The sequence below is a fragment of the Salvia splendens genome, chromosome 4, assembly GCF_004379255.2.
Source record: "Salvia splendens isolate huo1 chromosome 4, SspV2, whole genome shotgun sequence".
Lineage (NCBI taxonomy): Eukaryota > Viridiplantae > Streptophyta > Magnoliopsida > Lamiales > Lamiaceae > Salvia > Salvia splendens.
The window spans coordinates 8068925-8133649 of NC_056035.1; the positions used below are offsets into that span (position 1 = coordinate 8068925).

At 39.8% G+C, this 64725-nt stretch overlaps 4 protein-coding genes and 1 pseudogene across 10 annotated transcripts; 4 read left to right on the forward strand and 1 right to left on the reverse strand.

Annotated features, from left to right (window-relative positions):
- Positions 1–262: 262 nt before the first annotated feature.
- LOC121797634 lies at positions 263–4923 on the forward strand (annotated as a pseudogene).
- Positions 4924–19610: 14687 nt separating this feature from the next.
- On the forward strand, positions 19611–22323 carry LOC121799635 (transcription factor SPEECHLESS-like). Its single transcript, XM_042199060.1, has 3 exons — positions 19611–20159; positions 20250–20747; positions 22037–22323. The coding sequence occupies exons 1-3, from the start codon at positions 19794–19796 to the stop codon at positions 22100–22102; spliced, it is 930 nt and encodes a 309-aa protein (XP_042054994.1). The 5' UTR covers positions 19611–19793; the 3' UTR covers positions 22103–22323.
- A 660-nt stretch (positions 22324–22983) lies between these two features.
- Positions 22984–28270, forward strand: LOC121798315 (polypyrimidine tract-binding protein homolog 2-like). Of its 7 annotated transcripts, none has more exons than XM_042197249.1 (12): positions 23762–23839; positions 23915–23977; positions 24048–24124; positions 24264–24324; positions 25234–25296; positions 25387–25460; positions 26430–26522; positions 26700–26757; positions 27000–27104; positions 27191–27272; positions 27429–27541; positions 27619–28270. In XM_042197249.1, the coding sequence occupies exons 3-12, from the start codon at positions 24087–24089 to the stop codon at positions 27928–27930; spliced, it is 999 nt and encodes a 332-aa protein (XP_042053183.1). In that variant the 5' UTR covers positions 23762–23839; positions 23915–23977; positions 24048–24086; the 3' UTR covers positions 27931–28270. The 7 variants fall into 7 exon arrangements, with proteins under 7 accessions (XP_042053179.1, XP_042053180.1, XP_042053183.1 ...); XM_042197248.1 differs by having other exon boundaries at positions 23764–23839; positions 23919–23977; XM_042197251.1 differs by having other exon boundaries at positions 23764–23839; positions 23919–23977; positions 24267–24324.
- Positions 28271–31255: 2985 nt separating this feature from the next.
- LOC121798316 (ATP-dependent zinc metalloprotease FTSH 11, chloroplastic/mitochondrial-like) lies at positions 31256–38424 on the forward strand. Its single transcript, XM_042197253.1, has 17 exons — positions 31256–31939; positions 32324–32477; positions 33465–33557; positions 33680–33768; positions 33939–34065; positions 34332–34451; positions 34532–34582; positions 34725–34786; positions 35039–35096; positions 35771–35896; positions 35976–36056; positions 36505–36634; positions 36943–37091; positions 37316–37597; positions 37767–37856; positions 37935–37988; positions 38191–38424. Exons 1-17 carry the CDS (start codon positions 31386–31388, stop codon positions 38341–38343), a joined length of 2373 nt encoding a protein of 790 aa, XP_042053187.1. The 5' UTR covers positions 31256–31385; the 3' UTR covers positions 38344–38424.
- Positions 38425–41890: 3466 nt separating this feature from the next.
- Positions 41891–45709, reverse strand: LOC121798741 (J domain-containing protein DDB_G0295729-like). The gene is made up of 2 exons (XM_042197887.1): positions 45575–45709; positions 41891–43610 (listed from the first exon to the last, which is right to left on the reverse strand). Exon 2 carries the CDS (start codon positions 43483–43485, stop codon positions 42256–42258), a length of 1230 nt encoding a protein of 409 aa, XP_042053821.1. The 5' UTR covers positions 43486–43610; positions 45575–45709; the 3' UTR covers positions 41891–42255.
- Between the last annotated feature and the right edge of the window lie 19016 nt (positions 45710–64725).

Sequence of the window (64725 nt, forward strand, 5' to 3'; positions counted from 1 at the left end):
TTATTGTACTTTTTTAAATTTTAATAGTATTATTAAACTTTTCCCGTATATGTCTCGTAAATTGAATTCCGTATATTGTGTGATTGTTAATTATGTCATTTTATATAATTGTTATTAGTGATGTGGCTGGGCTATTTATGATGTGACAGGAGGATTTTTAGTGCTGATGATGTGGCAGTGGCTGGGCTATGACTGGGCTATTGCTGGGCTATTCCTATTGTGGATGGTCTAAACGAGTCAAGCACTGCCAGCGTCTCCGTTTTCGTGTGTCTGAATAGAATTTGCTCAAATTCCTACTATGAAAGTTTCAAGCATTGCGTGTCGTTTCACTGCCCTCGTACTCCAACCACTTTTTGCTAAATCCAGAGCATTGCCCCGCGCTTCGTGCCGACGTCTTTCTACTGCGTCTACTGAGGCCCCGGAAATGGATGCATTCATGGAAAAGCTCAAGAACTACGAAAAAATCGGTGTTCCTAAGGGAGCCGGTACCGATTCCTGCGACGGTTTCGATTTAGGTAGGATGCGGCGGCTGTTGCACAATCTTGGCAGTCCTCAATCCAAATTCAAGGTAAGGTTTCTGTGAATTCGATTAATACTCATGTTACCGTTTCTCAGCATTCATCTGCCGTAAGGTTTTAGTGAATGGATTTGAGTTGAGGAACAGCCTGATATAGATTGAGTTTATTTTTTAGTAGCACTATTTTAGATTTTGGATTTGTTTAGAAGAAGATTCGATATTGATTTAGGCTATACATATTGCTGGTACAAAAGGGAAAGGATCAACTGCTGCATTTATCTCCAGCATTTTATGTGCCGAGGGGTATTCTGTTGGTTGCTATACCAGGTATGTGTCTGTAACTCACACTATGATTCAGATTATATTGTGGAAGAATCATGATTGTTTTATCATGAAATACAAATGTTTAGCTGCTTAGTTTATAAATACAATCAACTGAAGGTATTGCCTTCTTTCAGCCCACATATACGTAGTATTAGAGAGCGCATAACGCTGGGAGCGAGTGGTGAGGCAGTGCCAGTGAAGTCACTGGATTCACACTTCCACAAAATAAAGGATGAGCTTGATATCGCAATTGAACGTGAAAAAGGGCATCTCAGTCAGTTTGAGGTATGCTCGTGGATAGATATATTTTGCTATCACCTTACTTGAAGATGGTATGTCTTCTGGTTGACTTGTTGGTTGATTGTGATACTGAACTTTATTGTCATTCAATTTATTTGATTGTTAAATCTTGAAATCAAGGTTTTCACCGCCATCGCATTGAGCTTATTTGCCGAAGAGAGAGTTCAATTTGCAGTTGTTGAGGTAAACTTATCTTGTCTGAGCTCTTATACTAACCAACAAGCTTTCTATTTGGTCAATTTTCTTTCCTTTTTCAGAAGAAAATACATGATTTTCAAATTATATACTATTATAAATGGAAGATATGTCTCTTGATTCTTTTTCTCTCTCACTAAACTTAATTGTTCTTTACCCTAATCTTGGTGACAGTGTAATTTTAGGTCACCATGTTCTGGAATTAACAGCATATTTCGGGATTCTCTATACCGGCTGTAAATTTTAATTCACTATTAACTTGATCATCTTGTTCCTCTTCTCCACTCCTAAATGCGTGTAATCCGCGTTATATTGTTTGTCGTCTAGCTTTGATTGATAAAGGTGGAAGTCAACATCGTGGAATGGATAACATTTTGATTTCTTATGTCCACCTATAGGCTGGATTGGGTGGCGCTCGGGATGCAACCAATGTATTTACCAGTTCAGATCTGGCAGCAGCAATCATTACCAATATAGGTGAAGAGCATCTAGCTGCACTAGGGGGATCTCTGCAGAGTATTGCTGTGGCTAAATCAGGAATAATTAAAGAAGACCGTCCAGTTAGGTGGTTCTGTACATTATTTCCTTCACAAATATGGTCTTAGTCATATTGTGTTGTCTTCTCTTGGGAGAGAGGCAACAATAGACAACACACAATTTAATTAGGCTTGAATATGAACAACCAGCATTGAAGTGGAGGCAGATATAAACTAATTACTACTTTTAAATGTCAATGTCATAATTTGACCTTTATTTACTGTGTATGGAGGCAGATAACTACCATCAAGTATGTAGATCAAGATAAAGTTATACATACAACTATGCAAGAGTTATAATGCAGAATATGCAATTCTAACTTGCTTGTAAAATCTTTTAGCTGGTTCTGGGTGGGCCGTTCCTTCCACATATTGAGAGTATCATACGTGAGAAGGCATTGTCTCTATGTTCACCTGTTGTATCAGCATCAGATCCTGGAAATAGAAGTGTTCTGAAAGGCTTTTCTGGAGCCTGTCAGGTGCCTCACCAATTATGTGATATTCTGCTCTTGATTGAGAGCGACCTTCACGTGGTATTGAATTGAATTATATTATACAGTTCATTTAAGAGTGTTATAAAGCTACTTTTATTTCTTTTTTAACCCATTTTTTTTCTGTGAATCTGTCATATACAAGTCAATTGAGTTGTTTGATCTACAATTGCGCCTGCTTGGTTCTCACCAGCTCAAGAACGCTATAACTGCTACTTGCGCAGCACTTTGTCTTCGTGAACAAGGTTTGAAAATATAACTTCTTATGAGTCCTATGTGTCTTTTTACATGGATAGGAACTCTTTAGAGTAGTTTATTATGCTACACTCCTAGTCTTTTTGGAAAGTTGAGTAATGGTAAATGAAGAAAATGGCCTTATCAGTGAAATCTATATTGTCGACAATTGTTCAGTCTATTTGGTAGTTAACATAAGTCTTTCCCCACCTTTTCTTGAATTTTGGATGTTCCATTCCGACGACGTGGATTGGCATATGGTATTGTTAAACTACTCTTTGTTATTATTTAATAATGATGATAGGACCCCAACAGTGGATTGAAAATGTGCCTGTCAATGCCGTGGTCACTGAATATGGGTTAATTGAGTGTGTAGCTGGTTCTCTGTTTGATAGTAAGCCCCAGACTTACTTGGCCGAAGCTTGTTATAACATTAAATCTCTGCTTTTTTTATTAAAATCCAATGCATTTCCAGCAGCCTTATTTTAACAGATTAAACTCATTGATATTTATAACTTGCTTAACTTATTCAATGTTAATACTACATTACTACTTGAAAAATAACACTCATTGGTGTTTTTGTTAATCAAGTTGACTCTTATTGCTTCAAGAAGTACATTTGCATGCTACGAAGCATCTTTTACAACCATGTCACATATCAGCTGGAAAATGTCTCTTTGAGCTCTGGCCTTACCTGCACCATTATGATATCTTTACGCCCGTAATTATTGTAGGGTGGATGTTATCGGATACGTCCATTCGTGCTGGTCTAGAAAGTGCATATTTAGTTGGTAGAAGCCAATTTTTGACATCTAAGGAAGCTGACAAGCTAGGACTACCAGGAGCAACTATACTTCTTGATGGAGGTTTGGTTCCCTTGTTTCACGATTTCTGTTTTCACACTACACTATGATGTCAGCCTTTTAGGGTTATAACTATTTATGTGGTTCATCATTTATTCTTAGTTCTGTCCTTCAACATACAAAGAAACGTAAGTCTGTAAGGTCATTGCTGCAGCCAAGTGATTAGAATGAAAAAATACTCCATATAGATTTTCCTGTTTACTCTTATTTAACATTGACGAATTCTGATTTTTGCCCATATTTTGATCGCGTTGATAACTAGCTTGTGCTAATGTTTTTCTTTAAATGAAAATCTCAGCCCATACCAAAGAATCTGCTCAGGCATTGGTGGACATGGTTAAGATGGCATATTGTGATGCAAGATTGTTTTTGTTGTTGCTATGGCGAATGACAAAGATCATACTGGATTTGCTAGAGCTCTACTTTCACGTTAAGTATCTATTTGAGATTGCAAAGATTTAATTATATTGTAAATATTTGTGCTATCAGAAACTTGGGTGGTGCACTAGAGTCTAGACGAAGATAGTCTGTCACTGATAATTCTTGTGCAATTTATTAGAAGTGCAGACATCCTTCATAAGTATAATTTGTTGAGGTCTTTTGCAATGGCTTGATGATCTTATACATGGTTTGTTAATGTAAAATTAAGACCTCATTGATAGGATGAAAGCAAGATCAGATATATTCGCATCTCCTAGTTTACCTTGTTCCTTCTGTTCACATCCTCTAGCTGTCCTCGTATGCATATATCTAAGAGAAGAAGAAACCTAATGCAGTAGTTGGGGGTGCAGGTGGCACTGTTATATTTGATTCTCCTGATCTTGTTCAAAATCAGCAATTAATCTGTATAAACACTGAGGAATATGTTCATCCTGTACTGGACATAAATTTACGTTGAAGAGGCAGTTTGTTATAGTCTTTGCATGTTGTTACATATAATGCTTTAGGGGTATTATGAATAGTTAACTTGGTTCTGTTCATTCTCTCTTTGTGAGGGGGAGGGGCTGTTATAATGATACATGCAATTGTGACTCCTGGTATATAAAATCTTGCAGGTGGATGTTTGGAAGCTGTATGCTTTACTGAAGTTGATATTGCTGGAGATAGATCGCGCACAACTTCATCATCCTTGTTAAAATGTTCTTGGATCAAAGCTTGTAGAGAGATGGATGTTGGTTTTCTTGACTGCGGAGCTGCTAATTACGAGTTGATTGAAGATCAGTTTCCTGAATCTTCCAGAAATATGGGATCTGAATCCATCCTATTTGTGGAGGGGTCATTAGTGGATTCAATTAGATTTGGACATGAGGTCCTTTGTGCAAAATCTGCCTCTGGAAGTGGGATAATTGTAGTCACTGGCTCTTTGCATATTGTTTCAGCAGTTTTAGGTTGTCTCGAAACATGAGTCCTGTCTGTATGTTAATATATTTTTCTACAAAGGAAAATCATTTTGTGGGTGCTAACCATGCTCTTAAAGAAACGGCTTTAGATTTAGTTATCGAATTCATGATTTTGGTTATTTAATACAGAAGTAGAACTGGAGGTTTATCAAAGCTTTACAAATTAATTCCAAGCCAAATGGTAAAAAGGGATTAGTATTGCTCTGATGGTAATCCCCCTCCATTCAGCTTGCTTTTTTGTGAATTTGCCTTTGCACAAACTGAGATGCCTTGTCGTGACGCCAAATTAAAATAGAGAGGGTGTCATGGCGATAGCTTGCTTAAAATTTTGGCATTCTTTTATTCCTACTTTTATGGCAGCAAAAATTCAAGAGTAATTTTCTTTGGGGGTTTGCAGTTTACAGGTTGTAGTTGAGATGCCAATTTTAAAGATGCTTATACTGGTGGGGCTACTTCCTGTACGGACTCCTACTCATGTCCTCTTGCAAGTTGCTCAATTTCCCCGGTATTGTTTTGATTGTTAATTGCCCTGAAACCTATTTTTTTAAAGATATTTATTTTATTTTTTATTTGTTACATCTTTCTTGTGAGGCATGTTCTGAAATAAAACATTCTTTTACCTTCTGAGTCATATTGGGTAATTTATCTGATAAATTATAGGTGTCGTAATAGATTCATGTTTGAGTAACATCTGGAAATGAAACAGATCACAATAAATTCATCAGGGCAGATGTTATCTTGAAGACAGAAGTGGTTAGTTCTCGCAGTCAAATTGAAAGGTATTAAATATACTAAGCTTTTTACCCCCGTTTAAGTAGAGCTGAAAAGGCTGAAAGGGTCCAATTATTTAACTGAAAATTAGTGAAGCAATTATGAAACATACACCAGGTTGAAGATAAATGTACCAGGCCAGAGGGGCCTAGCCATTCTTAAGCTATTGCACAGGCTACTTACTATTATGACTTTTAGTGAAAAATTTATACTCTTTCACCAGCAGGCATCAAAGAAAAGAAGGTTGTGTCTGATTTCACAGGTCATTATTGAGCACAAGGTGTGTGTATATCAACTCTTATTATGGACATGAGTAAAATTTAGAGTGAGTTTCTCAGGTCTAAACTTCTGTTTTTATGCCTTTCCTTAGTTGTACTCTTTACCACAGTTAATTGCCAGATGAGTTAAAAAAACTCAAAAGTAGTAAAGTTGAGGCAATCAAAAGTCAAAGCATGATGAAGACTGCTAGGTTGCAATTTCATATAGATAATGACATATTTCCCCTTGCGAACCAAAGATTGTGTGGTCGACTGTTTATCTTAATTGTTCTGTAGACTCACTCACCTAACGCCTGAACTCATCTATTAATGCACAGGTGATATCTTTATTCAACTGTGCCCGGAACCCATATATTCAAAACAGAGCCTAATTTTTTTTGGCTAAGCATCTAAATGTCAATTAATGGTATGCTGTTATCTAAGTTTTGTCTTTGTATTTTATAGTAATATGTAGGCATGAAAACCAACCAATTGAAGTCCCAAAAAACACCAGAATAACTACTCATCATGACTTGTGGCGCCTCAGGGCCTGAGTTTGTACAACACTAGAACCAAGATGCCAAAATTTGTTATTTACTTGTAATCCGCACACATGATGAATAGAAAGTGGATGTCTTCTGTCAGTAACTACAGTGTTTTAGAATATTCTCGAAATTTCTCTTTTTTCCCTCTCTTGTTGGTGCAAGGCAAGATATGTTATGGTTGTGCTTTCTGTAGTTGTATTCCGCATGCATGCATCGTGCACCCCAGAACTTTGAAATGATTCCGTGATTTCGATTACTGGTTATTACTACTAAGAAAACCGATTTGGCATTGTGATTGTTTGATTTTAGAAAATGAGTAAGATCACATGTGTTCTTTGCACAGCCCTCTAACTAAGAAAGTTGCACACACTAGTTCCACCATAGATGTGATCATCATAATTTCAGCCAAGCCAATATACGTATCTGTGTTCAAACATATTGGACCAGGGGAGTTGCATCCGTAGCAATACTATAATGTAGGATTGAGATGTGACAGAGAAGCGGGCCAAGGGAAATCTAAGCAATCAAGGAGGTGGAGCCCCACAATAGCCTCTGAGATCGCCCGGAAATCCTGCTCCGACCGTGGATTTACCTAGCAGCGCCGTGTAAAACCAAATGTAGGTAAGTGGTAAAACTCGTTAGTGTTTAATGCTGGGCATCATGCATTTTGTGGGTCTGCTTTTAATGGTGAGTAATGAATTGAGCTTGGGAAGGGATGGGCCCAGCCATATATATTTACTACAACAATCTTGTCCCACATATTTAAAAGTTACTACTAGCGCATATTTCTATATCATTCTTCCATCGAGGAGGGTTAGGTTGGATTGATTGCCATTTATTTTTCCTGACAGAAGCTGGGATAAATATACCATGCTACACTTTAACTTAGAATTTATGTGTTTGTAAATATTCTCTGTAGCAATCGAATAAATGATAATAAGAGGGTATTTAACTGATTCCAAATTATCATATTTTTTGTTTTATTAGTAGAGTATATTTTTTAACGTATTATGAATGGCTGAATTTGAAATGTGTGATTTTATGTTTATCTTCACATTCAAATTCAAATTTAAATTTGAATAATGTACTCAAATTTGAAAGCCATAAAGATTCCTTGGAGATTAGGGCAGCGCCGTGCATATTTTTGAGATACGTACGCATTATAAAGGGAGAATTGATGACAAAGAAGACGAGTTGGATTTGAGATTTGATAACCAAAAAAATATTGGAAAAGAAGTAATATTTTTCAAAGTTTCACTCTAAATGACACATAGTATTTCGTTTTGAGATGTCACATTCTAAATAATACTAGTATACTACTTATGTACTGATGAATCCGCGAATTTCTGATGTTAGTAAATGCTGGTAGAGAATACAGATCACGACACAGAGATTTACGTGGTTCGATTTACTGAAGTAAATCTACGTCCACGGGAAGAAGGGAGGGCAAGATTGTATTGCTTGATCTGGGATTACAGCTTACAACACAGACTTGCTATATGATGTTTTATCTCTAGAGAGCTTAACCTTTTTCTATCTGATCTAAGTTCTATTTATACATTGAACTAAGATCGTGGCTTGCATCACCACTAATGATGGTTGTGGATGTCGTGGAGGTCATGGAGGTCCTGCATGTAGCGTAGGTCATGGCCTACGATCGTGGCCTGAGTTGACACCACGTGGTAGTGGGTGTGTTGGAAGTTGTGGAAATCCTGTATGGGTCCACTAACTCCTTGTTCGGTCGAATACTGAGACCGAACTGCTTTGGTTGCCGATCTGAGAGTAGAGCTTGATGCCGACCTGAGAGCAGAGTTTGATTGGTTGGCTTTTACCGAGCTGTGGGCTGGGGCCGAACTCTTTGGTTGTGCCGAACTGAACTCTTTAGTCATGCCGGACTCATACTCTTCCTTGGGCTTTGGGCTGATGGGCCGTCAGCTGTAGGCTGGGGCCGAACTCTTTGGTTGTGCCGAACTGAACTCTTTAGTCATGCCGGACTCATACTCTTCCTTGGGCTTTGGGCTGATGGGCCGTCATTGCTGTTGGGCTTGTTTAGTACGCACCCCATCACTACCCCCCCCGAAGGGCGAAGTGAATCACTTCGGCAAAGTGAGTCACTTCGGCATTCTGGATAAAGGCAAGGGGGAGGCTGATGTCAGGGGACGTGCCTTGCATTAAATGCGACAGTAAAATCCGGCCGTTGAATCCTGAAAAGGTGGGATTCGAAACGGTGCGACGATTTTGAAATCTTCGCCGAATCTGATAAATACCTCCTTTCTTCATCATTGAAGCACTTTTGCGACTGCTTCTTCTGCACTCTCTTTTTTGCGAAAATTCTCTCTCCGCTTTCAAGAATTTCTTCAGACTTTCTTCACCTTCAAAAAGTAAGAAAAATGTCTTCTTCTTCTTCTTCGGAGTCGGGTAGCGGTAGGAGAGGCGGTAAGGGGTCTTCCGGCCGGAAAGAGTCCGGGGAGAAGACCGTAGAGTATTTCCATAGTATTTTGAGTAAGGATACTGTGATATCCCTACCCGAAAAATACTTTTTTCCTGGGGGGAAGGCGGTGGTACCTGACGGTGATCATAGGGCTGACTCCCCGCCGGAGGGTTACGCCACCGTGTACGAGGCCTGCTTAGAATGCGGGCTTCGTTTCCCCCTCCCTTCTGCCTTTATAGATTTACTAGATTTTTTTCAGCTTCCTTTAGGCCAGGTGACTCCGAACTCTTGGAGGCACTTGTCGGCCTTCGCCGCCGAACTCCGTAAGTTAGGAAGGGATTTGTCTTTGAAGGCGATCCTTAAATTCTTTCAATTTAAGAGGAAGGGGTCTTGGTTTTACTTGATCCCTGTACAGCCCTTTAGGGCCTTTTGTAAAACGAAGTGGCCGAAGTGGCAAAACCGCTTCTTCTATTATGATAGGACCGCGGCTCCTAGTTTTCCCTGGAGAGGGCCGAAGTCCGTTATCCGTCATCCTCGGCCTGAACCGTTGGACGAGCTCGATGGCGAGCTCAACAAGATTCCCATAGTTATGAAACAATACACGGAGTCTGAGCTCGTCAAGGGCGACGTCGTGTTCGACATCTCGTCTTCGGACGAAGAGGCCGAGGGTGAGGATTTCTCTTTATCTTTATGCTCTACTGCTTTAACGAAGAAAACTAACCTTGCTTTCTTGCTTTTTGGCAGTGTACATGCTGAACAAGGCTATCCGAAAGTCCTCCGAGCTTGTGGAGCCGGAGAGGCAGAGTGCCCCTCGCTCGGCGTCTGAAGCCGAGAAGAATCCGAAGAGGCAAAAAACCTCTTCTTCGGACCCGAAAGTGCCGGAGTCGTGTTCGGCTAAAGGGAAGGGGAAATTTCATGAGTCCCCAAGAGTGCCGGGGAAAGACCTGGTCATCTCCGAGGTGGTTGCAGACATCCCGGAACACGTCCCTGAGCCTTTTCAATGGCCGACGAATTTTGTGGAGGTAAGCTTTCTGACTTGGCTTCTTTTCCACATTTTTTGATGGCCATTCTGTTGAGTTTTTTCCTTGTTCATCTTCAGAGAGCCAAGCTCGTCTCCGTGGAGCTCTCCAAAGCATCCCACGACTACGAGGAGATGCAGAAGAAGTTGCATCTTGCTCGTAGTGTGGCCGAACAGGCTGAGGCCAAATTTGAGAGGGCCCGAGCTGCTAGGATCTCGGCTCAGGATGAAGCCCGGTCAGCCAAAAACCAGCTCATCATCCTGCAAGAGCAGACGAAGCACCGGGAAGCTCAGAAGGAGGCTGCCGCCGTGGCTGCCCAGGGGGAGGCTCTCCGTGTTTACACGGAGAAACTCTTTTTGAGCGGCCAGTTCTCGGCCTTTGTCGGTAGTCTGGTAAGGCTAATTACCGATAAGGGCGAGCAGGGGGCCGACGTCGTGCTGCCTCTGTACAGCCGAGAGATAGCAGCTCGGCTTCAGAATCTGCCACTCCTTGAGGAGCTCGCTTCATCCTCGGTCCTGCTTTCTGCAGACCGAGTCCGGAGTTGTCGAGCTGATCGGGACGAGAACCTGGAGGCTATCTTTGCCTCCGTGGGACCCGTTTCACCCGCTTCGACTTACAACGGAGAGGGTGAGGCCGAGCCGCTGGAGCGGGAGGCCGAAGTCGAGCGGGCCGGGCATCCGGAGAAGGAAGCCGATCAGGAGGCGGAGGCGAGGCCGGCAGGATGCGAGGCCGAGGCTGAGGTAGCTCAGGAGAAAGAAGCTGAACCAGACCAAGGAGCCGGAGACGAAGCTGGCGGAGTATGATTTCGTCTCCCTTCTCTTAGTCTAGTTTCTTCCTTGTACAGTGGCCTTGAAGCCCTCCTAGTGTAAAAAATTTTCCTTGTGAATGAAAAATTCTCTACACTTGTCTTCGTATAGCTTTTCGTACTCGCCTTTATTCCTGTTGTATTTTACTATCTGCTCGGTACAGCTGCCGAACTAATATAGCTGCTTTGTACTCAAGGAGATGGAGATACTTCACTGGAAACGGCTGTACTCTTCGGCTTTAGACGAAGCTGAGAAAAGAGCTATAGCCGATCAGACGAAGAATGACGAGCTTCTGGCTCGTTTAGTGAAGCTGGAGGCCGATAATAAGGACTTAGAGTCCGATAAGAAGGATCTGGAGGCCGAGCTGAATACGACCATTGCTGAGAGGACTGCGTACGAGGATTACATCCGTGTGCGCGGGGGAGTGACCATATCAGATGTTCAGAGTCGAGTTGACGAACTGTGGGAGGAATATCATGTACTCCGGAGGAACAATGCGCTGGAGAGCTCGGCTTGCCAACAAGTTGTGAAATCATTACGGCGCTGGGCTTCTCGGTACGACATCATTCTTTCCCGGCGTCCCGCAATCGAGAGATTCCTTAGGCATTTCCCGCCAACAGATGCTCGCACTCCAGATCAAGCCTCTGGTTCCCTTGTTCAAAATCCTACTCCAAGTCAACAACGAACTCCGGAACAGCCGGAAACGTCAAGACGAGAACGGGCTCAGGAGCAACCGGAATCGTCAAGACAGGGACGGACTGAAAGTCGCCGAGGAGTTGTGACTATGAGCGAGCAAGATCAGCAGATGCTTATTGCAGAGACTCTTCATCGCCGAGGGGTTAGAGCTTCTGGGGCTCGCGGAAGAGGTGTTGGGTCGAGGATAGCATCTCGTCGACCTGCTTATTCTTCATCTGCTCGGAACAACCGAACTCGGCTTCCAGAGGATTTTGCAGATAGGTGGCTTAACTTCAGCAACCCTGGACAGTAGAATAGTCCTTTGTAATAGCGTAACGCCATTTTGTAGGGTAGCTGAGTTGTATGCCGAACAAGATTTGAAAAATGAAATTTTGTTTTCGCTTCTAACACTGTATTTACAGCTTAGCGAAAAAATTTCATCGTACTCGTCCTCGGTCTTATGAAGTAAACTTCTTTGACAGGACTTGGTCCTTGGTCTTATGAAGTAAACTTCTTTGACCGGACTTGGTCCTTGGTCTGATGAAATAAACATCTTTGACCGGACTCGTCTTTGGTCTGATGAAATAAACATCTTTGACCGGACTCGTCTTTGGTCTGATGAAATAAACATCTTTGACCGGACTCGTCTTTGGTCTGATGAAATAAACATCTTTGACCGGACTCGTCTTTGGTCTGATGAAATAAACATCTTTGACCGGACTTGGTTTGTGTTCTAATTTGGCGATTTTTGTCGCCGGGATCGAACTTTCCCTTGTCCTAATTCGGCGAGTTTTATCGCGTGGATCGGACTTTCCCAGTTAACCGAAGTGGTCTTATGCAGTAAACCTCTTTGACTAGACATGGTCGTCCTCGGTCTTATGAGGTAAACTTCTTTGACCGAACTTGGTCGTCCTAATTCGGCGAGGTTTATCGCGTGGATCGGACTTTCCCTTATTGCAGTTCGTTTCAGACGAAGTGCTCATTTCTTAAGCCGAATTGTGGTCTTGTATCTTCCTGAGAAGCTTGGACTCACAGTCGTTGGCTTGTTGCAGTTCGTTTCAGACGGACTGCTTGTTAAGCTGAATTGTGGTCTTGTATCCTCCTTAGAAGCTTGGACTCACAATCGTTGGCTTATTGCAGTTCGTTTCAGACGAACTGCTTGTTTAAGCTGAATTGTGGTCTTGTATCCTCTTTAGAAGCTTTGACTCACAATCGTTGGCTTGTATATGTTCTAAGAAGGGGATCAGCCTTCGAAGAACAAGATACCTCAGTAACATTTGTAAGAGACGACACGCACATAGACAGACAAAACGCACAGAGACAAACAAAGACCAAGCAAACCAAAGAAAGCACATTGACCGAACAGGACTCAAGACTGACTGACCGGACTGTCTCTTACAAATGGAACTTTTTGAGGTTGGAAACGTACCATGTTAGGGGTACTTGTGCTCCTGACACGTGAGTCAATTTGTAAGACCCTTTGCCGAGGACTTCTGACACCCGATATGGACCTTCCCATGTGGGTTCGAGTTCGCCCAGCTTTTCTGCTCGGCTTACTTCGTTGTTTCTCAAGACGAGATCTCCCACTTGAAATTGCAGCTTTTTCACCCTTTGGTTATAATACCGGGCTACTTGCTCCTTGTACTTGGCTGCTTTTATGCAGGCCAATTCTCTTCTTTCTTCGGCAAGATCTAGTTCGGCTCTCAGTCCGTCACCATTCATTTCTGAGGAGAAATTGAGTTCGGGGACTGGGTATGCCGATCTAAACCGGAATCACGGCTTCAGTGCCGTACACCATCGAGTTCGGCTTCAGTGCCGGTGTGACTTCGGTCATTTCGCCTGCCTTTGACTCCGGCAGCAGTGATTGCTGTGCTTGATGGTGCCGATCTGATTGCTCGGCACTTTTAGGCGCAATCTGCAAACACTTGCTTTTTTGATCACCTCGGATGACCGCTATCCCTCCTTTAGTGGGGAAGGAGTTCGGCGAGGAAGCCTCTGATCGCTATGATCGGGCTTCTTTTTGTCTTCTCTAGATGAGCTGTCTAAAGACCGTTTTCGACGGTCTGCCTCATCGGCACGAGAAAACTGGTCCGCAATGTCCCACATCTCTTGAGCTGTTTGCGGACTGCATTCCACGAGCTTTCTGTAGAGAGCTCCGGGCAGGATTCCATTTTGGAATGCCGAAATGACAAGTAGATCATTGAGATTATCTACTTGTAGGCATTCCTTATGGAATCTCGTCAGGAAGTCGCTGATCTTTTCGTCGCGACCTTGACGTATGGAAAGCAGCTGAGCCGAAGTAATCCGGGCTTCCGCTTTCTGAAAGAACCTCCTGTGGAAAGCATCCATTAGATCTCGGTAGGATCTAATGCTGCCTTGAGGAAGGCTGTCGAACCACCTTCTGGCGTTCCCGATGAGCAGCTCGGGGAACAGCTTGCACATATGGACCTCATTGAGACCCTGGTTCGCCATATTATACTGATAGCGTCCCAGGAAGTCATGAGGATCCACCAACCCGTCATAAGTCATCGACGGAGTTCGGTAGTTCTGTGGAAGGGGAGTTCGGGTGATATCGTCCGAGAACGGAGTCTTCAATGCTCCGTACATGGCGAACCCGACATCTCTTCGGTATGGAGGAGATCGAGGTCTCCTGTGATTCCGGTACCGAGGAGGAACAGGAACATGTCGGGGTTGAGGATTCTTCTTCCTGGAAGACACGGTACTACTGCGGTAGTGACTTTCATGTCTGGACGAGGAAGGAGAATCTACCGTTTTCGTCTTCGGCTGTTGGCTCTTTTGCAGGAAGGCTAAGAACTCATCCTGCTTCTCAGCCAAGAACAGCTTGACAGCCTCATTCAAATCAGGCTGCTGGGAAGACTCGGTGTGTGGACCTTTTGAGCGGCTTGTTCCTTCATCGTGAAAACTGGAAGTAGATGTCTCCCGAGGCTGTTTTCCGGACCTGCGGGCTGGACTAGCTTCCTCATGGTTTTCACGAACGGTATTACGGGTAGTGTGTGATCTGGTATGCATTTTTCTGGGGTGGAAAAAGGGTCAAAAATTCGCTTTATCACAAATTTGGTTCTCTGATTCCCACAGACGGCGCCAGTGATGAATCCGCGAATTTCTGATGTTAGTAAATGCTGGTAGAGAATACAGATCACGACACAGAGATTTACGTGGTTCGATTTACTGAAGTAAATCTACGTCCACGGGAAGAAGGGAGGGCAAGATTGTATTGCTTGATCTGGGATTACAGCTTACAACACAGACTTGCTATATGATGTTTTATCTCTAGAGAGCTTAACCTTTTTCTATCTGATCTAAGTTCTATTTATACATTGAACTAAGATCGTGGCTTGCATCACCACTAATGATGGTTGTGGATGTCGTGGAGGTCATGGAGGTCCTGCATGTAGCGTAGGTCATGGCCTACGATCGTGGCCTGAGTTGACACCACGTGGTAGTGGGTGTGTTGGAAGTTGTGGAAATCCTGTATGGGTCCACTAACTCCTTGTTCGGTCGAATACTGAGACCGAACTGCTTTGGTTGCCGATCTGAGAGTAGAGCTTGATGCCGACCTGAGAGCAGAGTTTGATTGGTTGGGTTTTACCGAGCTGTGGGCTGGGGCCGAACTCTTTGGTTGTGCCGAACTGAACTCTTTAGTCATGCCGGACTCATACTCTTCCTTGGGCTTTGGGCTGATGGGCCGTCATTGCTGTTGGGCTTGTTTAGTACGCACCCCATCATGTACTTTTTTCGTCCAACTCTAAATGACATATTTTCTTTTTTAGGATATTCCACTCTAAATGACACTTTCTTAAAATAGTGATATCTCTCTGTTTTTTCCCTCTCTTTTAATATTTTATTTTCTCCAATTTACCCACAAAACAATACCATATAAAATCCTTTGTAGTAAAAAAAATGCTTCACTTGGAGTGGGACGGACATACGGAATATCAGTGACGGTTCCAAGATTTTCAATGTTGGGGCGCGAAGATTTTTTGACAAGTTAGAGCTTCAATATTCGAATAATTCTTTTTGTTTTCTTTGTTATGTATTCTCAATTATATTCTTTATCTTCATTTTTTCATTAAACCTTCATTTTTTTAATTATGGTTAGTTGATTTTATGCATGCAAGACATATTCTAAAATGATTAATTCAAATTGAGTTCATCCATTATAGAGGATAGATTCTATATTAAGATTTTTTTTATGTATGCAAGATTCTAAAAGGATTAATTCAAATTGAATTTATCCAATATAGAGGATATATTCTGTATTAAGATTTTAATTTATTTTAATATTTTATTTTACAAGTATGAAAAATCATAATATAAATATTTGTTTAAGACAAAGTATTGAAACCAAATATTAATGAAGAAAAAAATTAAAGAAATTTCATTTCTTTTGAATTTTAGCTATATGAATATTTATCAAAGAAAACAAAATCAAATTGAAAAGATAAATGAAGTCAGTATACGAATGAAAACAAAAATAAATTGAAATGAGCAAGTCGAAGTTAGTGTATTTATGAAACAAATTTATTAAACATAATGTAAATAATGAAATTAAATATCAATGAAAATAATGCTCCCCCGTCCCTCAAATATTGTCCCACTTTGATCCGGCACATATTTTAAGAAATGCAATGAAAAGTGAGTTGAAAAAGTGGAATGTAAGTCCTACTTTTATATATTAGTTTGATAAAATGTGAATATGAATGAGTTAGTGGGATATTGAAGTCCATTATAAAAAATCGTAAAAAATGAAATAGGACAAATTTTTAGGAACGGATGGATTATTAAATTAAAAAAAATATTGGGTATCGATGAAAATTGAAATAGCTTGATGATATTGACGCCAATTAACTTTCTCAGAAATCAAAATGGACCAGTAAGACTAGAACCGTGTTCTTGGGCAAGAAAAAGTGGTTTCTGCCATTGGGCTACCTACGGTACTTAATCAATGGGGAGTATTCAAATAGAAACATTACCTCTCTATTACTCCATTCTTCCTCTATTTAACTCACAAAATAATATTATTATACTCCTTCCTTACTACAAAAATATGCACTCTTTCATTTTTAGTACGTCCCACAAGAATATGCATTTTCTAATGTTGGAAATTCTTTTCTCTCCAATAAGGTGAGACTCATTCGCCACAAATAATACTATAATTATTTTTTTCTCTCTACATCTCTCTTACTTTACCAATTATACATTAAAACTCGTGTCATTCCCAAAGTGCATATTCTTTGGGGATAGAAGGAGTATAAAATCTCGTAAAGAATAAAAAAATACTCTATTTAAAATGAGACGAATGGAGCAGAAAATAAATAGAGGGGAGGAAGCAAATCTCGGCCATCTGTATCAACCAAGGTTGGTGTCATTCTTAAATTTAACAAAATTTTAGCCGATTACTTCACAATCTAACTAATCCGACTAAGGTTAATCCAAAGTTAACATATATATACTACTTACGTCCAAAACAATAGACTAAATTGTAAGAAAGAAAAAGGGAGAATGTGGTAGAAGTAGTGTTATTGGATTGTGGAGTCCACATTACTAGTACTCTCCCCGTCCATCATTATAAGGCCATCTTTCACCGGGCACAGGTTTTATGAAATGTAGTACTTAATAAAAAGTGAGTGAGAAAATATTAGTGGAAAGTGAGTACTACTTTTATATACTCCCCCCGTCCCAGCTTAAGCGATTGATTTCTTTTTGGCCGTTGTTTTGTGAAGATGATAATACATAGTTAAAGAGGAGTAAGAGAGAGAATAATACAGAAGAGCGTCATTTCTACATTATTTTCTTACTTACTTTACTTTTCTCCACTTTAATTATTTATTATCATGTTTCTCAAACACGTGTTGAAAAACAGTCAATCATTTGAGTGGGACGAATGAAGTAGTATTAGTTTTATAATGAAATGTAAGTGGGATAAAGTTAGCGGAAGGTGGAATTCATTACCAAAAATGGTAAAAAGGTAAATGAGACTTGTATTGGTGACAAAATGGAACGTTTATTAATGGACGGAGGGAATAATATTGAATTGTTTAAAATCTAGAAATTGATTTTATTTTGATGGATGGCAAAATGGTTAAAACTAGTTAGTTAGTTTTTTGGGGGGAGTTAGTATATAAGGGCGGGCAATGAGTGATGAAGTTGTGGGAAGCGAAGTAAATGCGGTAGTCGATCGAAGTGGTTGATTCAAGACGCACTCCTCCCATGCAAATTAATGGATCTGATCTGCCTACCTAGCTCGCTCAAATAAAGACAGAAATTAATTGAAGAAATGCGGGTGGCACGGAGATGTCGTGTGTCTCTGTGGCTGCGCATTTACACCCAGCTTCTTCAACCGACACAACTTGCACACTCCTTCACATTTTTCATTTACTATTCTCACCCATCATCTATTTAATTACTACCTAACATCCTCTTATTTCTCATAAATAAATTCAATATTTTATACTCCACTACTCTAGTAAGTAAGTAATAATTTAGTTACTACGTACAAGTTGCATTCACATTTCAACTTTAAATTTGATATGATCGCTATGCCAATGTTGTAAAACAAACATGGGCTTCTGCAAATATTGCACACCCTCATTATATTTCATGCTACTTTTCGCAATATATCAATAGTAGAGACAAATAGTAATAAGCTTTTGTCATTCATTAATGTAATGATTCAGACTTAACCATAGCTGCAGATCGGAATTTCATGATCTCTCCACTCCTTCAATATATAGCAAGCAATTTGAATTTTGGAAATTAGTTTAATGACTCTAAATGTCTAATGCTGTTATGGTATTGTGTATATATATCCATTTACTAGTATATGATTATAGTTATACTACTGTTTTTGAAAACTTGAAATTCGATCCGTCATCTTCAGTTGTTCATGTCTGTGGGATCCACTGTGTATATATATCGTATTGATAGATATGGCTTCTATATTTTGTTTTTTTGTAACTTATTCATATAACACTACATATGTCGGGCCAGACAATCCTAAATGTTGCAATATGCAATGTCACATTCCAAAGCCGATCCAGCAGTTACCCTATCTTTTTATGGACAAAAATGATTCTACTTAAATAACTTACCAATCTCCTATTTTAATTTCAGTCCCATATTTTCTTACTTTTTGACCTGGTTTTGAGATTTTAATTTGGCCTTTTTACATGAGATGCTGTTGACGTAGATGCATGTGATCTAACATGCATGATGCATTGCCACTATATTTCTTCACAATCAAGTAAAACTAATACTCCTACTAATTGAATTGAAGTCATGCAAAGTAGAATTAGCAAAATGTATGCAGACTGTATATAGTTTTTGACATACTTCCTCCATCCCAAAATAATTGTCATTATTTTCCATTTCGGTTCGTCGCACAATAACTATCACACTTCAATTTTACTATAAATGGTAAGTAGGTCTCCACGTTCCACTAACTCACTTCACTTACATTTTATTATAAAACCAATATAAAAATATGGGTCCCACATTCCACTAACTTTTCCAACAAACTTTTCTTTACATTTCTTAAAACACGTGCCCACAATAAAAATGGCAATTATTGTGGGACGGAGGGAGTATTAATCAAACAATATGGAGTAAGTTTTAGCTAAAACTTAGTCGTTTATACCATCAATCGATATACATCATGATGATCAAATAGAATTACTTAAGGATTCAATTAGTTTGAATAATTACTCAATTCCCTCTGTCTCACAATAAGAGTTACATTTTACCATTTCGGTCTGTTACACAATAAGAGTCACATTTCACTTTTATCATAATATATATTCCACTAACTCACTTTATTCACATTCTATTATAAAATTAAGATAAAAAAGTGGACCATATATTCCACTAACTTTTCCAATCCGTTATTCTTTACATTTCTTAAAACTCATGCACACACCAAATGCAACTACTATTGTGGGACGGAGGAGGGAGTATAATTTATCTCAAAATACATGTATATGTACAATTGGAAATAGACGATCTACTGTTCCATACATGATGAGATAGCCGTGCAAAACAAGTCTGAGATCTCATTCCCTACAAGTGACAGTAAATACGTACACTGTCATTTATACATATATGAGGCTGACACAGACACACGGTTTTCTCTGCCTTTAACCTAATTACCTAATCTAACCTAAATGGATTGAAGACTATATATCAATTCCCTCTCTCTCTAACGGCTCTGCAATTTATCATTCTGTCACTCTCTCTTCGCCCTTTTCCCCTAACGTTTCCTCCTCAAATAAACGCAATACACATACTAGTACTATTTGATGGTGATGTTCCGTCCCTTTCTACTCCTCCCAATTTGACTCTTTAGCTTAGATTATATCTCACCCATTTCCCTTTTCAAACTAATTTCTCTGCCGATTTTATTGTTGAAATCGATGGATGCTGAAACATTATCCGGACTTTTCGAGGAAACCACGAATTTCTCGACCTCCGACGACATCTTCAGCGTTCTCGAAGCATGGGATAACGCCTCCGACTACAACAATCTGACGACATCACCCTTCGAGTTCCAAAACTCGCTCGCGATGAGCGGCGCTGCCACTCTTAAAAAGTCTCATCTCGCCGAGGATGCCTCCGCTTCTCAGGCGTGCAAGCGCCAGAAGCTGAGCAGCACGAGCGCCGCTTCGGTGGAGGAAGGACAGAACAAGTCGCACATCACCGTGGAGAGAAACCGCCGGAAGCAAATGAACGATCATCTCTCCGTGCTCCGCTCTCTCATGCCTTGTTTCTATGTTAAAAGAGTAAGCGTAGTAGGGAGGGCTCTTCTTCTTCTTTTTTTCTCCGTAGACTTTAAAGTTGATTGTCTAATATCGTAATTGCAATTTGCTTAGGGTGACCAAGCGTCGATAATAGGCGGAGTGGTGGATTACATAAACGAGCTGCAACAGGTGCTGCAGTCGCTGGAAGCCAAGAAGCAACGGAAAGCGGCTTACAACGAAGTCCTGAGCCCGAGGATAGTGTCGAGCCCGAGGCCTTCGCCTCTGAGCCCGCGCCTGCCGCCATTGAGTCCGAGGACTCCGCAGCCGAGCAGCCCTTACAAACCCTGGATGCAGCCTCTTCCGAGCCCCGTGGATCCTTCTCCTTGCAATTCTTCCACTTCCTCTTCCATTAACGACGCGGTCAATGAGCTCGTCGCCACCTCCAAATCGCCCGTAGCTCAAGTCGAGGTCAAGTTTTCCGGCCCTAATCTGCTCCTCAAAACGGTGTCGCACCGCCTCCCCGGCCAAGTGCTCAAGATCATTTCAGCTCTTCAACAACTTGCCCTTGAAATCCTACACGTCAGCATCAGTACCGTTGACGAAACGATGCTCAATTCTTTCACCATTAAGGTAACAAAAACTTCCATTTCCAATTTTTATTCTTGTTATTTAATTTCGTTTGTGTATTTTTTTTTACATGTAACTTAGTAAAAAGGGAAAGAAAAATACTCACTCCGTTTGCCAAAACCTGACACGATTTGCCATTTCAGATAGTCTGTCATTTAAAGTCATATTTACCTTTTTCTATCTTTAGTAACTCACACTTACAATTAACTCATTCAACTTACATTTTACTATAAAAATGTACTACAATATAAAAATGAGACTCACATTCTAGTTACATTTTTACTTATTTTATTTAAAAAGTCGAATAATTTCTTAAAACATGTGGCTTGTCAAAACGTGTATTTAAATGACAGACAGATGGAGCGTCAATAAGTGCATCAACAATAGTGTGTAAACATTTTACACAGAGTGCGCACACATATTATACTATGCGCAACACATCACAGTCAAGGCGAGTTACACAACGTGTAACACGCATTGTAATGCTTTTGCACTAGCCCACACTACATTCGCTTTCTCCTCCTCAGCGTACACGCCACTCGTGATTGGGTGGCTAGGCTTCATTCGAGCCATTTTTATTACTATTATTTTTTTAAATGGAAAAATCTCATGAAATAGAAAGTGAATTCATTCTTTTCTTTTAAAACATTTTCGTTCTTTTCTCTTTTGTTTATTTTCATTTTTATTAAATTTCGTTCTTTTAATTTTTCTTGTGGTTTAGTATATTAATCTTTGTTTTCCTTCCTAAACAATTAGTCTCTTTTTATTCTTGAAATTTTGAAGCATTTATTATATAATCATGTAAATTTTTTATTTTAATGAAAATCATATTTTTTTAATTAAATGGTATATTAATATAGTTATAAATAGAATTTCAAATTAGATGAAATACGAAAGAATTAAAAAAATTAACAAATTGGAAAACTGAACTTCAACTGTGCTTATTATTATAGTGTTTGTGATGACCTAATAATATATATAGGTGAGGATTAGCTATAGCATATAGCTAGCTATCTACCCTTGCATACATGTATCTTAATCATTAGAAGTAAAAAAACATACTACAAGGACATATGATTACTCCACTTTTTTGTATTGATGAATGGTAAGCTGGGCCATATTTGTGTTTCTCTTGAAAACAACCTTTCTCCATTGAAAACAACAAGATACTCTTGTTTTATTTTTGGACGTTAATGAATAACTTCTCCACCTACTGCTTACTGTTTGATTTATTACACATCTAGTGCGCATTTTAATCTCATCATATATTGTGTCTTTTGTTTAAATGTTAGATTGGGATTCAGTGCCAATTGAGTGCAGAAGAGTTGGCCGAGCAGATTCAGCAGACATTCTGCTAATTAGCTAAGTGGGAGTGGTCTGTATACAAGAGCATTTGCAGTTGGTAATGGGAATAAAGCAAATGTGGATAAGCTTCTACACTAACCCACTGCTGCTGTATTAATTAATTAATGTAATAGTTGAGAATTAATTATGTGTAATGTGTAGTAGGTTAGTCGATTTCTTTACCTTCCCCATGGATCATGTTAGTTGCTCATTTGTTCAATTTAATTTAAATTGAAATGTATCAATTTAATTTAAATTGAAATTTATGATATTATAATTAATATTCGGATCTTGTTTAAAACTCTTCTTTGGTTATAAATTCTCAATTCTATCAAGCATTTGAACTTCACATGAAGATAACGATGATAAAAAAACTAGTAGGAGTACATGTTTTTGATGAAGAGAATACATTGATTCGATCATAAATATATGTTGTGGGACCACAAAGGTCACACCCTTCTAATTTGTTATGACAATTGACAACTTTAATTTATTGCTACATATTTGTTATATTCAAATAACATGTGTTGATGACAAAAAAAATTATGTCAACCACCTATGTTCACTTGTGAAAATTTATAAAATCACATTATATTGTTTCACCAACACACGATATGTAGGAATTTATTTTAGAAATTTACGCTCATTCGCACTCGAAATGACTTGAATCTCTTATCCATTGGTTAGAGAGGAAAATTTACCAAACGTGCTAAATGGATTTTAAAATACTACGATGTGTTATCGATTTTTATTATATCATTCATGGTTGAAATTGTTGAACTATATAGACAAATGGGCCTAACAAGTAGGCCTAGACCCATCGTAACAAAATAGTGTTATCATTGTGGCCCAAAAACAAAAATATGGCAATGCATATTTGCATCAACCACGCAAATTCTATCTCTTTCAGCAAACTTCATTGCCACCCAGGCTACGAGCAAAAATAATCCCTAAAAAATCACATAAACAATTTTTTTCGCTTTCGATCTGCTGCTCTCTACCGTCTCTGATCCCTAATTTCACAACTATTCTGTCAGGTACTCGTCCCTGTTTCCTTTAATTTACCTCATTCTAAATTCTGTATATTAAGTTACTCTTTTTTTGTTGGTTTTTTAGGGTTATTAATTTTAGATTTTTATTTACAGATAGAGGTACTTGTTTGAGGCTTTTTCCATCGATGTAATGTGATGATTCTCCGTTTTCTTTGCAATTAAATTACTTACAAATTTAGATATGCTTTTCATGGTATTTTGATCCCGTGCGCTATTTCCTGGCAAAGGAGTTCGGTATTGCATCGTCATCCGCATAGAGTATTGTTTAGAATTATTTTTTTCTGTGTTCGGCTTTCCTATACCCGTTGTCGTATTGGGGAGTTACTTACGGATTTATGCTTGTGAACTGAATCGGTGGCCATACACAATTTAGATTAATGCACTGTGCAGACATGATTATTACCTTGGGTTTGAGAGATTGACGTTTCTTTATAAACTTTTAAAGTCATAAAATGTGGTCAATTTTAAACAGCATAATTGAATTTGAAATTTTGCCATTTGGGACAGCTTGGGATGGCATCAGTTTCCAGCCAGCCACAGTTCCGGTACACCCAAACTCCATCCAAGGTTCTCCATTTAAGGAATTTACCATGGGAATGTACTGAAGAGGAATTGGTCGAGCTGGGGAAGCCATTTGGGAAGGTTGTCAACACAAAGTGTAATGTTGGAGCAAATAGGAACCAGGCTTTTATTGAGTTTGTAAGTCTAAACTTTTGCTCGATCTGTGACTTGTTGGTAGTTTCTATGATCTGATGTGTTTTCTCTTAACCCCAGGCAGAACTAAATCAAGCTATTGCTATGATATCATATTGTGCATCATCGTCTGAGCCGCCTCAGGTACGAGGGAAAACCGTCTACCTACAATATTCAAACAGGCAAGAAATAGTGAACAACAAAACTACTGCAGATGTTGCTGGAAATGTACTCTTGGTAACAATTGAGGGAGATGATGCACGTCTTGTTAGTATTGATGTCCTACACTTGGTAAGCAATTGAGCATCCCCAACATGAAATCAAAGCATGCAAATATGTGGCAATACAAGGATGTTAGTTTGCTATTATTGTGCCTAGATTGTGGTATGTCCTGCTTAAGCTTTATTTAACAAGAGTCTGAATGAATCAGCAGGAACATGCCAAGGAAATATCTTCGATGGCAGCTTATTGCATTGGGAGAAAGAGTACATGTGTGTTTGTCTTCTTTCTCCTTCCTTAACACTCGCTCTTTCTTCCCTCCCTCCACATAATGATTCTACCCTGAGCTACTTAAGAAACCTCAAATAGTTCCTTTTCCCTTTTCTGTTTGGATTTTTCTGGTACCTCTTTCTGGTTCCTCACTATTTTACTTTATACCCTTGGTAACTCTAGCATTTGTGTTCAATTTTGATTGTTAACGTCTTTGTACTTAATGAATGTTTTCCATTTTATAATTTTACAAAGGAGATCTCGCTTAACTAGTTTTTACAAATGCTAGTCTGGAAAAGTGTTTCTTCCTTCCCAACAATGCAACTCGGACCAGCTTAAACCACTTTGATGCCTTAGGATGTTGTACCTGACAGTTGAGAAATTATTGGAAACTCTTGCTACTCCCTGCAAAGTTAAAGTTTGTCCTGTAATTCCCAGTCTGCATTTGGCCAGCATTTTAAAACTTTCACAAATTCAACACTATCCTTGTTTGTGTATTTCATTCATAATACAATATTACAATGACCTTTCTACAATGCTAGTAAGTGTTTTCATGGAATCTATAAACTGTTGCCCGATTTTGTCCTTTACTTCACATTTTTTTGCAGGCTCTGCACATCTTACATGATGTGAGAGATTTATTCCTGTTTCTTTTATTGACATATTTCATTCAGTTCTGTATACTTTAGGTGGGATTTTATTTAGTTAATCCTTAAAACTGCGTTGTGCCTTGTCACTTTTCAGTTATTTTTATGTGTAACCTCCTATTGGTTAACTGTTACTTTGAATGTTGAGGCTGCTTTTTTCTTCCTTTTTATTTGTCGATGCATGCTAATTAATATTTCAATAGACGTAATCAACAAACAATGTGTGCCTTTTTCTGATTAATTTATTTGTTGCTTGATTTTCAGGTATTTTCAGCCTTTGGGTTTGTTTATAAAATTACTACCTTTGAGAAGACTGCTGGGTTCCAGGTATGTATCTTCAGTAGATCTTTATTCTGATGATATTGTTTTCTTAATGGTTTCTGTCAGTACATAAAATCTGTCTTCCACTGCCATTAGGCTCTGGTGCAATTTTCAGATTCAGAGACTGCCTCTGCTGCCAAAGATGCTCTTGATGGGAGAAGCATTCCAAGGTAATCTGGATTTTTATATTTGGTTTGGGATCTACAACTGTGCTAAAGGGGTACTCTCATGTTCCTCACACGTCACACCACTCTATCCCTCACTCTTTAGCTGTTTCTAGTTACTATTGCTTTAATAGGGATATGATGAAGTTTATCCTTTCTCAGCCCTGGGTGTCTTACTGCAGTGAGTAGATTTTGGGGAGATGGCGACAAGTCAAAAAACAATACTACCTCCGTCCCACAATAGGAGTCACATTTGGTGTGGGCACGGGTTTTAAGAAATGTAAAGAAACATGGGTTAAATAAGTTAGTGGACTATGGGCCCCACTTATATGTACTCCCTCCGTCCCACTTTAAGTGACACATTTTTAGTTGTAGGATGTCCCACTCCAAATGACACATTTCTAACTATAGATACATCACTGCCTCTACTTTTTCCCTCTCTCGTACTTTATTCTCTCCACTTTACTACTTACAAAACAACACTACATAAAATCCCGTGCCAAATTAGAAATGCTCCACTTAGAGTGGGACGGAGGGAGTATTAGTTTTATAATAAAATGTGAGTGGCAAAATGTGACTCTGATTGTGGAACAGAGGACGGAGGTAGTATTTGAGTAGGGATTAGAGTTGACTGGATATCCAACGCGTGCGAAGTATTGACATCAATAACTAAAAGATGTATATATTCTTGTGTAGCGACCCTACTTGGTTGTATTCTGAATAACCAATTGAAAACACGCCTACTTGTGGCTAATCAAGAGAAGACAAAGCTTTTTTTTTCAACATGTTGAATTATCTAGGACATAACTTGATTCAATAAGCCTGTTATACACATACTTCAATTTTGAGGGTGTTTAAGTTATTTTTTATTCTCTACTTGTAAAAGAATCTGTTTATATGTGTGTTTTATAAGTAATATATATGCTAAATGAAACTTTTTGTCAATATTCCGCTTCTGTCTTTGTTTTGTGCCAGGTATTTGATTCCAGAGCTCGGACCATGTTCTCTTAGGATAACATATTCTGCGCATACAGACTTGAGTGTAAAATTCCAGAGCCACCGTAGTAGGTAAACTAAGTTTTCTTTTTGGCCAGATTGCATTATGGTAGACTGAATTATATCATGATTCTGGTTTCACAAGTTCTATGAATTCATATTTGAAATTTATTTGACATGTCCCTTCTCTGTTAGAGCTATGCTTATACTTATATAACATTCTTATCTTTTCTGCTATGGTAAATTTAGGGACTATACCAATCCTATGCTCCCGGTTGCTTCATCAGCTATAGATGCAAGTGGACAGGTAATTTGTTTACACTAATGTTCAAATCCACTGCTCCTTAGTCCTTAGTATGTGTGGATGGAGGTATCTGAGGGATATGATTGATGTATATACCTTTTTCAGTTTCTGCTCAAAGGTTCCTTTTGTTAGTGGCTTTCAAGATAAATTTTTAACCTGGTGATGACATGCTAGAAAAACTATTTACGTGAGCCTGAAGTGATATGGTGGATTAATTCTTAAAATGTGCTTCTGCTTTCTTTCAGTTTAGTCTAGGAGTTGATGGGAAAAAAATGGAGCCTGAGAGCAATGTTCTACTTGCTTCCATTGAAAACATGCAATATGCAGTTACCTTGGATGTTTTACAAACGGTACATGCCTTGAAACCTTAGAAATCCTTTAGACGTTGGTATACCCTCATTCCTTACTGACATACTGTAATTTGTTTGCACTTCAGGTCTTTTCATCGTTTGGACCTGTCCTAAAAATTGCCACGTTTGATAAAAATGGCGGTCTTCAAGCATTGATCCAGTATCCAGGTAGTATAAAATTGGCTAGCTGCTATTTGTTGCTTTTTACACTTAATCTGGTCTTTAACGAATATGCTAATTTCTTGAAGAAACTATGAACTTATAACTAGTTTTCTGTCTTTTTCTCATTGCTTCATTCCTTCATCTATATTATGCATGCTGCAGATGTCCAGACTGCTGTTGTTGCAAAGGAGGCTTTAGAAGGACATTGCATATATGATGGAGGATACTGTAAGCTTCATATCTCATATTCTCGCCACACTGATCTGAGTATAAAGGTGAGATGCGTAAAATGTCAAATTGAACCAGAACATGCTCTTTCTGGACTTGTATATTGACTCAATTATGCTTTCAGGTTAATAATGATAGAAGCAGAGACTACACCATCCCAAATACTCCAGTTCTAAATTCTCAACCCCCAACTTTAGGACAACAACCATATTCTGGAGGCCCAGGCTTTCCTACTTACAATGGTACGCAATATGCTCCTGGTCCTGATACTCATGCAGCGCCGCCGCCTCATTCAACAGGCTGGAACCCAGCGATGCCTCAGCAAATGCATAATTACCATTATGGAGCCCCCCCGTCAATGGGTCCTGGGGCAGTACCATCTCACTTGCAAAATGGGCAACCACACTCGGCTCCGATGCACCCTTATCGTCATTAATAGCACAGTTATGAAATCATGGTGCAAAGTCAGAAGCCCCAGTCCCTGTTTCACTGGACATGGAACTACTTCGTCGGTTAATGGTACTGCTGTTTTGCACATCCATATCGTCTTAAGTCGATTTATAAAAAATTCAGGATTCTGGTAGCCAAGGTTGTGCCTCCCTCCTAAATGGGCGGTGTTCCATGAAATGTTGACTTATCTTCTTTTGAGTTTTGTCGTCATTTGTGTTGTAATTTCTATTGCTGTACCGTACGTACATCATAGCTTAACTGAATAGCATAAACTTCAAAAGAGCAAGGTGCAACCGTGTGCAGTTTGCGGCTTCGATGTGTGCTTATAAGCTTGAGACACGAGACGAGCTGTCTCGCCACGCGCCCGAGACATGTGGCACGTCCCCATGCGTGCGTGACGCCCACTACGCTGGCCCGCGAGTGGGCGTCGTAACTGATGACGCATAATTCATTTTTTTTAAAAAAAAAAAATCGATTTTTAAAATAAAAAAATTTTTTTTCAAACGGTAATATACCGTTAAAATATTTATTTTCATTTTTAAAATTTTTAATTTTTTTACTCTATAAATAATTCTATTCCATACTCATTTCAAACACAAACACACATCTATTCCTCTCAAATCCTCTCTATCACTCCAATTTCCATCTTCAATCAACTCAAACAAATGGATCCTTTTGAGCAAATGCGCCAATTAATGGAACAATCACTCGAAGAAGATCGACTACGAGAGGCGGAGGAAGCCGCACCACCCCCATGACGCTCCCGGAAGTACATCAATCGGAACCGGGAGGAAGCCGCCGCACGGTTAGTACGCGACTACTTTCTGCGATAACCCGATTTGGGGAGATACCTATTTCCGTCGCCGTTTCCCCGCATGCGGAAACCGCTATTTCTCCACATAGCGAATACTTTGGCGGCCAGGGAGGAGTTCTTCCGAGAAGGGTTCGACGCGGTCGGTCGTTCCCAGCCACACGACGCTGCAGAAATGTACTGCAGCCATCCGGCAGCTTGCGACTGGACAAACGGCCGACATATTCGACGAATACCTGCACATCGGAGACAGCACTGGGCGCTTGTGCTTGCTCAACTTCTGCAGAGGCGTCCGGGCAGCCTTCAGTGACGAATTTCTCCGGAGGCCAACCACGGAGGATTGTCAGTTCCTCCTCAACCTGCACGAACAAGTGCACGGATTCCCCGGGATGCTTGGCAGTGTCGATTGCATGCACTGGCAATGGAAGAATTGCCCGGTGGCTTGGAGGGGTTCCTACACGAGCGGCCACAAAGGCACCCACCCAACCGTTGTACTCGAGGCCGTTGCCGACTACCGACTTTGGATCTGGCACGCGTACTTCGGGGTCCCTGGCTCGAACAACGACGTAAACGTGCTCCAACAGTCCGACCTCTTTACCGAAGTTTTGGATGGTAAAGCGCCGGCCATCAACTTCGTCGCCAACAACCGGCGGTATAAAATGGGGGGTACTATCTCGCCGACGGCATCTACCCGAAGTGGCCGACCTTCGTGAAGACGTGCGGCAGGCCAGCGAACCCAAAGCAGGCTCTTTTTGCGCAGAAGCAGGAGGCTGCGCGCAAGGATGTGGAGAGGGCGTTCGGGGTTCTCCAAGCGCGCTTCAACATCATCAAAGCCCCGGCTCGTTCGTGGTTCATGGAGAGCATGGTCGACATCATGTATACGTGCATAATCTTGCACAACATGATTGTCCGAGACGAAGGACCCGATGCCGGAAATTGGTTCGACCCCGAATCCCCCGGAAGCTCAACCGCAAGTAGTCCGCCGCGAAGTGGAGCGCATCCATCTATACAAGAACGGTTGGCTATTCGGGCAAGGACACGCGACTCTAGCGCCCACACCCAACTCCAAGAGGATCTAATTGAGCACATTTGGGAAAACTTTGGCGGAGAAGATTAAATTATGTCATTTTTATTTTTTTAGAATTTTAATTATGTCTTCGTTTTTTTTAATGTTAAGTTGTAATATTGTTTTAATTTTAATAAAGTGTGTTTGTTTAAATTGAATTGGGTTTTAAAAAAAATTATAAATTAAATTGAATGAATAGTAATTAAGAGACGGTATAGAGACGGTTAAGAGACGGAGCGTTGCAGGTTCCGTCTCTTAGTTAAGAGATGGAGGAAAAAAGGACAGTGGGGTCCTCAAATAGTGCTCAAATAGTAGTTAAGAGACGGTTTAAGAGACGGTATAGAGACAGCGTTGTGGATGGCCTAATCCTTTATTGCAGTAATCATGAGTTTGTTTCTTACCGTCATTTTTGTTTCACCTTTTGTTTCTGCCTTAATATAACGTTGTGAGCGTGTGATGAATCACATTGGAATAAAATGAAATTGATTGTTTTTTCATCTCTATCCTTATTTCTGAATATTTATGATTAATTAGATAACTTTACAAATTTTGTTACTTGTTAATATGTTGTAAAAGTTTGGCGGCATTTTTAGTTTTTTTCTTACTATAAGCTTCTATTTAGAAATTAATAACAACACAAATAAAAAAATCAAAAAATAATGGGCGACTATAATCAAATGTTATATTGTTAAGTTTCACTATCAAAGTTAATCAACTTCTATTTTGTAAAAACTTCTATAAATACACATTATATTGTTAAGTTTCACTATCCACTAATCCTATTTTAATTATTTTTTTATTTTTCTATTTTACTAATGTTCTTTGGTGCCAACTATGAATTGCAAGTCCTTACATCACAATACATATTCTAATGTTCCATAACATGAATTAGACAAAATTGAAGGTAATAGTTTAGATGGATAGTTATGATCTATTACTTAATATCACGATTATATAATGTAGTACTCCCTCCGTACCAAGGAAGATGACTCATTTCTTGGGCGGCACGAAATTTTATGCAACTTTATTTTGTGTTTTGAGTGGAGAGAGTAAAGTAATAGAGTGGGAATAAAGTAAAGATAAAAGGTATTTCTATTTTTAGAAATGAGTCATCTTGGTTGAGACAAACTAAAAAAAAGTGGGTCATCTTCAATAGGACGGAGGGAGTATTAGCTTTAGATTACGAGTCTCGACTTTCAATTATGACAATATCTCGGGTAATGCCTATTATACCAATGAGGATACCAATTATAGGTCATGCCCGATCAACTCAATATTGGATGATCTTGAGTATGGGTTGATTACTAAGTAGGGAGTAGAACAAAAGAATTACGGCTAGAAGTCAATAAATAACATGATTAAGAAATAAATAAAATTAAGAGTGGAATTTGAAATAAGGTTATTTACCATTTAATCCATGGATAAGGTTACCATCTCCGGCGCGTGTAGAAATCCAATCTTGTGGTAGGGAAGAAGAGACGAGTAAAGTGGCTCAACTCTGCATCTTTTAAACCCTCAATTTGGAGCTAATCTTGAAAGAATTGATTCTTTGAATCCATCAGCAATGACAATTACACTCCAGGCTTCTCTCATCTGCAAGCCCTCAATCCACCAATTAAACCCTCTTCTTGTCTCTCTAAAACCACTTCTTTCCTATTCCTCCCCTCAATTTTCTTTTCCTAGAAGGTTAAACGGCGGGTCCACCAATTCCTTCCCCTTCAAGTCAAGATTTTTGCGGCATCGTTCCTGCTGTACATTGAATCCTGAAGATTTAACCTCAGCTAGTGAATCGACTAGTGGTAATTCTTTCAGCGAAAACACGGAAATAGCGGAGCTGATTAGCGGGCCTGTGCTCAATGAGACCTCCGGCGACGGGGAAGTGGAGGGAGAGGCGAAGAATGGGGATGTCAAGGAAAAGCTGCCGATTATGGTGTTTCTTGTGGGAGTTTTCGCCAGGTTGAGAGAGGGGTTTGAGAAGTTTCTTTATTCGGATTGGTTCAGTTGGTGGCCGTTTTGGAGGCAGGAGAAGCGGTTGGAGAGGTTGATTGCGGAGGCTGATGCCAATCCCAAGGATGCTGCGAAGCAGAGCGCTCTTCTTGCGGAGCTCAATAAGCACAGGTTGTCATTATGTTTTTCCTATTGCTCACTAGGTGTATGCTTTCACTAGTTAAATTTTTTTTACTAGGGGGTATTATGTTTGGAAACAAGAAACGATTGCAGCAGCATGCTCAATTATATTTCGTGTTTGTTGCTCAATGTGATGATGGGTGGGAACGATTTAACTGTGGTCGAACTTTCAAGTATTTGATTATATTGTCCTCTCTCCTTATTGTTATTAGTAAGAGTCAAAGTCTGATATTTAGTGAAGCATAAGCTTTTCACTTGCTTGCTTACCACCTTCTTGATGTTGATGAATCTTTATTTTTGTAGGATAAAGTTGTGAAGGTGATGAATTTATTTTTCGCAGAGTTATGATGAACTTTAATTTTGTTCTTTCTATAGTCCGGAGTCTGTCATCCAGCGTTTCGAACAGAGGGTGCATGCTGTAGACAGCAAGGGAGTGGTGGAATATCTCCGAGCACTAGTTTCCACTGATGCGATTTCTGAGTACTTGCCAGATGAGCAATCTGGAAAACCCTCTAGTCTTCCTTCTCTGGTACGCATCTTATGTTTCTCAGTTTGAGAAGTATGGTGTAGTCTCTATTGTGTTTCCATTTGTTAAATTAAGAGTTTCACTACTCTGTCTTATTTATCTTAAAATAAAGTTTATTTGTATATGAATGTGGAGATTTGATAAGAACAAGTTCAGTATCTGCCAACCACTGCTTCGTTCTAGTTGGTGCTGCTAGTACTTCTCCAGAAATATGAAGGAACATTGTACCAGTTCTGAGTCCCTTTGACTTTTTTATAGCACTGCATATATCATAAAATAAGTTGTCTAGAGAAGGCAAGATATTTTCATCATTGCTCGTTCCATTGACTTCAAATATTTCACTGACATTCTTGTCATTGAATGCCAATAACATTTGTTGAATGAATAGCATTGAAATTACAAGACTAGGAGAGAACTTAATAATCCCTCATGTCCACTATTTCCCACTGCAGTTAGGAGTGAAAGTTGAGCTCAAATCACTGAGTGACCTAATTGTGAGACCCAATCATTAGTGATTTTGGGTTTCCTTTACTATCCACATTTTTTTAGTAGTTTGAATTAGGAAACAATCTCCCATCCTTCTTTGGCAGTTTTACCATCCTCTCTCTTAAGCATATGAATTAGGAAGAATCTCCTATTCTTGTACGCAGGGATGTTTTAAGTTTTTAACGCTAACAGGGGAGAATGCCAAGGTATAGTAGGATCAGGAACTATTAATGTTGATTAAAGTCGGGTTTTTATGGGAAACAGGTGAATTCTACGGTGGATTACACTGACTGAAGTGATCTCAGTTTGAATTTTTGAGTGCTACTTCATTGTCTTGTTTGTGGATTGCATTTTTCACATTAAATAATCTACAATTTTAGTGAAGTATTGAAGTTATGTTGTTGCTAAGTAAATACCAGTCGTCGTAGGTTGTAGAATTTCTTATAACGTTGTTTTCTCACACAATTCTTGTGTCTTTGGCTAACTGTTGAATATCATTCATAGCTGCAAGAGCTCAAACAGCGTGCTTCAGAGAATGATGAAGAGCCTTTTGCTAACCCTGGGGTGTCTGAGAAACAGCCGTTACATGTTGTGATGGTATGTCAAGAAGAGACCTTCCAAAAATCAAGTGATCAATTACTGGAATAGTAGAATGTTGAATATTCTATGACTTCTGATTTCAATTATGTGTTTAACTCCTAACATCTTCTAAACTGCAGGTGGACCCAAAATTGTCAAGTAGATCATCCCGTTTTGCACAAGAAGTTATATCAACTATTGTGTTCACTGTTGCTGTTGGTCTTGTGTGGTATGAACACTACTTGCACTTTAATACAAATACACTAGTTTGCTTTTAATGACATTGCTTGTTTTTGGTTAATTTCCTGGTTGAAAGAAAAGGTCGATGTGATCAAGTATGCACTCAGATGTTTATCTTACTCTTATTCCTCGGAAATTGAAATATTTGTGGTTATTAAGGATAATGGGTGCAGCTGCACTTCAGAAGTATATTGGCGGCTTAGGTGGGATAGGAAGTCCTGGAGTTGGTACTGGTTCTTCTTATGCCCCAAAAGAGTTGAATAATAAAGAAATAATGCCAGAAAAGGTAGATATTTTCTGATCACTTATATTCAAGTGGTGTCTAATCAATTTTGTTTATTACATTATCATAAATTATTCTTGCTGCAATATTGCATTTTACCATGTGTTTCTACCTATGGGAAGTGCTCAGATTACTCTTTAGTCGGTGCTGAATGGTTTATTTATAAAGTGTGCGACTGGTTTTTATTTGACATAAACCACAAGTTTCCTTCTCATTATACTTATTGAGCTGTTAAAACACAATATAACTTTTAAATAGTACTGTGGCAGAATGTTAAGACATTTAAAGACGTCAAAGGCTGTGATGATGCTAAACAAGAGCTTGAGGAGGTTGTTGAGTATCTAAGAAATCCTGCAAAGTTCACTCGGCTAGGAGGGAAGTTACCTAAGGTTTGTTGGCTGAAAAAACTTAGTTATTACTTTGATCTCATTTTCCCTGCTGTGTCCTTTAAGAGGCCTTTGAATTTCAGGGAATTCTCTTGACTGGATCCCCTGGAACTGGGAAAACTCTACTTGCCAAGGTATGCCATATTGTGATGAAATATTTATTTACTCCAAACCGTCCTCCTACCAAGCAACACAAAGTGCCCTTCCAATGAAGAAGGCCATTGAGTATGAGTGATATTATTCTTTTCTAATTACTGTATATCCTGTAACTTGAAGGCTATAGCTGGAGAGGCCGGGGTACCTTTCTTTTACAGAGCAGGCTCCGAATTTGAAGAAATGTAAGAGCTTATGAAAGCACTTGGTTTATTTCCTTTATTACTAAAATATAATGACTAGTACTATATTATCTTGTGCACATTTATCTTTGTAGCCATGAGGCTAGTGGTGTAAACAAGTCGTTTGATATTTTTCACTTTCCAATGAGGCTAGCAATGATACAGGATTTTGTATGTCCAAGATTTTACCTATTTATAATCGATACCCGATCCCAACACATGGGTAGAAAATTAACCACTCTTTTCTTGTGCTAGGTTTGTAGGGGTTGGTGCTCGCCGTGTAAGATCCCTGTTTCAGGCAGCCAAGAAGAAGGTACAGTACTCATTCTTCCTGTTCACTCTGGTCATACGATACCACTAAGATGTTTATCTTGGTGAGTCGATGACAAGATTTGGTCCTTAACAAATACTGTATGGAGATTTGCTCTGATAATCTAAATACGCTCTCCATGGCTGAAACTTCACTCTTCAGTAGATATATTTCGCTAATACAGCATTTTTTCATGATGAATATTGCATTTAAGTAATATCACTTAAACAAAATAGTTAATTTATAGTGTGAACATAGATCTTGTAGAAGGGGTGGAATACTATCACTTTAACAAATTTAACTAATACTACTACATAGTAATTTATTTCTATTGCATGTCATGAAATGTACTCCCTCTGTCCGATAAAAATGACACTTTCCTTTTTCGTCTGTTCCATAAAATTATCTCATTTCCATTTATGTAAAGTTCTCCCAAACTCATTACTCACATACATCAATATATTTACAACTTATACTACTAGAGCCCACCATTAAACACTAATAATAATATGGGTTCCACTATCCACTAGCACTATTTTTACTACCTTCTCCCCATCACTCTTACTTTACCAATTATACATTAATTCCCGTGCCGTCCCAAATGTCATTTTTTTTGGGACGGAGGGATTATTATTGTTTCAATATTTCCGGGTATCTGAATTTCTTTATGCATTTAGGCTCCATGCATCATATTCATTGATGAGATTGATGCTGTTGGGTCTACACGCAAGCAGTGGGAAGGTCATACAAAGAAAACGCTACATCAATTACTTGTTGAAATGGATGGTTTTGAACAGAATGAGGTAAAGTCACATAAAGCAGGGCCCTACTTTCCAACTGTGTCTTGCATTCTAACTGGATTGCAATATGAACTTCTTACAGGGAATTATTGTTATGGCTGCAACGAATTTGCCTGACATACTTGATCCAGCTTTAACAAGACCGGGTAGATTTGACAGACATGTAAGTATATCTTCTCTTATTAGATGAGTACATTTTCTCATATTAGAAACTGCTTGGTTGACGCTGGAGTCAGTTCATCATTATCCATTGTGCCAAAGTTGTGCATTCTCAAGTATATCAGTCTAAAGTTGATTGAAAGTTATTAAACTGTTGGAACAATATTTAACAGTTGTAGACATACTGACATATCAACTTATGGTGTTGCCAGTAGATCTTAACTTTTCCAAGAGAAAAATATCTAAAGTCACATTTTTTTACTACTGTACATGGAAGCTTATTTACTCATTAATTAATATGAACATGTTGGACCTAATTTGTGTTCTTTTCAAACTTCTTTCTTTTGTTCTGTTTTTCAAGTGCATCAGACAGATTTGTTTAAGATTTTATCTGTATGCTTTCCTCAGAATGTTTTCATGCCTTGAATCTGACCCAAAAGACCTGTTTCTAGATTGTTGTACCTAGTCCAGATGTTAGGGGCCGTGAAGAGATATTGGAGCTCTATCTACAAGATAAACCTTTGGGGAATGATGTTGATGTAAACTCAATCGCACGTGGTACCCCAGGATTCAATGGAGCAGGCAAGCTGTAGTTAGTCGTTATTCAATATTTTATCAATTCAATGGCAACTTGATATACAGCCCCGAAAACAGAGAACAGATATTTGTATATTCTGTGCTGTTTCCTCACTTTAGAATGCGTCTAAAACACAATACTCAACCAGTTTGCTCGAGGTTGCTTGGGGTTCTTTGTAGATCATTTCTTGATTGCTTTGGTCAATGAAAATATAAGAAAAAGGACATTGCCTGATCTTAGTAGGATATATTCCGTTTTGTCCTTAATGTAATTGTTAATTATGAAACCTTACTAATGTGTTTCTGATCAACAGATCTTGCTAATTTGGTAAATATTGCTGCCATTAAAGCTGCTGTGGAAGGTGCTGAGAAGTTGACTGCAGCACAGTTAGAATTTGCCAAAGACAGGATAATCATGGGAACAGAAAGGAAGACGATGTTTCTATCAGAAGATTCCAAGAAGGTAACACTCAATTTTCACTTTCTTCTATATATGCTAAATAAATTCCTTTACGTGCCAAAGATAAAGATTCTCCTCCATTTTGTTTGTCCCCCTCCTTGTTTGTTTCATGTGTGGATCAAATGTAATTTAGTATTACTTGAATCATTGGAAATTGTGTTCCCCTTATTTTAAAATGATCTATGTAATATTTTTTTATGTTGTCTGATTAACCTAGTTGCTTTCAGCTTACTGCATATCATGAGAGTGGCCATGCTATTGTTGCCTTGAACACTGAAGGTGCACATCCAATTCACAAAGCAACAATTGTGCCGAGGGGATCTGCTTTGGGCATGGTCACCCAGCTTCCTTCTGATGACGAGACCTCAATCAGCAAGAAGCAACTGCTGGCACGTCTTGATGTTTGTATGGGGGGAAGAGTGGCCGAAGAGCTTATCTTTGGCAAGGAACATATAACTACTGGAGCAAGTAGTGATCTTAACACAGCGACTGAGCTTGCTCAGTATATGGTATTTCCTGCAATGCATTACCTTGTCTGACATATTTGGATGCAATATTTATCATCACCCCTTGCAGAGGAATTTCAGATTTTCTTTCGATTTACTTTTATATGATATACAGTTCTGACAACTATTCCGGGAGTAAAAGTATCTTCTTTTCCCCCCTTTTTTTTTCTAGGTATCATCCTGTGGGATGAGTGATGAAATTGGACCAGTTCATATTAAGGAAAGACCTGGTTCAGAAATGCAATCTCGTATTGATGCAGAAGTATACTTCTGTTATCTCTTAGCATTACATTTAGTAGGATATATTGTGTCCATATAAAATTTTCTGTTCGTTTCTCAGGTTGTCAAACTATTGAGGGAGGCTTATAATCGTGTAAAAGCCCTGCTGAAAAAGGTTGGCTCATAATCATTATATTTTTCAAGGGTCACTCATCTTAGTTTCATGCTTAAGATAACTCTGCCAGTATAATAGCAGCTATAGAAAAAATAGACTGTAAAGATAGACTTGATTATATTATATGCATATTTCATTACATTTGTTTATGCATTTCCCTAAAAGGTGCAATTTGTTGAATCTTGTGAAATGCTTGTTGCAGCATGAGAAGGCATTACATGCTCTTGCAAATGCACTTTTGGAGTACGAGACTCTTAATTCGGAAGAGATAAAACGTATACTTGTTCCTTATAGTGGATCAGAGTTGTTCATAGAGCAGGAGCAGCAGGTGGAGGCGGAGCTTGTATTGGCTTAAGCCAGGATGCATCTCCGAATGGGAGGGTTTGTACAGGGTATAATTAGCTCATTAGCATTCATCATAAGAATCTAGCCATTTTAATCTCATCCCAGAATTTTTTTTCTTTCTCATTCATGTTGGATGAACCATACGAATTGGAAGGTAGGTCAATTACATTGGAAAATTGTGCCCTGTATTTGGGAAAAATTTTGGGGTTTTTTTTATGAAAAATACAGGTTAGAATACTGTTAGAATACTGTGCTTTATGGGAGGTCTATTTACTGAGATATGTATATGTGTAGTTCTCTCTCTCATTTCAATGCTTTTCAATTGAGCATTCAAATAGAAAGTGCATCTAAAGATTCATAATGATTCAAAAAAGCCCCAGAAACTATCAAAAAGTTGTATGAGAATGTTTTTTGTTAGTGTTTTCATTAAAAAAAATGTTCTACACTTCTTTGTGTAGATCACCTTGTACTTAAGTTATTTCGATCCTTGAGTCCTTTTTTTTTGAATCACTTTTTTATTAGTCATTTACGTTACACATTGTTCCAATTCCAAAACAATTAACATGAGAGTATGTGTTAGTAATGTGAATCGGACGACAGATTATCAAGTGAACTACCAAATAACCCAAACAATGAAACCAACCATTCCTAATCTGCAAGTGGAAATTGTAACAACCTAGTTCCTAGATTGATGGTTATCCTCATAGACTAATACAAGTCTTTTCAGCATGATTTTGTCTCCATTCATACATTTAAAGTTTTTGAGTCATATACGATGGGCACAGGTCATATCCCCCTTTTTGTATACTATATTGATTTTTTCACTCTTGCGTATGCTCTTGCAAATGCACTTTTGGAGTACGAGACTCTTAATTCGGAAGAGATAAAACGTATACTTGTTCCTTATAGTGGATCAGAGTTGTTCATAGAGCTATTGGCTTAAGCCAGGATGCATCTCCGAATGGGAGGGTTTGTACAGGGTATAATTAGCTCATTAGCATTCATCATAAGTAATCTAGCCATTTTAATCTCATCCCAGAATTTTTTTTCTTTCTCATCATGTTGGATGAAACCATACGAAATTGGAAGGTAGGTCAATTACATTGGAAAATTGTGCCCTGTATTTGGGAAAATTTTTGGGTTTTTTTATATGAAAAATACAGGTTAGAATACTGTTAGAATACTGTGCTTTATGGGAGGTCTATTTACTGAGATATGTATATGTGTAGTTCTCTTCTCATTTCAATGCTTTTCAATTGAGCATTCAAAATAGAAAGTGCATCTAAAGATTCATAATGATTCAAAAAAGCCCCAGAAACTATCAAAAAGTTGTATGAGAATGTTTTTGTTAGTGTTTTCATTAAAAAAAATGTTCTACACTTCTTTGTGTAGATCACCTTGTACTTAAGTTATTTCGATCCTTGAGTCCTTTTTTTTGAATCACTTTTTTATTAGTCATTTACGTTTACATTGTTCCAATTCCAAAACAATTAACATGAGAGTATGTGTTAGTAATGTGAATCTGACGACAGATTATCAAGTGAACTACCAAATAACCCAAACAATGAAACCAACCATTCCTAATCTGCAAGTGGAAATTGTAACAACCTAGTTCCTAGATTGATGGTTATCCTCATAGACTAATACAAGTCTTTTCAGCATGATTTGTCTCCATTCATACATTTAAAGCCATGATTTTTGAGTCATATACGATGGGCACAGGTCAATATCCCTCTTTGTGATACTACTATATTGATATTTTCACTCTTGCGTAATACTTTCACATTATCGATCACCCAGTGTCGTATATTGATACGTCTACCAAACTATATTAATAATTCTGATTACTTATATATATATGTCACAGATGTATGCTGATACAATTAAACTGACATGTACTGATAATTCCACGTACTTATCAGATGGAACATCAGAGAGTCCATCACAGGGCAAAGCAAAAGCAGTTCTACATCGTAACCATCCTCTTGTTCCTTTAGCATTAAAATTGATCGTTTTTTTTAACCAAATAGCATAACTAAATAACTAATGTTTCTTACATGTTGTAAAGTAAAGCTCGGTGACCGTAAATACAAATAATATATTCTAGCTTAGATTTAGTCTATAAACTTCACTAATCCGATCTGCTTACATTCCTAACTCAAATTTATGTTAGTCTGTTGCCTACATAGTCAAAATTGCAATTTGCAAAGCCAATAAGTACCTGAATCTCAGGTTTAGCAACAGTGAATTCATTCCGCATGCAAATCTAGAAATCATGGCTGACATACCTCTATGCCACCAAATACTTGATACAGAAACAATCGGAGTTCCTGATTCGGAGCAAACAACGTCTCTGGTGATAACTATCAAAAAGAACAAAATGAATTATACAGATAGAGCATTCACTTTCAAGAAAGATCTTTGACACAAACAGAACAAATGTAAGAATGAGGAATTGAACAATGGAAAATTTTCACTTCATCAAAGTCCAGATTTATAATTATTCACCCAACTATTCAAAATTTGGACATAATGTTTGATGATATTCTCAATAAGATTTACCTTCAACATCATAGCATCCATGAGCCACCATGACATGTCACTATGCAAATCCTCATTATGAAAGTAATTTTGTCTTCTTACTCCAAACTTAGTCTTCTATTTGTAAAGACCATATACAGTGTCATCCACTGAAATCCAACAGACAATTTCATGTGAGCCGTTAAGTGAGATTTATAGTAAACAAACTCACTACTAAGATGTACTTCACCCCCGAAGATATCAATTTTTTTGGCTATTTACACAAACTTTAAGAAAAACATCTCTAGGAAAAGAGTTGGCCATCATCCCAAAGAGGCAGATCAACCATCCATCTTATCTTGGAAGCTTTAACAACATCATAAAAGCTCCCATGATACTATATCCATGACTTATGCTTCAGGAATTAAGAAGTAGACATGACTTCAATCATAACGAATCAGAAACAAATTCATGCAAATGTGAAAAGGGAAACAGCAGCCAGAAGCACCGATTATGTTTGCAGTCAATAAAGCAGGTACACCAAGCATCTTGCATGTAACTTCCAATTATGCCAAAGAATGTTAAAAATAATTTGAATAGTTAGGGTATCCTATGCTTGCACTGATTCATCTACGGGTGAGAAAAACTAGAAATAAGATCACATGGATGCAGAGTCTTTCAACATAATAGTATGAAAATAAAGATGCAGATGCAGATATTAGTCAGGAATCATACCTCCAAAATTTAGAATCTGATCCATCGTCATGGGGAATGCCTTGGAGCATAATCAAAGCAGTGGCAATTTCCTTCTGATGGTATGTTAAATAACTGGCACATGTACTTCAGCTGAAAACAGTAGGCACATAACTGAAGAGGACACAACACAAAGCTATTGGCTGGTGCTTAGATTAAGAACCATCCATCAGTACAGAACATAGTTTTTGCACTTCTTTCATTGATAAAATCAAAGTGCAGAAGGAGCTAGTGACATATCCTCGGGTAAATGACTTAAATGGAATCTCTAATACATGCTAATGGAGGTACTCATTCATTGTCATAAGACATTCATTACTAAACAAAGTACTGTTACAAACAAAAGGCTTTTTTTGTTAAAGATATTAGATGAACATCAACGATACACAGGTCATGACATCACTACTAATAACATAACTAATTTCTATTACCATGCCCTTTGCATATTGTTGTTCTACCTATACTCTTCCTTGTTACATCCCTTGATCTTGTAGTTTTCCCTATTGATCTATAATCTGGAGTCACTTAGCTTCTTCAGAATCTCCTTTTGAGTCTCGGGCACCAGGTTTCACGAGGTGGAAGCTCTCTGGTACTTCTTGGCTGACTGCAAGTGCCAGGAAATTCGTAAAACCCCACACCCATGAGCCATTTATGTCCCAAAATTTCCTTGGGCCATACTGTTTTTTGTTTCGTATCCATTACTATCATCATCTACTTTTCCCTTTTTACAGCATTTTTTCATATTAGAAGAGGCATGTGATTCAATATGTGCTCTCTTCAAGTTATCATGTACCTGCTGAACAACATTGCCTGGATTTTCTGCAGCAGTATTAGCTGTTTTAGGAAGGGGAGCCTGCTGATAGTTTGTATACGTAAAAGAATTAGGACCGGTATGGCCTGATCCGGATTTTAGAGCAGCTGCAGCATTTCCTTTAGGATCATAAGCATTTTGACCACCAGGCAATATTTTAGATGAATGCTTCCAACGAGCCCAAGGAATCGGTTTCTCTGATTTGGAAAAGACTGGTGGAGCTATCTCTAAAGCCATAAACGGCTTTTTACAACTGCGACAAAGAAGAGTATGGTTGCAATACTTCTTAAGATACTCAAAATATATATTGCATCCACGGCAAACAGTCCAAAAGGTGTCGGATCTATGATGATGGGAGGCTGGATTTTGAGTTTTGGGCATCTTTGCAGTTTTACTCTGCGATTTCTGGGTTAAAGTTGAACTTCTTTCATTTCCCACAGATGGTGTTGATGAACCGCCCATTTGTGTTGAAACATTCTGTTGACTAGGCTGGGATGGTGCGGGAGGAACTTTCTTTTTACTCCGGTGCGGTGATGCTGATGGAACATTCTGTTGACTTGACTGTGGTGGCACTGATTTACCACAAGTATATGCGAAAACGTTCTGTTGATGTGCCCTGCATGGTGCTGACGGACCACCAGTTTGTGTTGGGACATTCTGTTGGAGTCCCTTATATCCTCTCCTTAGGTTGTATGCCGCCCTCTTTTCTTTATCAGATAGCAACCTCCAGGCTTCTGAAATGATTTTAAATGCACCATCTGCCCCAACAGATGTATTTTTATCTGGGTGCAGCAAGAGTGCCAGCTTCCTGTACTGCTTTTTTATGGTATCATGATCATCTGAGTGGTTCACACCTAGCACCCGATACCAATCTACTACCCCACTTATCTTATTCTCTGCAGATAGATACACATCCAGGGTAGTCAACAGCTGGGAAATACCACAAAGCCCTGGATATAGAGTCTGTGCTTTCAGGGCAAACTTCTTTGCACCGACAAAATCCTTTTTCTCTAACTTACTCTCAGCAATTGACTTTGCCCTGGTGGCTTCATCTTTATTGCACTCCATATTTATAATATTCAGCACTTAGCATAACATGACAGCAGCTTAAGCAACCAACATGGCAGCTGAAAAAGAATTAAGTTGAATACCAAGCGTCTCCAGAAGAGATATTCATATAATCTTGATCAGGCCTGATTTACAGGAAAAACAATTAGGCAACAGATAATTATCCATGTGGCTATGTCATATCAACTTAGACAAAAAGTTATTGGTGAAAACAACTGCAAGGGTATAAACTGTAGAATCAAAATTTAAATAATCCAGGAAAAACAAAGTGAGATTCAAGGAAAAATCTGATCCTTATTACTTCAACGTAATTGATACAAGAAATCCTAAAGTTCTCCTAATTTCAATTTTTTAAAGTTAGATTGTGGAATGTGATTTCAAGAAAGGTTAACAATAAAATAAAGTAGCAGCAAATATGAAGCTGCATTATCCCAAGCAAGACAAGTAACCCAGTTCTGACAAGTAACCCACCGCCGCACTAGGAATTACCCACTTCTGTAACAATGTCATGTTGAATGCCACAATGACGGCGAAAATCAAAAGAGATTGCAAGTTGAGGGAAGTTTTGTCATTTTAGAAATGGATAATATTTTAGGGAACCCTGAAAAGGAATTAGTTCGATGTGTGAAGTGACGAGTATTTTTCTTTTACAGTTAGATTACATAAATTTAATAAATTACACACATAATTTATATGCTAACTCATGACAGGCTCCTTCCAAACACGTTTGGAAGTTGACTAGTTTCATGACCAAAGTGATCAAAACAGCAAACTGTTTTAAACACGTGTTGGTGATGGCTATTTTGTGCGAGATTGAAAGTTATGGGAAGTTTTGTCATTTCAGAATCGGATACTATTTTAGGGCACCCTGAAAAGGAATTGGTTCAACGCGTGAACTGACGAGTATTTTTCTTTTAAGGTTAGATGTCATAAATTTAATTAATTACACACAACATTTATATGTCAGCTCATGACGAGGTCCTTCCCAACATGTTCGGAAGTTGACAAGCTTCAAACAAGTACTTAACTGATCAAAGTGGTGGTGGCTAAAACAGAAAACCATTTTAACCACGTGTTGGTAATGGCTACTTTGCGCGCAAATGCCTATCACTCAGAAATAGACTGAAGTTGGGGGAAGTTTTGTCATTTTGAAATAGATTAAAAGGTATTAAACTGACAAGTATTTTTCTTTTACGGTCACATAAATTTAATTAGTTACACACGACATTTACATGTCAGCTCATGACAAGCTCCTTTCGAACACGTTCGGCAGGTGACTAGTTTCAAATTTCAAACAGTACTTAACTGCCCAAAGTGGCCAAAACAGCAAAGCGTTTTAAACACGTGTTGGCAATGGCTACTTTGTGTAAATAATCTGTTTGCGTGCGAATAATCTGTTTTATGACGGCTAACTCAACAGTACAAATTTTAAGTGCAGCTAACGCATTTGTAGTCAATGTTTATTTTGCGTACAATGCACAAATATGCAAATATGAACTTTACACATGACTACATATTTGGTCGACTCAGTTAAAGTGCCCTTAATCTAACTTGTACGACTAAATCAAAATGTTCAAGTTTCATCCATGACTAATCCATTTAATAAAATTTGTTTCTTCTGCACCGAACATTGCAAGAATGAACATAAAAATGTGAACTACTCCGGTTAATAGTGTTTTATTCATTTTCCAAGCTCACCAAACTCAATTTGAATTCCTATAACATCAATACATCGTGAAAGACACATGCAAAGAACAGAAAACATATGTGAACCTAGAAATAATGCGCCGCACACGTCAATAAAGCACATTACACAGGATTAATAAATTCGTCCGCAAAATCTCTAATCACAGCATAGACTTAGAAAAAAGCAATCTTGTTAAGCAACCAAAAACAAGTAAAACAGCCCAACATCATTAAAACCCTATACAATAAAAACAAAAAACAAAATGACAGCACACAGAGCGCGAAAGATGGATCTATAAGATTGAACACACTCAACAGCTCTTGATTAATTTCACACATTAGTAGGGGACAAGTTCCACGTTAAAATCAACAATCAAATGTAAGATACAAGACGAAGTATTACCCTTAAAGGTTCGAATTTCAATCAGCTGGACTTGAAGCTATTGGCTTTGTGATTTTATCTTCTTCTTTTTTTGGTGAACACCACCAATTGGAAGGGGGAGAAGTCAAACCCCCTTGAGAAATTTGGAAATGTTAATTTATCTGTAAATGGAAAAAAATGGTGAAGGCCTCCAAGGGTTTGTTCGTCATTTATAGTACTAAAAAATGTTTAACTATAGTTTGACATTAACCATGGTTAATTACACGTTTTAGCTTAACTAGAGTTATTTTTTATCTTTTGAAGATAGCTATCTCACCGTAACCAAATCAAATTATAGGTACTCTGCATTTAACGTTCGCAAAAAAATAGTCTCATTTTTTTTCACCAACCAAAATAACTGTCATTTTTTATTTATAAAAATTTCTCTTTAATGTTTTCTTGTGCTCTCTCCTATTTTATCTACTTTTTGTTTATATTTCTCTCATATTTATTGCCTTTTCTCTTTCTCTCATTTTCACATGTTGTGCATAGCCTAAGAGTGCTTCGCATTTAACTTTTTTTATCAACATACTTTTTTTTAACTTTTGAAGATAGGATTTTCTATCTAGTCGATACAAAGTTGAGTTATACATATTCCACATTTAATATTTGTTTCCGTGCAATAAAATAGTCTCATTTTTTGTCCACCTATCAAAATTACTTTCATTTTTATTAAAAAAAAATCTCTTTAACCTTTTCTTTTGTCCTCTCCTATTTCATCTGCTTTTTTCTTATACTTACCGGTCTTTTCTCTTTCTCTCTCAATTACTTGTTGTGCATTAAAATTCGTGTCATAAAACAATGAGCGTTTTTTTATGGATGGAAAAATATATAACTTGAATAATACTACATCCGTCCAAAAAAATAGACAAAGTTATGAATGACACAGGTTTTAATACACAATTGGTAAAGTAATAGAGAGATAGAAAAACGTAAGAAAGAGAGAGGGAAAAGCCCGCGACGTCCACTTTATCAACCGCCGTCGACCTCACGTCGTCGTCGGAACCTTGTTAAGGGAGAACACCCTTAACAATTGGTGCTTTCATTGAGAGGGTGTGCTCCCTTAACAAGGTTCCGACGGCGACGAGAGGTCGACGGCGGTTGATAAAGTGGACGTCGCAGGCTTGCCCTGGGATCAAATCCAAAGAACTAGGGTTGCATAAAATAAAGAAGACGATGAAGTAGGAAAATATTGTTATTTCATTGATTGATTCTCAAATATAACAATAGCTCTATTTATAATACTAATACTAACTTAACGAACAAGAAAATAGATATGCTAATGATACGTTAAATCAAGCTAACTAATTAATAAAGATATGTGGATATTCTAATAGTTATGCACGTATCACTAAACACAACTTTCTTAAATCCAAAAGAAACGTCTCAAGTAACGTGAGACGGATGGAGTATTATATTATTCTCTCCATCCCCCATTAAGAGTCATATTTGGTCATTTTCGTCCGTTCCCCATTAAGAGTCTTATTTCACTTTTACCATAAATACCAAGTAGGCTCTGCATTCCACCAACTTATTTCACACACATTTTATTGCTATAAATTAATATATATATATATATATATATATATATATATATATATATATATATGTGTGTGTGTGTGTGTGTGTGTGACCATATTTCACTAACTTATTCAACCGACTTTTTTTTACATTTCTTAAAATCCTTGCCGAAACCAAATAGGACTCTTATCTGGGAACGGAAAGAGTATATTTCATTCAATTTCATCTCAGTTTTATAATTTTTAAATTTTACTATAATAAACCTAATATTTTGGAATTTATATCAATTTTTTATTGGAATCAAACATACTATTAATTATTCATATTTCACTCCATTTCATTCATGTATTATTTATTGTCATCGAGTATAAGAATGAAATTAACATAGGATTAATTATTCCATTCCTGTTGTATTTTTTATCACTACCAAACAATCGTCCATTCCGATGTTCATTCCATTATAATGTTCATTTCATTCCCTCATTATCTCATTTAATCACACCAAGAAGGGCGTTAGATTTTTAATTTGACAGCCTGAATTTATTTAGCCCTGTGTTTTGATGCTTTGGTTGAAAATATCAACCATAATCTTCCTTCTTAGCAGAAAAAGCAATCCTTGTGTTTTATTTTTGAAAATGTCTATCTCTGGCTGATATCCTCCTTCCAGATCTACTATCCATGCCGTTACCGGCGGAGGCAACTGTCGCCTTCGCCGACTGTCTCAGACCATGGGAAAGAGTAACAAAATCTATGCCGAAAATAACTAATCAAGTTGTACACATTAGTTAATTTTTTTATCACAACCAGAAATTAATTAAGACGAATGGCCCCGTTTATGAGAAAAATAAATAAATAAGTAATGCATTTAGAATGAAATTTTGAGTTTACAAAGAGTGCACAACTTTTGAAATTTTAATTGGCCCATTGTCCCGATACTTTGTTCAAGACATTAAATATTTATTACTATACTACTATTACTAGTACTGTTTTCACTTTTAAGACAATCTCATATTGAACGACGAGTATTTGGGCTAATTAAAAGATATTGAGATTTTATATATTTGGGCTAATTCGGGCTTTGTTATCGCTTTAAAAGTATGGTCCCATTCCAATTTATAATACTATTGTTATTTGACGATTTTTTTTTGGTTCCTTATTTCATAATAAAATAAAAAACCCAATAGTCCCCAATGACCAACTTATTCCTCATTCGAGTTGTGAATTCACGTGCTCGTCATCCAAATTCTATCTATAACACTAGTTGCAAGTTGCATCATACATAAAAAAATACCACTCCACTACAAGATATTTTGTCAAATGTATTTATGCCCACAAGCCACGATGCTCAACAGTCAACAAACATACACTCCTACTATACATATAGGCAAATTTAATTCGACTCTTTGCATTGGTACTTCTTCCACATTTATTAATTCCCACTTCGGTATGTTTGTCATAGTATATTTTTCACAGTCACCAAAATATTCATATACGTATATAATACTCATTAATCAATATATTTTTCACCTAGACCGCAGTCAATAAGTCAACTGTATTAATGATTTGAACCAACAGTTCACTGAAATCAATTGATTTCACCAAAAAGTTTCATATCCATACATCTATATCTTTTCGCTTATAATTGGACGAAGAAATTTTTTTAAAATTTTTCTTATTTTGTACTCCTTCGTCCCATAAAAATATAGTCAATAAATATGACACGAGAGTTAAGAGAAAATTGATAAAATAAGAGAGAAGCTGAATTATATGGTAAGTAAAGTAAGAGAGGGGAAGATAATGGTAATTAAACTAGTCATAGTGAATAATGAGACCTACATTATTAAATTGCTATAACTTTTCAAAAATGAAATGCACGGAGTATTTTTTTGGAACAGACAAAAATGGTAACTGCACATATTTTTATGGACGGAGGGAGTATAATTTGCAAATCTAGAGTTCTATTTACTCTCTCTGTCCCATTTTAAGATAACCATTTTTCTTTTTGGGATGTCTCACTCTAAATGACACAATTCTAAAAATAGAAACATCGCTCTCTCTACCTTTTTCTTCGCTCTTACTTTATTATCTCTATTTTACTCACAAAACAACACTACATAAATCTTGTGCCGAATTAGAAATGCTCTACTTTGAATAGGAGAGAGTATTTTTCATGGGATGACAAATCAGAAGTGTTTTTATAGTTGAGTCTTATTCATCTAGACGTGTCATTTGGGTAGGCATTGAAATACAAAGCTTGTAACATCGTAATAGTATTTACATTTTTAAACTGCTACCTCCATCTTCACCTGCATTCAACCGTCTTTTGTCTAATCGAATGACTCAAATACTCGACTCCATGTGAATGCTCCCGCCCGCCTTGTCGCTCCGAACGAGGTTGATCGAACTGTTAATGGAGAATTGATCGTCAATTGTCTGCTTTGTTCTTTTCGGTCATTGTCAGCCTATTTTATGCAATTTTATTTTGTATCTTAGGTGGAGAGAATAAAGTAAGAGAGAGAAAATAAAGTAGAGGTAAAGACATTTTTATATTTAGTAACGAGTTATCTTAAGTGGGACAAACTAAAAACCGAAATGGATCATCTTCTGTGGGACAGAATGAGTACTTCCTAGTTGTTTATCACATCTTTAATAGTAGTAGTTTGTTCCTCTTATCTAAGTTGTTCTTTGTTTTGACTTATGAGTTAACTCTGTTGTATGAGTCTCCACCCATACTATATGGGCGCTTTGAGTTGCTTGTTGGGCGTACTTGCGATTTCACCTCTTCTCAAGTTTTTTCCTAAATTACATTTGATTGTTATTAGTTGACATTAATGATTGGATATTCACTCATACAGACTTTAAATATTTGCATGGTTTCAACCGCGAAGTACTGCGCTCGTACTTTCGGAACACGGGTGAAAATCCACACTACTTCGGGTGGAAGTGAGGAATAGTAAGGTAACTAGGTCAAAACATATGTTTTTCTTGCTTAAAATCCCATTTTTATTTGAAAATAATTAATAGTACTACTTGTTACGAATTACTCCCTCGTCTCAAGATATTTGATCCACTTCTTATCTACATTATTCTCACTTTTACGTTACTATTTATCCACTCTAACTATTTATTGCAATTTTTTCAAAACAAGTGTAAAAAAGAAGTCAATCAAATATCTTGGGACGGAGAGAGTATTTAACACCAACTTATTGAATAAAAAGAAAATGTGTCATATCAATCAAGTTACATTTCATTATCAACTTAAAACCTAGCTATATTTTATTCAACAAAGATATTGTCCCAGTTCATGAAAAATAGTTTATTTGTGACGACACAAATTGCAAAATTTGGTAAAGCAAGTGAGATGACAAAAAAAGTGAGTAAAAATGAATATACATTATTAAAAAAGAAGTAAATAGAAATTAATTTTAACAGACCGATCTAAATAGAAAAGTAATACTACATTTGTCCATGAAATATAGACTAATTTTACCATTTAGGACGTCCATAAAAATTAGACCAATTTCTAAATATGAAAAATTTTAAACAATTAAATATTAATAACGTGGATCACACAATCCACTAACATTACTTCCATCACTTTTCCCTCATCTATTGCGCATTAAAATCCGTGTTATTTAGAACTTAATATATTTTTTGTGGATGGTTTTGTGGGTGAATATAATAATTTTATATTAAAAAAAACGTGTAGTAGGACGAAATAAATAAATAAAACTCCATGTATCTTGAATTTAGATAAGGCGGAATAAGACACTTTCTTTTTGTTTTTATATTGCTGCTAATCTGCTATTATTTGGGCAAAACAAGTTGTTAGTTGATAGATCCGCGAATTTTTGATGTTAGTAAATGCTGGTAGAGAATGAAAATACAGACACAAAGAATTTACGTGGTTCGATTTACTGAAGTAAATCTACGTCCACGGGAAAAAGGGAGGGCAAGATTGTATTGCTTGATCTGTTTTCTACAGCTTACAAATATAAACTTGCTATTTGCTATATGGTGTTTTATCTCTAGAGAGCTTAACCTCCTCATATCAGATCTAAGTTCCATTTATATCTTGGACTAAGATCGTGGCTTGCATCACCACCCTAAGTCGTGGATGTCGTGTAGGTCATGGCCTAAGATCGTGGATGTAGCGTAGGTCATGGCCTACGATCGTGGCCTGAGTTGACACCACGTGGTAGTGGGTGTGTTGGACATCCTGTATGGGTCCACTAACTCCTTGTTCGGTCGAATACTGAGACCGAACTGCTTTGGTTGCCGATCTGAGAGTAGAACTTGATGCCGACCTGAGAGCAGAGTTTGATTGGTTGGCTTTTACCGAGCTGTAGGCTGAGGCCGAACTCTTGGTAATGCCGAACTCATACTCCTGCTTTGGTTGCCGATCTGAGAGTAGAGCTTGATGCCGACCTGAGAGCAGAGCTTGATAGGTTGGCTTTTACCGAGCTGTAGGCTGAGGCCGAACTCTTTGGTAATGCCGAACTCATACTCTTCCTTGGGCTTTGGGCTGATGGGCCGTCATTGCTGTTGGGCTTGTTTAGTACGCACCCCATCACTACCCCCCCCGAAAAGCGAAGTGAATCACTTCGGCGAAGCGAGTCACTTCGGCATTCTGGAATACGGGGGGAGGCTGAAGTCGGGGGACGTGCCCTGCGCGTGACTGCATTAAATGCGGCATTAAATGCGACAGTAAAATCTGGCCGTCGAATCCTGAAAAGGTGGGATATGAAACGGTGCGATGATTTGAAATCTTTTCCAAATCTGATAAATACCGCCTTTCTTCATCATTTGAACACCTTTGCTATTGGCTTCTTCTGCACTCTCTATCTTTTGCGTGAAAAATTTCCTTCCGCTTTCAAAATTTCTTCAGGATTTCTTCAAACTTTCAAAGAGTAAGAACCATGTCTGCTTCTTCTTCGTCTGAGTCTGGTGGTAGCGGTAGAAAAGGGGGTAAGGGGTCTTCTAGCCGGAAAGAATCCGGGGAGAAGACCGTAGAGTATTTTCACAGTATCTTGAGTAAGGATACTGTGATATCCCTTTACGAAAATACTCTTTTCCTGGGGGGAAGGCGGTGGTTCCCGACGATGATCATAGGGCTAACGATCCGCCGGAGGGGTTATGCCACCGTTTACGAAGCCTGCTTAGAATGCGGGCTTCGTTTCCCTCTTCCCCCACCTTTTGTAGAGTTTCTTGATTTTTTTCAACTCCCTTTAGGTCAGGTGACTCCGAATTCTTGGAGGCACTGTCGGCTTTTGCTGCCGAACTCCGTAGGTTAGATAAGGATCTGTCTCTGCGGGCAATCCTTAATTTTTTCCAATTTAAAAGGAAGGGATCTTGGTTTTACTTGATCCCCTTACAGCCTTTTAGGGCATTCTGCAAAACCAAGTGGCCGAAATGGCAAAACCGCTTCTTTTTTTATAATAGGACAGCGGCTCCGGGCTTCCCCTGGAGAGGGCCGAAGTCCGTGATTCCTCACCCTCGGTTAGAACCATTGGCCGAGCTCGATGACGAGCTCAACAAGATTCCCATAGTTAGGAAACAATACACGGAGTCTGAGCTCGTCAAGGGCGACGTCGTGTTCGACATCTCGTCTTCGGACGAAGAGGCCGAGGGTGAGGATTTCTCTTTACCTTTATGTTCTACTGCTTTAACGAAGAAAACTAACCTTGCTTTCTGCTTTTTGGCAGTGTACATGCTGAACAAGGCTACCCGAAAATCTTCGGAGTCCAAGGAGCCGGAGAGGCCGAAAACCGCCAGCTCGGCGTCTGATGCCGAGAGGACTCCGAAAAGGCAAAAAACCTCTTCGGATCCGAAGAAGCCGGAGTCAACTTCGGCAAAGGGGAGGGGGAAGGCCCAGAAGCCCCCGAGAGCGCCAGAGAAAGACGTGGTCTTGGCGCCTCCTTCGGAACATATCTGTGAGCCGTTTTTATGGCCCACGGACTTTGCCGAGGTGAATTCTCTTCTTGATTTTCTGGCCTTGCTTTTTTTTTTTCTGTATTTTTTGTGGTCCCTTTGTTGACTTTTTCTTTATTCATTTTCAGAGGAACGATATGCTCTCCAAGCTCGTCGCCGTCGAACTCTCCAAAGCGTCCAATGACTATGCCGAGATGCAGAGGAAGTTGGCAGCTGCTTGTCATCGGGCCGAACAGGCTGAGGCTAACTTTGAGAAGGCCAGAGCTGCTAGGATTTCGGCCCAGGATGAAGCTCAGTTTGCCAAAAACCAGCTCGTCATCCAGCGAGAGCAGGCGAAGCGGAGCGATGCTGCTGCCGTGGTTGCCCAAGGGGAGGCTCTCCGTGTTTACACGGAGAAACTCTTTTTGCGCAGCCAGTTCTCGGCCTTTGTCGGTAGCCTGGTAAGGCTAATTGCGATAAGGGCGAGCAGGGGGCCGACGTCGTGCTGCCTCTGTACAGCCGAGAGATAGCAGCTCGGCTTCAGAATCTGCCGCTCCTTGAGGAGCTCGCTCATCTTCGGGTCCTGCTTTCTGCAGACCGAGTCCGGAGTTGTCGAGCTGATCGGGACGAGAACCTGGAGGCTATCTTTGCCTCCGTGGGACCCGTTTCACCCGCTTCGACTTACAACGGAGAGGGTGAGGCCGAGCCGCTGGAGCGGGAGGCCGAAGTCGATCAGGCCGGGCATCCGGAGAAGAAGGAGGCCGATCAGGAGGCGGAGGCAGGAGGGCCGGCAGGAGGCGAGGCCGAGGCATGAGGTAGCCAGGAGAAGGAAGCTGTACCAGACCGAGGAGCCGGAGACGAAGCAGGCGGAGTATGATTTCGTCTCCCTTCTCTTAGTCTAGTTTCTTCCTTGTAAAATGGCCTTGAAGCCCCTAGTGTAAAAAATTTTCCTTGTGAATGAAAAATTCTCTACATTTGTCTTCGTATAGCTTTTCGTACTCGCCTTTATTCCTGTTGTATTTTACTATCTGCTCGGTATAGCTGCCGAACTAATATAGCTGCTTTGTACCCAAGGGAGATGGAGATACTTCACTGGAAACGGCTGTACTCTTCGGCTTTGGACGAAGCTGAGAGAAGAGCTATAGCCGATCAGACGAAGAATGACGAGCTTCTGGCTCGTTTAGTGAAGCTGGAGGCCGATATCAAGGACTTAGAGTCCGATAAGAAAGATCTGGAGGCCGAGCTGAATACGGCCATTGCTGAGAGGACTGCGTATGAGGATTACATCCGTGTGCGCGGGGGAATGACCATATCAGAAGTTCAGGAACGAGTTGACGAACTGTGGGAGGAGTATAATGTACTCCGGAGGAACAATGCACTGGAGAGCTCGGCTTGCCAACAAGTCGTGAAATCATTGCGGCGCTGGCTTCTCGGTACGACATTGTTCTTGCCCGGCGTCCCTCAATTGAGAGATTCCTCCGGCATATCGCGCCAACAGATGCTCGCACTCCAGATCAAACCTCTGGTTCCCTTGTTCAAAATCCTACTCCCAGCCAACAACGAACTCCGGAACAGCCGGAACGTCAAGACGAGAACGGGCTCAGGAGCAACCGGAATCGTCAAGACGGGGACGGACTGAAATTCGCCGAGGAGTTGTGACTATGAGCGAGCAAGATCAGCAGATGCTTATTGCAGAGACTCTTCATCGCCGAGGTGTTAGGACTTCTCGGGCTCGGGGAAGAGGCGTTGGGTCGAGGATAGCATCTCGTCGACCTGCTTATTCTTCATCTGCTCGGAACAACCGAACTCGGCTTCCAGAGGATTTTGCAGATAGGTGGCTTAACTTCAGCAACCCTGGACAGTAGAATAGTCCTTTGTAGTAGCGTAACGCCATTTGTAGGGTAGCGGAGTTGTATGCTGAACAAGATTTGATAAATGAAATTTTGTTTCGCTTCTAACACTGTATTTACAGCTTAGCGAAAAAATTTCATCGTACTTGTCCTCGGTCTTATGAAGTAAATTTCTTTGACCGGACTTGGTCCTTGGTCTGATGAAATAACATCTTTGACCGGACTCGTCTTTTGGTCTGATGAAATAAACGTCTTCGACCGGATTCGTCTTTGGTCTGATGAAATAAACATCTTTGACCGGACTGGTTTGTGTTCTAATTTGGCGATTTTTGTCGCCGGGATCGAACTTTCCCTTGTCCTAATTCGGCGAGTTTTATCGCGTGGATCGGACTTTCCAGTTAACCGAAGTGGTCTTATGCAGTAAACCTCTTGACTAGACATGGTCGTCTCCAGGTCTTATGAGGTAAACTTCTTTGGACCGAACTTGGTCGTCCTAATTCGGCGAGGTTTATCGCGTTGGATCGGACTTCCCTAATTGCAGTTCGTTTCAGACGAAGTGCTTATTAAGCTTGAATTGCGGTCTTGTATCCTCCTTGGAAGCTTGGACTCACAATCGTTGGCTTATTGCAGTTCGTTTCAGACGGACTGCTTGTTAAGCTGAATTGTGGTCTTATATCCTCCTTAGAAGCTTGGACTCACAATAGTCTTTAATAATCGATCTAAAAAGGGGATCAGTCTTTAAAGAACGATATACCTTGGTACCATTTGTAAGAGACGACAAGCACATAGAGACAAAACACATAGGGAAAAAATGGAAAAAAGACGAAGGAAAAAAAACTTTTAAACCTTTTTTTTAACGATCAAGTAAAAGGTACAAGTAAAAAACAACAAATAAAAACACATACCCCTATGACCGAACTAGACACGAGACGGACTGACCGGACTTTGTCTCTTACAAGTGGAACTTCTTGAGGTTGGAGACGTGCCATGTTCGGGGTGGTACTTGTTCTCCTGACATGTGAGTCAATTTATAAGACCCTTTGCCGAGGACTTCGGACACCCGATATGGACCCTCCCATGTGGGTCGAGTTTGCCCAGCTTTTCTGCTCGGCTTACTTCGTTGTTTCTCAAGACGAGATCTCCCACTTGAAATTGAAGCTTTTCACCCTTTGGTTATAATACCGGGCTACTTGCTCCTTATACTTGGCTGCTTTTATGCACGCCAATTCTCTTCTTTTCTTCGGCGAGATCTAGTTCTGCTCTCAGTCCCGTCGTCATTCATTTCTGAGGAGAAATTTAGGGTTCGGGGACTGGGTACGCCGATCTCCACCGGAATTACGGCTTCAGTGCCGTACACCAGGCTATACGGAGTTTCACCGTTGGAGGTTTTGGGTGTAGTTCGGTAGGACCATAGGACTTGAGGGAGATTTTCTACCCATTGTCCTTTGGCTTGTTCTAACCGAGCTTTTAACCCTTTCACCAGAATCCGGTTCGTTACTTCCGTTTGTCCGTTTGCTTGGGGATGGGAGACCGAAGTGAACCGCTGTTGAATGTTCAGCTCTTGGCACCAATTCTTGAACGTCTTGTCGGTGAACTGAGTCCCATTATCCGAGATGAGGATGTGGGGTATGCCAAATCGGCACACTATGTTCTTCCAGACGAAGTCCAATGCCTTTGAGCTCGTTATCGTAGCTAATGGTTCAGCCTCCACCCACTTCGTGAAGTAGTCCACGGCAACGATAAGGAATTTCATTTGCCGAGGAGCTTGAGGAAGTGGTCCCACTATGTCTATGCCCCATTGCATGAAAGGCCAAGGGCTTTGCATAGTGTATAGATCGGTCTGCGGCATCCTTGGGACATTTGCGTGAATTTGGCACTTCGTACACTTCTTGACGAGCTGCACTGCCTCTTGTACCATGGTTGGCCAATAATATCCCCATCTCAGAACTTTTTTAGCTAAAGCTCTGGCTCCGATGTGGCTACCGCACGATCCTTCATGAACTTCTCTGAGGATGTAGTCCGTCTCTTCTGGTCCTACGCACCGCAATAACGGCTGGAGGTAAGACTTTCTAAAGAGGACTCCTTCATGAAGTTCGTACCGAAGAGCTCGGCACGTGATCTTCCGAGCTTCTCTCTTATCCTCGGGCAATTGTCCTTGATCCAGATACTGCAAGATCGGCGTCATCCAGTTCGGCGAGCTGGATACAGAATGTACCTCGGCTTCATCAATGCTTCGATGCATTAATTCTTCCGCCTTTGAGCTCGGATCTGAGGCCAACTTACTTAAGGTATCTGCTCGGCTATTTTCCGCTCTGGGAATGCGGATTATCCGAAAATAGGAGAAACTTCGGCTGATGCTTTGCGCTTTGTCCAAATACTTCTTCATTCTCTCGTCACGGGCTTCACTTGTACCCAACATGTGATTTACTATGACTTGTGAATCACAATGGACTTTGAGAGATTTGACGAGTAGACTTTGCGCTAACTGGAGTCCGGCCAGGAGGGCTTCGTACTCGGCTTCATTATTAGTAGTGGGGAATAGGAAACGAAGTGAGTAGGTTACCTCGTGTCCGTCGGGAGCGACAAGTAAAATACCAGCTCCACTTCCCATCTTGTTTGAAGCTCCATCTACGAATCCGCTCCAGCAGTCCGGCGGCTCTACTTCGGATTCCAAGGGCTGTGCTAGTTCGGCATTGGCAGAATTCTTCTGTTCGGCAATAATAGGAATTGCTTGATCGAACTTCGCTTCTGCAAGAAAATCTGCCAAGGCTTGTCCCTTGATGGCTTTCCGAGGTAGATATTCAATTGTGTGCTCTCCCAACTCTATAGCCCACTTGGCGATTCTGCCCGATGCTTCTGGCTTGGTCAAAACTTGCCGAAGAGGTAGATCGGTTAAGACGCATACCTTGTGAGCATAGAAGTATGGCCGCAGTCTCCTTGCTGCATTTACTAACGCCAGAGCAATTTTTTCCAGAGGTTGATACCTTGTTTCTGGACCTCTTAATGCTCGGCTTGTAAAGTAGATGGGAAACTGCTTTAGGCCTTCTTCTCGTACAAGCACCGCGCTGATGGTTTGATCCGATGCCGCTAAGTATAAGAATAGTACTTCGGCTTCGGCTGGAGCAGAGGAGAATAGGAAGCTCGGCTAGATAACTTTTGAGCTCGTCAAAGGCCTTTTTCTGCTCGGCTCCCCACTCGAACTTTGGTGCCTTTTTTCAACACCTTGAAGAACGGCAGTTGCTTTTCGGCTGCTTGGGAAAGGAATCGACTCAGTGCGGCTAGACATCCGGTTAGCCTTTGCACGTCATGTATGGACTTCGTGCATTGCCATGTTCTGAACGACTTGAACTTTTGAGGGGTTTGCCTTGAGTCCGTCTTTTTGAAACCCAACAACCCAGAAACTTCCCGAATCTACCAAAAAGGTACACTTTTGGGGATTAAGTTTGAGGGTTGGCTTTCTTGAGCACGTTGAGAGTGGACTTGAGGTTGTGCTCGTACTCCGAGGTGCTTTTGCTCTTGACGACTATATCGTCAACATATACTTCGACTTCCTTTCCAATCAGGTGCCGAAAAAGCTTGTCTACCATCCTTTGATAAGTGGCTCCGGCATTCTTTAAACCGAAATGGCATCTTTTTATAAGCGAAAATGCCGAAATCAGTAATGAAGGCCGTTTTTGAAGCGTCAATCTCATCCATTAAAACCTGATGGTATCCTTTGTATAGATCAAGAAAACAAAAAATTTCAAAGCCTATCAGAGCTTCTACTTTTTATCTATGTTCGGAAGGGGATAGCAATCTTGGGACAGTGCTTATTTAGATCGGTGAAATCTATGCACATCCGCCATCCTCCTTCCTTTTTCTTGATCATGACAGGATTGGCCACCCACGAAGGATACTTCACTTCGAATAACACATCCGCCTTCAATAATTGACGGACTTCGTCATGGATGACTTGACTTCGTTCTGCCTGCAAAGAGTCTTTGCTTCTGTTTTATCGGCCGGACCGAAGGATCAATATTAAACGATGAGTGATTACCTCGGGGGGCACTCCGGTCATGTCCAACGGAGACCATGCAAAGACGTCTTTGTACTCCTTGAGGAGCTGGATGGTTTTTTCCCGAAGTAGAGGCGTTCCCGCGAAGCCGATCTTAACCGTTCTGGATGGATCGTCTTCGTACAGCTGAACTGTCATCGAGTTCGGCTCCGGTATGACTTCGGTCATCGCCTCTGACTCGGCTGCTGTGATTGCTATGCTTGGTGGTGCCGATCTGACTGCTCGGCACTTCTAAGCGCAATTTGCAGGCATTCCTTTGCTCTTTTTTGGTCCCTCGGATGACCGCTATCCCCTCCTTTAGTAGGGATCTTGATGGTGAGGTGATAGGTGGAGCAAACGGCCCGAACTGTGTTGAGCCAGTCTCTTTCCCAGGATGACGTTGTACGGGGACCGAGCTTTTACCACGAAAAACTCAATCATCGTACTGGAGCTAGTAGGCCGCTTCCCCACCGTGATCGGAAGGCTGATAATACCTTCAGGGCGGTGTCCTCCTGGGCGAAGCTCTTCAGGGGAAGCGGAGCCGGGCTGAGCCGAGCTGGGCCACTTCTAGTTTGTCGAAGGCACTCTTTAAAAAGAATGCTGACTGACGCTCCTGTATCCACAAACACCCTGTGGATCAGTTTGTTTGCCACTCCGGCTTGGATGACAATGGGTCTTGGTGAGGAGAGATGGCCGGGACGGGATCAGCATCCGAGAACGTAATCACTTCGTCCTGCTTCAGCCTTTTATGCGTTGGCTCCTCTCGATTGGAGCCCCTGCGCTCTGACTTCAGGGACGACTTGGTCTTCCCGGCAGGGAGAGCGTCAATAGTCAGGATTACTCCATCATATTGCGGCTCGTCATCGTCTTCGGGATCCGGCTGCCTTTTCGGATCCTGAGGAGCGCAGTTCGCACCTCTCTGCTTCTTATTCTTCTTTGACTGCTTGCTTTGGTATTTTTTCAATGTCCCTGCCCTCACAAGAACATCGATACCTGCAGCCAAGTTTCTGCACTCCTCGGTATCGTGACCGTGGTCTTGATGGTAGGAGCAGTAGTTATCCTGGGGTCGGCGCGCGGCAGATTTCGTCATCCGCTTTGGCTTTTCGAACAGGTCGGAGTGTAGTTCGAAAATTTCCGCTCTCGGCTTGTTCAGCGGTACGAACTGAGCGGGCGGCTTCTCGGGATTGAGACGGGGTCCCAATCTGTCTTGCACCGGAGTCCTTTGAATCCTTTCAAAAGGAGTTCGGCGAGGATGTCCCTGATCGCCAAAAGGAGTTCGGCGAGGATGTCCCTGATCGCTATGATCGGGCTTCCTCCTGTCTCCTCGGGACGATGAGCTGTCTAACGACCGTTTGCGACGGTCTGCCTCATCGGCCCGGGAGTACTGGTCCGCAATGTCCCACATTTCCTGAGCTGTCTGCGGACCGCACTCAACGAGCTTCCTGTAGAGAGCTCCGGGCAGGATTCCATTTTGGAATGCCGAGATGACAAGCAGATCGTTGAGATCGTCTACTTGCAGGCATTCCTTGTGGAATCTTGTCATAAAGTCGCTGATTTTTCGTCGCGACCTTGACGAATGGAAAGCAGCTGAGCCGAAGTGATTCGGGCTTCCGCTTTCTGAAAGAACCTCCTGTGGAAGGCATCCATTAGATCTCGGTAAGATCTGATGCTGCCCTGGGGGAGGCTATCGAAACACCTTCTCGCGTTCCCGTATGAGCAGCTCCGGGAAACAGCTTGCCACATGTGGACCTCGTTGAGACCCTGGTTCGCCATGTTATACTGATAGCGCCCCAAGAAATCGTGAGGGTCCACGAGCCCGTCGTAAGTCATCGACGGAGTTCGGTAGTTCTGCGGTAGGGGAGTTCGGGTGATGTCGTCCGAGAACGGAGTCTTCAGTGCTCCGTACACGGCGAATCCGATATTCGTCGGTATGGAGGAGATTGAGTTCTCCTGTGATTCCGGTACCGAGGAAGAGCAGGAATATGTCGGGGTTGAGGATTCTTCTTCCTGGAAGACACGGCACTACTGCGGTAGTGACTTTCATGTCTGGATGAGGAAGGAGAATCCTCCGCTTTCGTCTTCGGCTCTTGCTCTTTTGCAGGAAGGCTAAGAACTCATCCTGCTTCTCAGCCAAGAACAGCTTGACAGCCTCATTCAAATCAGGCTGCTGGGAAGACTCAGTGGGACGATTTTTGGAGCGGCCTGTTCCTTTCGCCATGAGAACTGGTGGTGGATTTATCCCTAGGCTGTTTTCCAGACCTATGGGATGGATTGGCTTCCTCCTGGTTCTCACGGGCAGGAATACGGGTACTCTGCGATCTGGTATGCATTTTTTGGGTGGAAAAAAATGGATCAAAAATTCGCTTTATCACAAATTTTGTTCTCTGTTCCCACAGACGGCGCCAGTGATGGATCCGCGAATTTTTGATGTTAGCAAATGCTGGTAGAGAATGAAAATACAGACACAAAGAATTTACGTGGTTCGATTTACTGAAGTAAATCTACGTCCACGGGAAAAAGGGAGGGCAAGATTGTATTGCTTGATCTGTTTTCTACAGCTTACAAATACAAACTTGCTATTTGCTATATGGTGTTTATCTCTAGAGAGCTTAACCTCCTCATATCAGATCTAAGTTCCATTTATATCTTGGACTAAGATCGTGGCTTGCATCACCACCCTAAGTCGTGGATGTCGTGTGTAGGTCATGGCCTAAGATCGTGGATGTAGCGTAGGTCATGGCCTACGATCGTGGCCTGAGTTGACACCACGTGGTAGTGGGTGTGTTGGACATCCTGTATGGGTCCACTAACTCCTTGTTCGGTCGAATACTGAGACCGAACTGCTTTGGTTGCCGATCTGAGAGTAGAGCTTGATGCCGACCTGAGAGCAGAGCTTGATTGGTTGGTTTTACCGAGCTGTAGGCTGAGGCCGAACTCTTTGGTAATGCCGAACTCATACTCCTGCTTTGGTTGCCGATTTGAGAGTAGAGCTTGATGCCGACCTGAGAGCAGAGCTTGATAGGTTGGCTTTTACCGAGCTGTAGCTTGAGGCCGAACTCTTTGGTAATGCCGAACTCATACTCTTCCTTGGGCTTGGGCTGATGGGCCGTCATTGCTGTTGGGCTTGTTTAGTACGCACCCCATATAGTATTTGGGTGTATAAACGTAGGCCCTATATTAAATGAAATACCACTGAGTAATTTCTTATCATAAATTATTTTATTATTAAAACGGAGAAAAAGGTACTAAAAAGGGAGATAGTGCATGCGTCGTTTAATGAAGAGCAGTGCTCCATTTTCTAGTGAAGATGGTCGTCGTGCATGTCAAACAGTAATTTGAAATATGGGCCACCAACGACGCCACTCAATACCTTCAAGTTATTGGTGAGTCGACACCAATCCAATGCCAGAATTCTCGTCTTTCTCTCTCTCTAAAATCTACTAATGCAAGTGACAAGATTTTTGGCGTTCACTCCAATCTGCAAGCTCCACAATTACTCTCTCATCCTACAGACATACAAGTACAAAAAATGTTGGAAATATCCACGAAACTTCACCCTTCCCTCCCTCTCAAAGAAAGAGCAGGCAGTGGTGTACGGACTCTTTATCATTTATAACGACTCACGACTTCATGTGCATGATTGTTGGACTGCTCTTTCTTTTTCTCGCTTCTGTTTCTGGTTCAGACTCTTCAATTTATTGCCGAGGAAATAAATTTGAAGTCACGTATCCCTTTTCCTTAACTGCCTCAGCTTTTTATTTCATTATTTTTGGCTGTTTCTGCAAAACTTTGTTAGATTTGGATTTCTTCCACTTTTCCTCTTTTCGTATGGGGTTTTAAAACTATGGATATTCTGATTTGAGAAAACAAAACTTGGTCAGGAGTTGAAATGTGCTGGGTAGGTCTAAATTTGAACTTCTTACCCAATGAAGGATGTTTCTGTTTCACTAGGCAATTTCATCGAATTTTCTAATAGAGCATATATTTATTCAGGGTTTAATTTAATTTGCTACACAAATGTGGAGCTAGCAGCAGGATCCTTTTTTCTCCCTCCATTTCTTTGTCAACCTAATCAGAAATCTATATAATCTGCAATTGAGCGGGATTATGAGTTCCCGACAAGAGAAGACTGTCAGGTTAGTTATTGTGATCACTGTTATGTTCATTCACAAAAGATAGCTAGAGCTCTACAATCAATTTACATTATATGTTGTATATTAACTTGTTTCCAAATTTGCATCATATCCAATCAGGTTAGTTTATGTTTTGTTGCTTTAGTTTAACTGGTACTTGTTGAATCTGCTGTTGTTATGTATCTCTATTTTTCCACAATCATATAGTGTCACATTATCAGGTTTCAAGATTGGAGATCACAAGGAAGGTTTGATGCACAATCCTCCTCTAGAGGTGGGCTGGAACTGGGGAGACTTAAATCAGCAGCATATTCAGTTTCCGACAAGTTTCATAGAGGTTTTGAGTATGGCTCGGAGAGAATTAAAAGAATCACAGATCACTGAGATCTTTTTCTATGGGAAAGTTGAAAGCAGATGAAATGGGATCTGTGAAAAAAATTCTGGATCCTCAAGGATCATTTCTTCAAAAATGGAATAAAGTTTTTGTTCTGTCATGTGTGGTTGCAGTCTCGCTGGACCCCTTGTTTTTCTACATACCAATTATAAATGGCGACAAGAGGTGCCTTGAGCTGGACTGGAAATTGGAACTTATAGTTTCTGTTCTACGGTCATTTACTGATATCTTTTACCTCATCCATGTCATGTTTCAATTCCGTACTGGTTTTATTTGCCCTTCTTCTCGTGTGTTTGGAAGAGGTGTTCTTGTTGAAAATTCGTGGGAGATTGCAAAGAGATATCTGTCTTCCTACTTCATAATTGATATTCTTGCAGTTCTCCCACTTCCACAGGTAAGGGAGAGAATCTTTATGCACACAGATATAGTATGATTTCATTGTAGCTCTACTTTACAAGCAGGATTACATATCTTTATTGTCCATGGAACTTGTTTTTTGAAAGTTTTATTGTTCATAATTTTGATGTATAGTTTAATGCATGAAAGGAAAATTTAATCATAGCAACTTCTGCTGTATTAAGTATAGTCTTTCAGTCTCATAATTTATAATTATGATATCTGTTCTCAGATACCCTATACAAAACTTCTATCTCCCTATATGCATTTTCTTCTTCTGCAAATTTGCCTTCTTATTTGTACTTATAGAATTACACAAAAGTATACACGAAATTCCTTCAACTCTGAGTGAACATGACTGCAACTATACGATGCATGTGGTACGCATAATGCATATTATGTTTAACAAATTGCTTTAGTGCAATAAGTTTTCTGCATGTATATAACTGGATGATCATTCTTTGGCTTGCACAGATTGTAATAGTGATCATCGTACCCAGATTGAAAGGTGCAAGGTCTTTGAACACAAAGAATTTGTTAAAAATTGTGGCGATCCTTCAATACATTCCAAGGGTTCTCCGAATCCGTCCTCTATACAAAGAAGTCACAAGAAGTTCTGGCATACTCACTGAAACAGCATGGGCTGGAGCTGCCCTTAATCTTTTTCTTTATATGCTCGCTAGTCATGTAAGTATCCCAGAAGTTTTATGCATGTTGGTTGATCTTATAAGCATCAAGTAGCTTGGTTATATTATTTGTAACATTGTTTTCCTTTCCTTTCATTCTTTTATGGAGTATGTAAGTTACCTTACTTGCATATTTTCTTTTCTTTTCTTTCTGGTTTCTTTTTCCCTGTCCAAAACTTTTATGGTGAAGTATCATGAAATAGCTGCATC

Excerpts from the sequence above, each read along its gene's own strand:
- LOC121798315 (XM_042197245.1), top strand. The coding sequence starts at position 23,654 with ATGGCATCAGTTTCCAGCCAGCCACAGTTCCGGTACACCCAAACTCCA. Across the intron at positions 25,461-26,429 it reads GATGGGAGAAGCATTCCAAG|GTATTTGATTCCAGAGCTCG; the intron begins GTAATCTGGATT and ends GTTTTGTGCCAG. Across the intron at positions 27,273-27,428 it reads AGCATTGATCCAGTATCCAG|ATGTCCAGACTGCTGTTGTT; the intron begins GTAGTATAAAAT and ends TGCATGCTGCAG.
- LOC121798316 (XM_042197253.1), top strand. The coding sequence starts at position 31,386 with ATGACAATTACACTCCAGGCTTCTCTCATCTGCAAGCCCTCAATCCAC. Across the intron at positions 33,769-33,938 it reads GTTGCTGTTGGTCTTGTGTG|GATAATGGGTGCAGCTGCAC; the intron begins GTATGAACACTA and ends GTGGTTATTAAG. Across the intron at positions 35,097-35,770 it reads TTCAGGCAGCCAAGAAGAAG|GCTCCATGCATCATATTCAT; the intron begins GTACAGTACTCA and ends TTATGCATTTAG.
- LOC121798741 (XM_042197887.1), bottom strand. The coding sequence starts at position 43,485 with ATGGAGTGCAATAAAGATGAAGCCACCAGGGCAAAGTCAATTGCTGAG.
- LOC121799635 (XM_042199060.1), top strand. The coding sequence starts at position 19,794 with ATGGATGCTGAAACATTATCCGGACTTTTCGAGGAAACCACGAATTTC. Across the intron at positions 20,160-20,249 it reads CTTGTTTCTATGTTAAAAGA|GGTGACCAAGCGTCGATAAT; the intron begins GTAAGCGTAGTA and ends CAATTTGCTTAG. Across the intron at positions 20,748-22,036 it reads TCAATTCTTTCACCATTAAG|ATTGGGATTCAGTGCCAATT; the intron begins GTAACAAAAACT and ends TTTAAATGTTAG.